General features: G+C 28.5%; 5 protein-coding genes and 1 non-coding gene across 9 annotated transcripts in view; all 6 read left to right on the forward strand.

Annotated features, from left to right (window-relative positions):
* The window catches only part of LOC113848004 (NAC domain-containing protein 71-like), a 2914-nt gene extending 1520 nt beyond the window's left edge, over positions 1–1394 (forward strand). The window contains exons 3-4 of one of the 2 annotated variants that reach the window (XR_003501797.1): positions 589–901; positions 988–1341. Coding sequence is in view for 1 of the 2 variants with exons in the window: in XM_027477351.1 (XP_027333152.1) it covers positions 589–705 (117 nt within the window). In the remaining variant the exon portion in view is untranslated. Of the gene's footprint in view, positions 1–588 lie in introns of both variants that reach the window. The other variant, XM_027477351.1, reaches the window with a different exon arrangement.
* Positions 1395–8883: 7489 nt separating this feature from the next.
* Positions 8884–8990, forward strand: LOC113848643. Its single transcript, XR_003501907.1, has one exon. It is a non-coding gene; the product is annotated as a small nucleolar RNA R71 (small nucleolar RNA).
* An 8379-nt stretch (positions 8991–17369) lies between these two features.
* Positions 17370–24643, forward strand: LOC113846605 (probable E3 ubiquitin-protein ligase RHG1A). Of its 3 annotated transcripts, none has more exons than XM_027475067.1 (6): positions 17370–17765; positions 19953–21735; positions 22180–22230; positions 23369–23467; positions 23625–23765; positions 24109–24643. In XM_027475067.1, exons 2-6 carry the CDS (start codon positions 20047–20049, stop codon positions 24238–24240), a joined length of 2112 nt encoding a protein of 703 aa, XP_027330868.1. In that variant the 5' UTR covers positions 17370–17765; positions 19953–20046; the 3' UTR covers positions 24241–24643. The 3 variants fall into 3 exon arrangements, with proteins under 3 accessions (XP_027330868.1, XP_027330870.1, XP_027330869.1); XM_027475068.1 differs by lacking the exon at positions 17370–17765 and adding an exon at positions 19060–19178 and having other exon boundaries at positions 24109–24512; XM_027475069.1 differs by lacking the exons at positions 22180–22230; positions 23369–23467; positions 23625–23765; positions 24109–24643 and adding an exon at positions 21974–22166 and having other exon boundaries at positions 17422–17765.
* Positions 24644–27565: 2922 nt separating this feature from the next.
* LOC113846606 (transcription factor SPATULA-like) lies at positions 27566–30589 on the forward strand. The gene is made up of 6 exons (XM_027475071.1): positions 27566–27836; positions 28137–28238; positions 28315–28380; positions 28526–28591; positions 29488–29766; positions 30472–30589. The coding sequence occupies exons 1-6, from the start codon at positions 27570–27572 to the stop codon at positions 30550–30552; spliced, it is 861 nt and encodes a 286-aa protein (XP_027330872.1). The 5' UTR covers positions 27566–27569; the 3' UTR covers positions 30553–30589.
* Positions 30590–33299: 2710 nt separating this feature from the next.
* LOC113847560 (probable BOI-related E3 ubiquitin-protein ligase 3) lies at positions 33300–36696 on the forward strand. The gene is made up of 4 exons (XM_027476746.1): positions 33300–33446; positions 33619–33719; positions 34021–34343; positions 35765–36696. The coding sequence occupies exons 1-4, from the start codon at positions 33373–33375 to the stop codon at positions 36290–36292; spliced, it is 1026 nt and encodes a 341-aa protein (XP_027332547.1). The 5' UTR covers positions 33300–33372; the 3' UTR covers positions 36293–36696.
* Positions 36697–57042: 20346 nt separating this feature from the next.
* Positions 57043–58224, forward strand: LOC113847999 (heat stress transcription factor B-4-like). The gene is made up of 2 exons (XM_027477344.1): positions 57043–57294; positions 57394–58224. The coding sequence occupies exons 1-2, from the start codon at positions 57043–57045 to the stop codon at positions 58222–58224; spliced, it is 1083 nt and encodes a 360-aa protein (XP_027333145.1).
* Positions 58225–72089: the final 13865 nt, after the last annotated feature.

A 72089-nucleotide genomic window follows, 5' to 3' on the forward strand; every position in this document is an offset into this window, starting at 1 on the left:
TTGTTAAATTATGTTTGGTTTTGCACGCTGTCAGCTGCAAACTCTTCAGCAATAACCTGAAAAGTTTAATCAGAATTAGGGCTATTATCAATATTGGAAGCCGGTCAATTCATGTTGAATATTTGTTGCAACCATGTTTTTTAAATTTGGAAAATCTTACAACTCATTCATGTGGTGGTCTTTCTTTGATTGCATGTGCTTCTTCAGTAATGATATCATTTTTACTATTGGATGTAACGTTTTAACATTTAAGCTTCTAATTATTCTGTCACGGTATGGCATTAAAATTTCAACACTTGGGAACTGGAAATAGGCACATATATCTTCTTTTATAAATGTTATGTGAAAATTGCGTGATCTTCTGCTCTTCTGAAGGAGGAAAACACATTTACTGGTTGGCAGAAACTCTGCATGTACCAATTGAATAGTTAACGTTGGTACTTGTTATTCCATCATTGCTTACAATATATCCTATCTATTTAGTTTAGCATATTCTTTTGTCGTTGCACCTTCATTTCATTTTATAGGGGAGAAAAGAAAGTATTGCTAAAGCATCATATTCTTTTGTTTGCTGTTGATGGTAATCAGGAAAGGCTCTGTGGACTTCCTGGTGGCAGTGCATTTTTCATTGAAGCTGTGACATCTCAACAACTACTTTCCATTCTAGAGGAGGAGGATTTCATTGAATTGAATGATATTGCATGAATTGATTTAAGAGATATATGCATTCTAATGCTGCTCTCAGGAGTATTTATCACCTGAAACAACTGTATTCAGAATGGGGTAATGCCCCCGCTACTGAGGAGAAAGATTTATGATACTGCGTAAACTTTTTCCACTCGAAGAAACATGTCAGAGGGGTTGAGGCATATGTCATGGAACAATCACTTCGCATGTTAAGGTAGTTACTATAGATCTTTGTATGTTACACTCTTGAGCCCTACTTAAGGAAATATTCAGTAGATCTTCTTTGTTTTGAGCATGCAGATTTTCTCCTGTGCCTAATGAAAGGCAATTGGCTCCAGAGGAATAGAGTTAGAGTTAGATATTGGTATTGGTATTGGTAATTGCAACATGCAATTTACTCTAGTATGCTGTGGGCAACATCATCTTACTTCACGCTGTCATTGTTCACTTGACAGTATATTTAAATTTTATTTAGCATTCCTGGGACCATCCGAATTTCCTATCTGCCCCATATTGGCAAGGCCTATTCGTTACTGTCTGTGCTACTTTCTTTTTTCTAAACTTGTTCAAGAGGCAAATCAGATGAATTCCAAACTAAGGATTTTTGTAAGTGTTATTATATAACAGTAGCTTATGAATTGCCTTAACCTTTGTATTACTTCTTTGGTTAGCTTACTAATTTTATGTTCTTCTTGGTATTAGGTATTCTATACTGTAATATGTTACTATGCCATATATGGTGGTTTTTTACATTTGGGTTTGTGTAGTTTTTGTTAAGAATAACAATGATGCTTATGCCTTTGCACGTGGCCGTGGCACAAGTTCTATCAAATTATGTGTGTATTCACATTTGGTGTAAACTGGGCGGTGGAGAGGAGGGGAGAGGACAAATTCCACTTGCTTACCCAGTAAAGTCCCATTTTAGCCCTTCAGATTGTGTTGCTCACTTTAATCTTTGACTTTACACAATCTTCACTTTAATTTCTAATTTTACAAAATATTTATTTTTGTCCTTTGTAATACAAAATGACAGTAAAAAATTTGTTGAAAAATGACTAAAATGATTTTTTTTTTTATTACAATGATCGATACTTATAATTTTAGGAACTAAAATAAGGATTTACTCTGTCCATATTTCATTTTTATGTGTGTTCTAAGTAATTGTTTTCAATTTATTGCTACATGTGTGGTATGACTATTCTGTGGAAAGCCAATTTTGTTCGCCCTCTTTTTTTTGGCTAAAATGTTGGATCTAAAATGTATCTGAATCGGTTTAAATTCCACTTGATTTTTGTGTGCTATGAAAAAGTTCTGAAAACTAGTTATCAGTACATGATGTACATCAATGATCATTTATCTTTTGGAATCTTGTTTTCTTCTGTGTCTATGAAATTATTTAATGTGAGAGCAATGCTGGGAACACGCGCATCTTGATTCACTTTTTTTAGCGGGCCTGACAGATTTTATCTGATAATAAAAAATATGTTGTGAAGAGTGTGTCGCTAGTTGATGTCTATTTGGGAGCTGTGCAGTTCACATATGTTTTGCTTTGAAATGTGCAATTAATGTACTAATATTTGAGAGTTCATATTTGTTTGGTGTTGTGTGCTATTTGCTTTAACTTCAAGTCTCATTCGAAGGTTTCAGAAAATTCATGGTTCCATGAGATCCTGTTTGTGCGTAGATGTTATTTTATTTAAACATATATCCTCTACCTTCAGTAAAGACATCAAGATTTTGGGCATACTTTGATTGTTGGATCAAAATTCTTTCTTTTACACAAAGCATGGGGGATTGCGTCGTGGGCCTGTCAAGTTTGGCACCACCTATGTAGAAATAATTTTTGTTGGGTGGCTCGATGTAATCCACAAAAGTAGTGATTGCGTGAACATATTGAAGCGCTTTATTTGTGTGAATAATGCCAATGTTGGCTTGATCCGTCAGGCCGTCCCAGTGGAACGTTTTAAGTATTTTACTTGTGTGATGCGAAGGTGAAATGGCTTATATTTTGTTCTACTTAAACACCACTCTGCTAAAGTTGTTCACGGGTCCAATTCACAGTAAGGATGGGAAGCTTTGCAGTACTCCCCGCCCTTTACCCATCATAAAAATAATTAACAAGCAAGTTGTACAAATGGACGCTATGAATGAAATTGATAGTTTCAGGAGTTTCAACTTCCAAGCTCTAGGAAAAGCTTATAGTTTATTTGACTTCTCGAGCTTAGATTCAATTCAAATGCTCTGATGCTTGAGGAGTGACTTTTGTTGAATGAAATGAATGCATCTTAAGTTCAAGTTGCGTCCTATTGTGTTTTCCAAGAAAGCCAACAAATCAGGGTAGGTGCCTCGTATTTTCAGGTACTTATACCCGGTTCTGTAATTTTAGTCAACAAAATTAGCTGGCCTCCTCTCTTTTCTCTGGGGTTGTCCTCATATCATTTAGGTGTTTTTCCTCTTCCAAATGTTGTTTAAAAAATTGTAATTTAATCTTATAGTTATAATTTAAAAAACAGTGTCAGTTTACAAATGGATCTAAAATCTAGTGTCAGGTTCAACTAAGCCCTATTACTGAATGACCGTAATTCACTTTAAAACAATCTGAATAATTTACAATATTTGAAATAAGAAAAAAAGATATTGGAGCTACCGCTAAAAATTAGGAGGAGCCAAACTTTAAATTGTCTAAAATCTCGAGTAGGAAAGTTTTTTAAAAGATGATTTTATTTTTAAAAATTCCTTATAAAGTAAAGAGTTTTTTTTTTTATTAATTTGAAAAGCAACTGTTCCAAATGGTAATACAAAACCTTAACATGATTTCCATTTTTGTTAAGATCTTTATGAGTATTTTACTTATGTAAGCACATATCTGCTCGAAAATAAAGTTACAAATTGTTAAATCAGAATCTGGGACATAGTAATCTTGACGTGTTACAATATATTTTGTTTGACGAGAGTTATAAATTTAAAAATAATTTTTTAATTAAGGTTTTTTAGCTAAAACATTATAATTTTAAATAATATATATCTAAATTGCTACGCTACACACACGAAATTTTTCACGTATCTCACCAACATCTCATTACAATTATTCACTTTTTTTTCTTTCTCTCACTTTTCTCTTCTTACATCAATTATTCACATTCCTTTTGGAGGGGTAATGAGAAAATATTTTTGTGCCAAAAACTATATCAAAACAAAGGACTCACCTGGGCATGTACACAGCCGTGTACATGATCGTGTACATCACTGCCTCAACAATATCAAAAGAAAATAAAAGTACATGGGCGTGTAACTGAGCATGTACATCTCTGCCCAACCTATGTCTAAGCAAAATAAAAGTACATGGATGTGTATTTGGCCGTGTACATCACTGCCTAACAGAAATAACATGAAATACAAATACACGTACATGGTCGTGTATATGGAGGTGTATCTTACTGCTCCCTTTTTTCTTTTTATAAATAATTGAACAGATAAATAACTAAATTAAAATAAAATAAACCTATATAACCTAAACTATTAAATGTAATTTAGCATTCAACATAGAGGGGTTTAAACTCCTCATTTGCAAAAGTTTGAAATTGACCCCTTGATACAGTTTTAGCCTATGTCCATTCAGTTTTAGCCTATGTACCATAAAAAAATACCTCATGCATAGTGAACGGTCCAAACCAATGGGATTTGAGTTTCTCTGAAAATAATTTGAGGTGAGAGTTGTACAATAGTACCAAATCACCCTTTTTGAAATAGTTTACCTCCCTTGATTTTTTTTATCATGGTAAACATTCATTCTTTCCTTGTAGATCCTGAAGTTTTCATAGGCTTCCATGTGCCATTCTTCCAATTCATTCAATTGCATCATCCGCTTGTTACCTGTATGATTAAGATCCATATTCAGAGATTTGATTGCCCAAAATGCGCTATGTTTTAATTCAACTGGGAGATGACAGGCTTTACCAAACACAAGTCTATATGGTGTAGCGTCTATGGGAGTTTTAAAAGCTATCCTAATAGCCCACAAGGTATCATCTAACTTATCAGCTCAGTTCTTCTTATTCTTCTCTACTGTTTTTTCTAACACTCTTTTCAACTCCCTATTAGCTACTTCAACTTGGTCACTTGTTTGAGGGTGATATGGGGTAAAAATTTTATGGGTGACTCCATATTTATTTAGAATTTTTTCAAGTTGTGTATTGTAAAAATGTGTACCTCCTATCACTAATTAAAGCTCTTGATGTGCCAAATCATGAAAATAGCTTTTTAAGGAACCTAGTGACTACTCTTGCATCATTAGTAGGTAAAGTTTGTGTCTCTACCCATTTGGACAGATAATCAATAGCCACTAAAATGTATTTATTCCCTTTTGAACTAGGAAAGGGTCCCATAAAATCTATCCCCTAAACATAAAAAATTTCATAAGTTAAGATATAATTATAAGACATTTCATTTTTTTGAGAGATATTACATGATTTCTGGCAATTATCACATAACTCAACATACTTGTGAACATCCTTAAAAATAGAAGGTCATTAAAATCTGGATTTTAACACCTTTTTAGCTGTCCTACTTCCAGAATGATGACCTCCAGCAGGTTTAGTGTGACAATGTCCTAAAATTTTCCATCCTTCAGAGTGTGATACATACCTTCTAATAACCTAGTTTGCACAAATTCAGAACAGATATTGGTCCTCCTAAAAGTAGTATTTCAAATCAGAAAAAAATTTCTTCTTTTGTTGATTTGAAAACTCTTGTAGTAAAACCTTAGGAACCAAATAGTTAGCAAAATCTGCAAATCATGAAAAATAAAAATCAGAATCAGTTACCACATTATACAAGTGTTCTTCTAGATATTTGTTATTAATACTCTTTTCATCTAATTCCTCCATACTGGGATTTTCCAGCCTTGATAAATGATCAGCAGCCAAATTTTCTGAACCTTTCTTATCCTTGATTTCCAAGTCGAATTCCTACAGCAACAAGACCCACCTCATTATTCTAGGCTTTGCATCAGTTTTGTTTAGCAAATAACATAATGCAGAATTATTAGTATACACTATAACTTTAGAAAGAATTAAATATTGGTGAAATTTATCAAATGCACACACCACAACCAATAATTCTTTCTCTCTTGTAGTGTAATTCTCTTGAGCACTTGTTAGGGTCTTGCTGGTATAATAAATGGGCTGAAAATGTTTGTCTTTTCTCTGGTCAAGTACAGCTCCCACAGCGTAGTCGCTTGCATCGCATATCAACTCAAATGGATAGTTCCAATTGGGACCACACAAAATAGAAGCTTGGGTTAGTTTCCCTTTGAGTAGCTCGAAAGCAATCAAACACTCCTCATTAAAAATAAAAGAATTTTTCTTTTCTAAAAGTCTGGTCAGAGGTTTGGTGATCTTGGAGAAATCCTTAATAAATCTCTTATAGAATCCTGCATGGCCTAAGAAGCTCCAAACTGCATTAACAGAAGTAGAAGGCGATAGCTTCTCAATTGTGTTAATCTTTGCCTTATCTACCTCAATTCTCCTACAGGAAATTTTATGACCAAGTACAATACCCTTTTGCACCATAAAATAACACTTCTCTCAATTAAGCACTAAATTGGTTTCTTCACATCTTCGAAGTACCCTTGACAAATTTTTTAAACAATGAGAGAATGAGTCACCAAAGACTAAGAAATCATCCATGTATACCTCTATTATGTCCTCTATCATCTCATAAAAAATAGCTATCACGCACCGCTGAAAAGTTGTCGGTGCATTGCACAACCCGAACGACATCTAGCAGTAGGCAAATATTTCATATAGGCATGTGAAGGTCGTTTTCTCTTGATCTTCCAGTGCTATTGAGATTTAGAAATATCCTAAGAGCCCATCCATGAAACAGTAAAACATATGGCCTGAAAGACACTCCAACAATTGGTCAATGAATGGGAGAGGGAAGTGGTATTTCCTTGTTGCATCATTCCATTTTTGGTAGTCAATACAAACCCTCCATCCAGTGACAGTCCTAGTAGGCACCAACTCATTTTTTTCATTGGGCACTACAGTCATTCCTCCTTTCTTTGAAACGACTTGCACCGGACTTACCTAAGGACTATTCGAGATGGGATATATCATTTCGGCATCAAGTAGCTTAATCACTTTAGCCTTCACCACTTCCTTCATATTTGAGTTTAGCCTTCTTTGTGGTTGCACTACAGCCTTAAAATTAGACTTCATCAATATCTTGTGAGTGCAGAAGGAAGGACTAATCTCTCTTATGTCAGAGATCTTCCATGCTATTGCTTTCTTGTGTTCCTAAAGTACATTCAGCAGTTGGGCTTTTTATTCTTGTGTTAAGTCTAAAGCAATAATAACCAGTAACTTGTAACCATCCTCCAAAAAAGCATACTCCAAGTATTCAGGTAAAACTTTTAATTCTATATCTGGTGGTTCATTAGTGGATGGGTTGGGTTGCTTCTCTGAATCTCACTCCAAAACTTCAAAGTCCCTCTTTCTTAATAATGACTTAGTGGTTTCTAAATGACACCACTGTTCTTGAGTTAACAAGCTCATATCATCTTTTCCTTCTTTATGAACTAAACTTCTTTCCAATGGGTTTGAAATTAAGAATTTTTGTGCACAATCAGAAACAAAATCATCAATTACATTAACAAAATAGCGAGAATCGTCTTGTTTCAAAGATTTTTTCATTACATCAGGAATTTTGAAAGTGACTTTTTCATTTCCAACTCTCAAAATTAACTTTTCATCACTCACATCAATTATAGCCTTTGCAGTAGCTAAAAATGGACGACCTAAGATCAAAAGAACTTCAGTGTCCTCGTTTATATCAAGAATCACAAAATTAACAGGAAAAATGAATTTGTTCACTTTTACAAGCACATCCTCGATGATACCCCTAGGATATTTAATTGACCTATCAGCTAGTTGAATACTCATCATAATTGGCTTAAGTTTCTCCAAACCCAATTTCTTAAAGACAGAATATGATATCAAATTAATGCTAGCACCTAAATCAGCCAAAACCCTATTAACTATCAATCTACAAATGAGACAAGAAAGAGTAAACTCCCTAGATCCTTCAATTTCTCGGGCATCTTGTTTTGTAGAATTGCTGAACATTCTTCATTCAGAGTTACCGTGACCAACTCTTCCAACTTCTTCTTGTTGGACAATAGATCTTTCAGAAATTTGGCATACTTGGGCATCTGTGCCAGAGCATTAACAAACAATAAATTGATATGAAGTTGACGAAATAAGGAAAATTTTTTTACCAAATTGTTCATCATCTTTGTCTTTCTTCAATCTTGCTGGGTAGGGAAGTTGAGGTATAAATTCCTTCACTGTAGGGGGCTTGTCCATAATCTCTTCTTGACATTTATCCTCCTCTTCAACTGTAGTTTTTTTTTGCTTCTTACTTCCCCTTCTCTTGTAATGTTTTGTTACTCCTTAATGTAACTACCTTAACCTACTCCTTAGGATTAGTCTTAGTATTGCTAGGCAAGCTTCCTTGGGGTCTTTCTGAGAGGAGTCTAGAAGTTTGACCTAGCTGATTTTCTAGATTATAGATAGAGGCTTGTTGATTTCTTAGTTCTGTCTCGGTGGATTAAAACTGAGATTTTGAAGTTTGATTGAATTTAGTCATTAACTCCTCAAAGTTTGACTTCTTTTCATCTGGGGGTGATGGTGGATGTGAAGCTTGTTAAAATCTTGAGAGTGTGTTGTTCTGCATTAGTTGTTGGTTGTTGTTCCATGGTGTGTTTGCATAATTTCTCCAGCCCGAATTATGCATGCCATTATAATTTTGGTAAGGTGGTCTATTTCTTATCATATTGGCATGCTCTTCTTGAGTAGCTTGACACTCATGATTAGGATGGCCTCCTCCACAAATATCACATCTTATCACTGGAGCAACTGTATGATTAACAGATAAACTATCAATCTTCTTTCCTAAAGCTTCAACTTGCATTGCTAAGGATGTTACTGCATCAAGACTATAAATCCCAACAAATTTTGTAGGTTTAGATCGAGTGGAGCTCCACTAGTAGTTGTCATTGCCATTTCTTCAAACAGTTCTTATGCAGCCCTTGGTGTCTTGCTATTTAAAGTTTTTCCAGTTGTACCATTTATCATTTGTCTTGTGGTTATGTTCAATCCATTGTAGAATGTTTGCACTTAAAGCCAGTCAGGAATCCCATGACGTGGGCACTTCCTTAACAATTCCTTAAACCTCTCCTACGTATCATACAAAGTCTCTGACTCTAATTGGTAAAAGGAAGAGATATTATTCCTCATCTTGGTAGTCTTTGCGGGAGGGAAATACTTTACTAAGAACTTTTCTGCCATAGCCTCCTATGAAGTGATAGATCCTCGTGGGAGAGAGTTTAACCATTATTTTGCTCTACTCTTGAGAAAAAATGGAAATAGCCTCAAGCAGATTGTATCATTAGTAGCTCCATTAATCTTGAAAGTATCACAGATCTCCAAAAAACTAACGAGCCCATCAAATTAAACAAACTGTTGAACCATCTGAATAACATTGGACTTTATTTCAAAATTTTCCTGCACATCCGGACGAACAATGCTAGATTTTGTCCTAGTTAATGATGGATGAGCATAATCGGACATGGTCCTTGTTTGATCTTCATTGTTTGTCATTCCTTCCATATGGTTTTGTGCATTTTCCCTCTGTACTAGTAGTTGTCTCTCTTTCCAAATTTTTTGCAAAGTTTTCTCTATTTCTGGGTCGAGTTCAAGTAGTGCAGCAAAACGGGTTTTGGTCATGTACCAGAAAAATTAGCTCCTAAAAAGAATGAAAGTAAATTAGAAAAGTTAATTCAAGACTAAGGAAATCAAGAAAATTATTAAAGACAAACAAGAAAATCCTAATTAACTAGTCCCCGGCAACGGCCCAAAAAACTTGATGTGTAAAATTCGATTACTAGGCAAGTGCACCTATTGTCAGAGTAATATTGCGAAAAATAGAGTACTAAGTGTCGTATCCACAAGGACTGTTACTAAGAATTGCTTACTTGATTACCCAATTGTTAATGAATATGAGCAAGATATTATGTTGATAAATTTGCTGAACTAAGAAAATAACAAATTAAAAGGAATATATTTATATGATAATAAAATCTAGAAAAGTAAGACTAAGTGTATTCAAGAGAAATAAGTAAGTATCTAGATTGTAAATTCTCCTAAATGTCTAAATAACTGAGATTCTCCTTCAACTACTTAGTTCTAGTCTCTTGTTGCTATATGAATTCCTAAAATAAAGCAATACCTTTCTCAAGGATAATGGTTCATAACCTTTAGTTGATTAATCATAATCTCTTCATGAATTAGTTCCCCTAGGTTGCATTAAGTTTATTATGAATTTCATAATTAGGGTTATTCCTAATACAAAAAACTTATGTCTTTCTATCTCTAGAAATACATTTAAGTCCTTTTAATTGAGCAATAATAATTTTATGCAGATTTTTACTCAAAATCAAACAAGAAAATAAGATAGAAAATAATTGATACTATTCAATTAAACTCAAGAGAAGAAAACATGAGAAAACATTAAGAAGAATTCCAGAAGGTTTGGTCACATAAGATTCATTACGTCTAGATACTCAAAGAAAAATTAAAACCTAAACATGTCGAAACTACAATCACAAAGGAAAGAAATTAAAGATTTTGATTGCATCCTTCCAACGTCACTAACTCTTTCTTTCCCACAAACGGCGTTCTCTCAAGTTTTTGTGCCAAGTTTTCTTTTATATGAGTGGTCCCAGGGCTCATCTTATCACAGAAGTTTAATTTTGACGTAAGTTAAAAGTACATGCCCCATGTATATGGTCATGTACTTTGACCGTGTACATATTTGGTCTCTAAAATTTGCCCTTGAAAGTTTTTCTGAAAAGTACACGCTTATATACACGATCATGTACTTTGACCGTGTACATCTTTGGTTTTGATGATGTACTTCAATTGACCTGACTAGTAAGATACATGCTCATATACATGGTGTGTACTTGCCCATGTATGTCTCTGTCTCTGATTATGTGATTGATTGATGCAACCAGTGAGATACACGCTCATGTACACAGGCATGTACCTGCCTGTGTATATTTTTGATTTTTTCTTGCTTCAATTTCTAATATTCTTTAAGCTCTCATTTCTTGATCTTTTTTCTTGAAATATGAATAAAATGTACTCAAAAATCACAATTATCATTCATAAATTACATTTTAGAATTAAGTATAGAAGGCATTTATCAAGGAGTAATGAAAAAATATTTCTGTGCCAAAAAGTTCCTATAACAAAAAGTATAACTTGTCTTTTTGTCAGTATTTGGATGTGATTAAAATTATTTTTACAGTAATAAATCAAGCTAACATTTTATTATATTCTCTTATTTTTAAAGTCTTTATTAATTACAATTCAGTACTCCAATAACATAAAAAGTTAACTTAAGCTCTAAAGTTTTGATTATTCTAATTAAAAATGACAATAAGATAGTATTTGCATACAATTCAAGAAAATTTTTTTATGTTAAAATGATATTTGTATCTATATTATATTTCTAAACTTATTTCACTAAAAATTGTCACATGGAATTTATTTTCTTATTTTTAAACTTTTGAACTCTTTCAATAAAAACACTAATTGTATTTTTTTTTACGTATTTTCCATTTTCTATTTTTTGATTTATTACTTTATTTATTTTTATAGGTTTTACATTTGTAACCTTTTATTTCTTATTAAATACTTTATGATTTTAACTTATTACATTGATATTAAGTAATTTTTATGCATGAAATAAATGATTTAATAATATCATTAATAATATAATATCTATCTATATAATAAAGACCTTTTGTTAAAAATGTCTTGTGATATTTTTTATTTTTAAATTAATAAATTTTAATATTTTTTATTAAACATATACTTAATATAAATAAAAAATAATATTATTAATACTGATATATTATAAACTCATACGGGTATATCTAAGTATTGTAATAAAGTTGGTAATATGTTATGATTTTAAAACCTATATCATACTCATTGTTAATGATATTCTATTTAAATAACATATGGTACGCATACTGTCATGAATTATATGTATTCTTCCTATGCTATTTTCCTTTTTTTTTTAAATGTTTTTAAAAATTATAAATATATGTATAATTTGAGATTTTATCCTTTTCTTTCAATATGGCTTTGATTTTTTTATAAGTGTTTTTAAATTATTGAATATAAGATATCTTTATACAAACAAAATATAATTATCATAAAAAATAATTAAAATATTTAATAATTTAATAATTTTATAAAATTAAATTGAAAAAAATAAAAAAATAAAAATTTTATAATATGAAAATATTTATAATTAATGCTTAAATAATATTTTAAAAATTATTTATAAAATTATATAAAAATTATTATAATTATTTAATAATTATCAATAACACATAAAAATTTGAATATATGTAATCTAATTTAATAATAAAATAATTATATTTTTATTAATATTCTCCAATAACAACAATTATTATAAATTTTTAATATTATATAAATTTTATTTTATTTTTATCTTTTCTTAAGCAATTTTATTAGTATAAAATTTGTAATAAAAAATTTCATTGATTGTATTCACTACATCACAACAAATCACAAACCTATCATAACCACATACCTCTGAGTCAAAGTTGCTATCGCACTTATTTTTTATTCTTGTTTTATTAAATATAAATATAAAGTAAATTATTATATTTATTTGAAAAGGTTGAAGAGCAGCAAAGTTTTCGAATAAGATTAAAATACAATTAAAATTAAAGAAACTAATATTTAAAAATAAAAAATAATATTATATTAATTTATTTTTTATCTTCTTAATTTTATTATTATTAATATTTAATTATTATATTAATATATTATGTTATAATTTTTTATTTATAATAAATAAAAATTATATTATATTCAAAACTAAAAATATTTATATACGATTACATGTGTTTAAAAAATAAATTTATTTAATCATAAATTATTATATTTATTATATTTAAACAAGTTAAAGAAGAATAAGACACGATCAAAACTAAACGAATTAAAATTTAAAAATAAAATATTAATATTTTTTATTAAATTTTTTATATTTTTAATTTTATTATTATGAATATTTAATTATTATATTAATATATTATGTTATAATTTTTTATATTTATAATAAATTAAAATTACTTAAATTTAAATTATATTTTATTTGAAAGAAAAAATTTATAAAAAATGATAAGAAAATAAAATAAAAAATTTATTATTATAATATATATATATATATATATATATATATAATCAGACTATATAGCAAATAATATAAATAATATAATTATAAATAAATTATATAATAATATATATTTTTGTAACTTCTACATGTTTTAATTAAATTATTATTAGTTAATTTATCAATTTATATGTAATATATAAGTATATATTTTAATTTATTATATCAGTAATATTTTCTATATTACATTAATATTATAATGTAGTTAATTTTATGTTTATTTGTTAATTTAAAATAACAAATTAATGAAACAAATAAAATTAAATATTTTGTAATTATTTTTTAATTTAATAGTTATTGTTATTATCATTATATATAGATTGCATTAAGTTTAAATTTATTTATTTTTTAAAACATAATAATTTTCTTTTAAGTGATTCAACAAATGTTATTTTTTTTTATCAATTTTATGCGTTTACTATAACTTTATTTGTTGAATATAAGATGTCTTTAAATAAATAAAATATATTTTTAAAATAAAATTAAAATATTTACTATTTATATAATTTTTAAAAAATAAATTAAGAAAAATATAAATATAAATTTTTTTAATATAAAATATTTATAATTAATACTTAAATAACATTTTAAAAATTATTTATAAAATTATATAAATATTATTATAATTATTTAATAATTATTAATAACATAGATAGAAATTAAAAAAAAATATAAACTAATTTGATAATAAAATATTTATATTTTTATTAATATTAATTTTTTTTTGTAACAATCTTTGTTAGCAGGCTTCAAGTTAGGCCATATTACTTAAACAGGTCAGGCCAAGCCTAAAATAAAGTCTTTAACAGGTAACAGGTTAAACTAAGACCTAATAATCATGTTACAGGTGAAGCTTGTTTAGAGTAAAGCCTAACCTGACCTGATATATTTTCATCCCTAATAGAAGGTGTAAATCTCAAAATAGAAAGAAAAAGGTTTAGACACATTGTTTAAAAATTCCTTGCATCAAGACAACTTTAGAATAATAACGAACAAAGTTTGTGGATGCATAAATGGGAGAAAAATGTTGCTGGAGGATATGATCAATAATCTGATGTTAATGTAAGTACACAAGTTGTACTAGACCTCTATAAATTATATTGATTTATATTTTTGTCACTCTTATTCTTTTCTTAAATTACATAATTTGCCGTAATATTGCAAACTAATCAATAACAATCATATCTAGAATTATAAGTGCCCAATTGATTTTTGTCAATTTATTTAAAATTTTTCACTGTTCTTATGTGTCTGTAACCTACAGGTGCCTCAAAATCTTGAATTTACCACCTAACCAGTAGTCACAAGTTTGATCATTATTTTGTTTTGTAGTGCGACTTGTAATAATTTATATGAATTAAGGTCAAACTACTCGTTGCTAGGGCGTCATGACTCATGATCCCTCTTATGCCTCCATATTTTTTGGTTTATTTTTATTTTTCAATCGAAATTCTATTTCGTTGCTGAATTTTGGTATATAGCTTTGAAATATTGTTTTGTTTTATTGTACGTCAAAGGAGACAGTAGCTTGAATTATTAGCAACAAGAATGCTTTGGGAAGTGATATTGAGTAGTGCAAGCTGTTTGATGCTATACTTTACATGTGGTTGTGGAACTTCGGGCATTTATTCTCATTTTTCAGGCACATTGGGACAAATAGGGAGGGTGACTTCAATTTTTTAGAGTTGGGCTGATTAATGATGACCATTTTCTTTCAAAGAAAAATCGTTTTTATCTTTGAAATTTGGTAGACATGAAGCAATCTTGATCTCAAATGTTATTTTATCGATTAATCCTTTTCTCATTTGTAATTATAAGCTATCCCTTTGTCTTTTTTTCTCAAATTTTGTCATTGACCCAATCTTTGTTTTTTCTTTTGCTTTCCTTTTTGTTATGAGGAGGGGAAAGAGGCCAAGTTAGGCATAAAAAGAAGAAAAGTACTAAACCTAATTTGAAAGGCATCAAATTTGAAATTTCAACGAAGTTCTGTTTTGTTAACGCTTGATGTCCCATCGTAATGGCTAATGCTTTAACCCCCTTGACTCTTTCGGTCTTTTATTTTTATTATTATAATCAAGTTATATTTTTATCAGGGAATTATCTTTTTCTCTTAGTCAACTCTTGTGTTCATAAAGTAGAATTGTAAAGTTGGAGGCAATTCAATTTGGATTGAAACATGCAATTATCTACAATGGATTAATTTCTCCTTATGCGTTGGTTTATAACTTGTTTTCTTTATATTATCATTCGGCAACATATGTCATTTTGCAACTTTTGAACTAAAAAATATATTCAATACTGTATAATTATTACTTTAATGAGTTTAATTCAAAATATTTTACTCAATTTTAACTGTTAAGTTAATTCTGCTGAAATTTACGGTAACATAATGTTTGATGTTAGTATATACAAGTATATTATATTTTACTTGTAGTTATATATTTATTTAAATTTGATAAATTAATAAATATTCTTTTAATAATAAAATCAAGACACATTGTCAGCTGTGCGGAGTATATACGGTTATTTTTTCTTCCTAAACTTTAAGGGTGTCGGTGAAATCTTGATTCTGCAATGAGTCATTATACAATTAATTTTTCATGAGAAAATATATGCAACAATAATGTAAAATCTGTACAAAATCAACATTATATAAATAATTAGAGCAAAAGCAAAAAGTCTTAGTAAAATGATATGCATATGCATAGAGATTATTATTTGTCATTTTAAGAGTAAGTTTTACATTACAATAATCTACATAAGGTTCCAGAAACGTCAGAATCATGGAAAACTTTAGATATTCGTTTATGGAGATCCATATGCTATTCAATTAATGGTTCTGTAGTTTTTCAAAGGGGCCATCACGAGTTGAGTCGTGAATCAAAGCTAACCAAATGGATAGAGAAGAGGTTGATTTAATGGGCAAAACAATATAATAAAAAAATAATAAAAACTAGCTAGTGGTAGTGGAGACAGATGGAAAGCAAAGTAACCCCGTTTAGAAGGGTTAGAGAAGAAGGCAGTGGGAGAAAGGAAGCACACAAAGATGACCCAAGTTCATAAAGAATAAAATAAAATGCCCCACGATAGGAGCAATGTCACACACCCTTTAAAGAAGATTAGAATCCGATATATAGTTGATGGAGTTGAAGTCTTTTTAGGGAAAAACAAGAAAAATAAATTCAAGAGAAGGAAAAGAGGTTATGGTGGTGGAACATGCAATTGCAAAGGTACTTGGGGGGCTTTTAGGTCCATGCCTTCACACCTCTTTAAAGCAAAGTAAAATTGATAGATAAATTGGTTGCATCCTCAAACACCCAAAAGCTACAGCTCCATCATCACAATCCACACAACCACACCACGCAGGCATACATTAACACTTTTGCTAAGTTCCACCTAAAATTGTACCGACACAAAATTTAGGGACCCTAGGATGTTTCACATTTGGTCATTTTTATTTACTATTCAACCCAAGTAATTTCTTCACCCAACCAAAACGAGGGGTATATCATTATCTTATGTGGGGAGAAAGACAAAAGACAAAAAGACCCATAAATAGCTAGTCAAAATTCATACAAGCGAGCACCAAGATTTTGGGCACAACAAATAGAGAAAGAGGAAAAAATGCAAGTCATTTGGGTGTGGACCCTAGATATTATAACTAAAGCCACGTGCACTACTATTTATTCATTTATTTTTATATACCAAACCAAGTCACAAGAGGAGGAAATAAAACAGAAGAAAAGAGGAAGGAGCATGTGAGTACAAGTGTGAACAGGATGGTTAAAAAGATTAGAGGTTGGTGCTTGGCGTGTAGAAGATGTAACCACATTAAGGGTGAAGTTGGAGAGGTTTTTGTCTGATTTGAGCGTTTTAATATTACTACTGCTACTGTTATTATTAAAAATGTAACGCATAACATGGCACAATTATAAGTTGTTGAATTAAAAAATAATATAAATAAATTAAATATAGTTGAAAAAATACTTAAAATAATACCGTGCTATTATATTTATTAAAAAAAATGGGGAAGTGGGAGGTGTGTTGGCAACCCTGGTCATTTATTAGCATTATGTTATTTCGTTGTGTTTGGGGACAGAGAACAGAGGGAGATGATGCATTTGTTAATTTCATGGAGAAAAATCAGAAGAAACAAGGACCCATGCAAACATCACCCATTTGGTAAGCTGCCAAAAAGGGGCAGCAGGCACACCCTTTCAACCTCTAGCCACATTACCAATTACTTAATAAATAATACAATCACCAATTACCATCAGTAATAATTTTTCTTAATACAAAAAATAATAAATTATTTATTAATAGTTAATATCATTCATGTCTTTGTTGGAAGGGAAGCTGCTGTCTCCACCTCCAAGGCTATGACTTTTGCTCTCTCTCTCTCTCTCTCTTCTCTATTGGGCTGTTTTTGTAAATTGAAGATTACTACCCTCTTTAATCTCTCCTCACATTTCTCATTTTTTTGATATCATTCTTCTTCAACCTCCACCAACAGCAAAACCCTCTTTTTTCTTCTCTTCTCTTCCTTTTCATTTCTCACTGTTTCTTCTTCCCCCTCTTTGTTTTTTCCCTCCCCAAGTGTGGAAAGGGGAACAATAAAAGAGAGAAGAAAAAGCACAACAAAACATGGGTTGGGGTGTTCTCTTTGTTTTCTTATTCTCTCAGCTAATAACCCTTTGATTCTTTTTTCTCATAGATCGGCCTTGTTTCATTTTCTTCCTGTAAGTTTCCTATACCCTTTTCTTCTTTCTCCTTTGGTTTGATGAGTCTATGGTTTGCTAGGATTCTGAAGCTATAAAGTTTGAATTTTTCTGGGTTTTGTTTTTGTTTTTGGGTGTTTGATTGGATTTTCAACTTTTTGGAAATTATTTTGGGCTGTGTATATTTTGCCTGATATATTGCATGTTTTTTTTCAATCCTGTCTCGAATTTTTTAATCCAAACTGGTTTTGAATAGTTTTAAACCAAATTTGGTGTTACAATAGTCTTGCTGATCTTGGCAAAAATTTCAGTTTTCCCCCTTTTCTCCCTCTGTTTTGTTCATTATGTTGTGTAAAAAGGAGTTGACTTTATTTTTATGTTTTGGCATAATGTCTCTTTCTTTGGTGGGTGCGTAATTTTCTTTGGTCTTAATTAATTGGTAATGCTGCATTATTGAGTTTTGCACTGCTTAGTTGATAAAAGACGTGTTTGAGTTGTGACGGTGGTTATGATGGTTTTGAGCTTAGGTGCTTAGTTATATATTGATATTACTGATGGCTATGACTTTCTTATGTTAAAGTATTTTTATTTTATTATTTCGTGCCATAATGTAAAACTTGTGTTGACAAAGCACGAGATTCTTGATTGTCAAGCACTGCTGTTGATATACAACAATTTTCTTAAGCAGAGGTTGCTTCGACCTTCTCATTGCTGATTGATTTTTTCAACTTTCAACAGATACTACCAAATGTGTCTTGAGATTGATTAAAATCTTGTATGTTATCACATAATTGGTCTTGACTACTTGGTGCCTTCTTATCATAGTCATTGTAATTCCTGAGACTCTCTTTCAGTGTTTGTGCAAAGAGAATCAATACAAGGCACAAGCTTTTTGTCTTAATTTCTTTAAGAATTTTCAAACTATAATAATAATAATAATAATAATAATAATAATAATTAATAAATAATGCATTATATTTACATTTAATTATTTATTTGTCCTTTCCTTTTTAGGAATTAAAGGGAAAATTCTAAAAATATTAATAACACTCCCTAAATTTAATTATTTTAAGCCTAGTTATTAATTTAGTGGTCCAAGCATAGGAAATGGGTTAGTATTCATTCATGATTTTATTTATGGTCCAACTTAAATAAATGCGTTAATTTTGGATTTTAAAATTATGAGAATAAGCAAATAAAAGTAAAATGTTGTTGCACAAATTTTAAAAACTTAGAATATGATGATTAAGAAAACTATAATGTAGTATGAGAGAGAATTTCTGGGTTGATTTTTTTTTAAAGAATAATGAAGTGTCCATTCACTCACAGCACCCATATACTCTCCTCATGGGTCATGGCCATGAAAATCACCGAAAGAGCCCAACCACCACCAACATCACCAAACAGCAACGTTGACAACACCATAAGCCCAAGGTTGAGCTCTGCTCGCATCAACCCTAGGCCCATTCTGCCTGGGTCCAGTTTTGTGCCCATTTCTCCATCTTTTATTTTATTTTACATTTGTATATCTCATCTCATTTCCCCTCCCTTTCTGATTACTAATTTGGATTAGTCTAAGCGTGTTTTGGGCCACATGCTAGTGTATTTTGCATGGTAATGGGACTGCTGTTTGATCCAAATGGTTCATTGACTAAATATAAAAAAGGGTTTAGTAGGTCCAATAAATGGGTTTACTTTATGAGATTGGGCTTTGTAGGGTTGGGCCATGCAGGTTTAAAACACAATTTTTGTATAATAAAATAAAACTAACAAATAATAAATTATTAGCATTTTCTGTATCTATTTTTGCGTATTGTAATTGTGTAGATTGTTTGATTTCATGCTTTTTGTCTTCTGGATTTTACTTGAATATGTTGCATCTAATTTAAATGTCATAATTTTTCAGTTGTTCTCTAGTCACAGTGCCTTCTAGTATGTTGTGACAACTGCTACTACAACTAAAGGTCTACCAAAGAGATGCACTTGTAACTGGTGCATTATAGATAAAATGTGAATTTTCAAAATTAGGATAATCGTTCCTTTTAAGAGTTCAAATTGGAGATTGAGTGACATAATGCAACTACAACTAATTATTACAAACTGTGTTTATACAATGATCACTATTTTATGTGACTTGCAGCATTTTATTGGTAGTAATTTTTTTTAAGGTATTTCCATTTTCAATGCCTAATGATTACTTTTGGACAGATTTGTTAAACTGGGTGCATGCCTTGCTGCTTTATTTGAAGAATTCCTTTTGTATACTTGACTGTTTCAAGTTGGAAACTTATAGATATCCTAAATGCAAGGACAGAGGGGTACAATTGGTTCCTTGCCTGAAACCTTAGAATTTGATTGTGGATCTACATCAAGTACTGCTACAGTTGATCAGCATATTTTCTGGAATAATATGCGGAATCCTGCTGAAAATCAGTATATACTTTCCCCTGGTGATATAAATCCATCTTACATGAATTCTATAAATCATGAATGGCAGAACATGAGTGGATGGAGCTTAGGTGAGCCTAGTTCCAGTAACACACAAAACAAGGTTAACAACAATGAGCTGAAAAGAGAGCTAGGATTATCATCTTCAATAAGTTCTGGTGCAATTGCTGGTCCGAGACTTGAAGAAAGGCGCTTTGAACCAAACAATACTTTTTCATTGGACAATGTTACTACAAGTCCTATGTATATGCGCAGCTCTAATTCTCATATGGTGTCGCAGAATCTCAATTTAAATGCAGGTTTAGCAGATAGTGGTAGTGATATTAACTATCATGTGGAACATCCTAACTTGCACAAGTCTAGTGGACCAGTAAATGAGCATGTACCACCTGCAGTTGGTTCCGGCACTTTTCTGCTTCCTTCTGGAAGTAAAGGCTGTTTTATTGAGGGTACTGATGGTAGGCCAGGTTGTTCTCTAGACACTCGCCGTGTATCTTGTAAAAGAAAGGCCATTGAACGAAATGTTGGACAATCTTCGGATGGTGGAAGTTCTAGCTATAGTCAGCATACAAATGGTAGTACTTGGAACACTCTTCCTACTCAGGATTATGCATGGAACAATTTTAATAGATCTGCCCCTGCAGAACAGGTTAATGCACGGCTTGGCCTGAGTATGGGGGATGGAGCCTCTAAAAGTCTTCCCGAGTCTAATGTTGCAGGAAGCTCAGAAAGCTTTCACAGAAATTTTCGTTTGAGGATAAATCCTTCAAGCCAACAAATTTCTGTTCCTCCCACTGCAATCTCAAGTGGGAGTGTGATTAGGAATTCTGATGTTTCTTCATCCTCTCCAATATTGCAACAATTTCATCCTGTTGATAATGCTCCAGACTTGAGGTCAGTACCACCAGTAGATACTATGATTCCTCAAGCCCAAGAACCCTTTGTAATTCATGTTCCTGCTTTACCAAGGAATATGCAGTCATTCAGGTGGAGTGGTGGTTCCAGCTCAACTAATAGCCATTCATCAAACCCAGTTATATGTGGTGATAGGGATAATCTACCAATTGAAGAAACAGGCTTGAGAATTATGCCTAGAAACATTTTAGAACATCCAGTGTTCGTACCTGCAACCAATTTAAGAAATGTGCCTCGAAATCCAGCAAGAGTGTCAAGTAGTGCAAATTTAAGTATTCCAGGAACTGTTGGTTCTTCATTGCGGACTGGATCAAATGCAGCAATCAATCCATCATCTGCCTCGGCAGGGGTTTCTTGGCCTAATCCTCAGCAGTATCCACGCAGGCTATCTGAATATGTTCGTCGGTCTTTGTTTGCTCCTGGTTTGGAAGCTGCTGGAAGTTCAAGTAATAATTATTCTTCCTTGCATGTTCCTTCTACCTCATCTGAATCAAGGGGACTGTCGTCTAGGGTAAACCCTGGATCATCTTCATGGTATGAGAGGCCAAGTGACAGTGAATTTGGAATTCCCTATTCATTACGATCTTTGGCTGTTGCTGGTGAAGGAAGTAGTAGACTTGTATCTGAGGTCTGTATTCAGCTCTTTCTTCTCTTCCATTTCATTATTATTGTAGTTGTAATTGCTGGAAAAAATTGTTTCTTAGATGAGGCATCTGTGATATCATCCTACTTTTTCTTTGAAATTACATATTTGATCTCAGCCTCAGGCCTTGAGAGTTCATTTAAAGAAAACACCAAGCCAAATGAGGTAGTGTTGATTATAACAATGGATAATGATTTGTAAGGTTGCTCATTCATCGCACTAGGTTTGACTGAATTGCTTGACTTGTCACTTTGCGTAAAAAATTGAAGATAATCTTACTTCTATTTTGAATGTAAGCCTGTATCCTCTCAGTACCTTCTCAAGACACTTTCCAAGCTCTTTCACTATAATAATACTTTTGTGAGCTGCTATATTTTTATTTTTTATTGTGAATAATCGTTCTCTGAGTTGACATTCTCTTTTGGGCAGCTTCGCAATATGTTGGGCCTCATGCGTAGGAGTGGGAACCTGCGATTTGAGGTTAGTTTTATTTCAAATTATTGGCATATTTGAGGCTTTAAACCGGTTCAACTCTAATGCAAAAGATATGTTTACTTGTCTTATTGTTTTATGGTTTAGCTATCAGTGCTGAATTGTTAAGTTGGCCCTAATATTTGTTTACACTTAACACTAATAGTTTTGCTACCTTAATATGGTCTAGTTTAGGTAAGCTTTATATAGGAGAAGAAAACGAACAGAAAATATAAATAGAACTTCTCTCATAAGTTAAAAGCAACCTATAGAGAAATTCTTAAAAAATATAGAAGCATAAGTTATTTTTAATTTATGGGAGGAGTTTTATTCATTTTATTACTTAATTTTTACTCCTATAAGTACTTATTGAGAAGTTTATCCAAACTTGATGTATGTCAGATAGTAATATATCCTATCTACCTAGAAGAATGAATAGATGTCTAATTGTATCTAAGAATATTGTTAAAATGCAAACAGGATGGGATTCAGGTATCAAATGCTTGAGGGGCTCAAAAAAAGAGGTTAAAGCTAACAAATTATTTATGTTCTACTTTTCATAAAAAAAAGAGCATGAATTTTCTCTAAATCAAAATTTATGCATGATGAAATGTGTTGTAATCTCAATGTTCTTATGTTAGAATGTTTCTGAATTATTTTTGGGTGCTTTGTCTGATCTTCTTGAGCCCATATCTTAAATCTCTACTGTATAGTTGTAAGTCATGGATATTGGTATTTACCCCTTTTGACCAGAAAATGCTGTTTTGCTACAAAACAAAAGGCCAATGAGCCTGGCTGAGGAGTTCTGTGTCTTGAAAGATAATAAAAGATCTATATCATTTTGTTACTTTGTCAAAGTGTTGTGGGCCTGGACATGAGCAAGAACTCTATATCGTGCTAAGTATTAGTTTGGTGGTATATATACCCACTGATCTGCAGATCCAAATAGCTCAGGGTGGACTTCAAAGTTATAAATTTTATGGATTTTGTTTTGATTTCGGAAAATTGCATTTGCAACCAACATCAAACTGGCTTGAAAGTGATATGAATTGTTTTCTGTTTATCTCATCTGGTTGTGTGAGCTATTTGAATTGATATATTTATACCAAGGTTATATTGTAAGACCCGTGCTTTGATTTTATGATAGGATGTTATGATCCTCGACCATACAGTGTTGTCTGGAATTGCTGATATTCACGACCGACACAGGGATATGCGACTTGATGTTGATAACATGTCTTATGAGGTAAACCTTGTTCTACATTTGGATGCAACCTTAGTTCTACATTTGGATGCATATATATTGATACATGTGTACTCCTTTGTATCCTTTTGTCCCTTGCTTTTTATTTTAAGTTGATGCTTCTTTTTCTTAATATGCAACACCCATGAATATATAACAGGAGCTATTGGCCCTAGAAGAACGCATTGGAAATGTGAGTACTGGATTGAGTGAAGAGACCATATTCAAACTTTTGAAACAGAAGAAGTATTCAGCTGAACCTGGTTCTCAGCTTGAGGCAGAACCTTGCTGTGTTTGTCAGGTAAACTTAATAAGAGGAATACTAGTAACACCCTCTCAAACACATACCTTCTGATAGACTCATGAGCATTGGTGGAAATTTATTGAATACTACAAAATTAACTTAGAGACTTGTTTAATAAGGAGTGAAACTTGTATATTTTTTTTTTATGATTTTTAATAAACTTTAACCAATAATAGTGTCTGAAAGAATATGTCAGCGAATGTATTGCTAACATTTCTTAATAATTTGGTGATACCTTTTCTTCTGCATGCATATGCACATTGGTCTTGTATACCTGGAGTAATGATTAATATAAATGCATTGGTACACATTTATCTTATAACTTTATCTTTATGTACAGGAGGAGTATAACGATGGAGATGATATAGGATCACTGGATTGTGGGCATGATTACCATACAAACTGTATTAAACAGTGGTTAATGCATAAGAATTTGTGTCCAATTTGTAAAACAACGGGCTTGGCAACATGAAACTTGTCTCAAAATATTCTTAGAAGATGAATTTGGAGGTCAAGAAAAGTGGCACAATTATTTGCAACTGAAGTCTCTGGTGCTTTGCTGCTTAGTAAATGGCCTACCTTAAGTCTTAGCCGAATTTCTTATTGTCATTTTTTGTTTATTTGTCAAAGCCAATGATCTCTGAGTAAGGTGACACATGAGATGATTGGTGTGGATAAAGGAACATTTCTTAACTGTAGTTGTCAAGGCTTGTTTTACATTTATGAAATATTTTTTACTCTGCTCATTTTATATTGCACTTGTTTGATTTATGATATGATTTATATATGGGTAACCCGAAGTTAAATTGTGCTAGAGAATGGTTTCAAAGCACAAGATGGAAACTGTGAGTGTGAAATATTAGTCATACATTACCTTTTTTTGTTGTGTCAAATGGCCAGGTGATCAGATCTGGATCACTGGGTGGTTTTAGCATTCTGAGTCACATAATTATTGAATCTCTTAATCCATCCAGAGACAATAAGTGAGTTGGAGTTTATTATTAAACCAATTCTTGTTTATTTCTCATTTCTCTATGTTAAGATATATCACTTGAACAAATTTTTTTTTATTCAATTACAAAATATTTAAACCATAACACGACAAGTTCATTTTATTTTTGTTTTATTCATTATTAAATATCTAAAATAATCAAAGCAAAAAACTGAAATTAAAGATTTTACTTAAAAAGATTTTCCAATTGAAAGAGTGGAAAAGTAATTATGATATTAACACGCATTTTGTATATTCAGTTTTTTTTTATAGCAGAATCTATTATATACTTGTATTTCTTCTTTTGTTAATAATCTCTTATTTTTATCCACTTCAGACTTTTTTATCATGTGTGAAAATATAAGAACTTAAAAAGATGTTAACTTCAACATTTAGAGATAAGTGTAAGTATATAAAAAATATTTTTTTTTGGTTGAAAATGATATTTATTCTCTTTTTTTTATATAAAAAATAACTAATTCCAAATAAATGAAAACAGTTAGATATTGAAGTTTATATTTTATTTAAAAAATTATCATGATATTAAATATCTGAATAGGAAACAAGTGAGTATTTTTTTATTACAAATTTTATAAAAAAAGTAAATATAAAATAAGTTTTTGCATTAATATATTTTAAAAAATTATAATTAAAATAAAAATATTAATAATTGTTTTAAAAGGAAATTAAAGACGGTATTATATAAAACACGGTACCAAAAGTAGCCTCGGGAGTTGCACATTTCGGCTCTATAATAAATTGCTCTTCTGGTCGTTTGGTTGGATAAGACGGTGACGATTACTATGACGTCTTTGACTTTTGATTTTTTCTTTTCTTTATTTTAATTATTTTCTTTTCTTAAATTCTTTTTCTTATTAACGAGTGTTTTGAAAAATATTATTTAAGAAATTAATAAATAGTTGTTATAATAAGCATATGAAAATTATAATAAATAAAAAATAATTTCAAAAAAAAATATTCATTTTTTAAATCAGTTTCATAAGATTATTATTCTCAATTCTTTTTTCAATTGTATGGGGGCGTAGCGATTATTCTTCCCTTGATTTTCTGAAAATGCCTTGCAAATTAAGATTTGTTATATTCTCCTATTTATAATTATTTTTTATAATTTTTAATAAATTTTATCTAATAATAAAAAAGGTGTCAAATAATAAATAAAATTGACCAAGAAGGAAAGAAAAAGATAATAATAAAAAGGAACTGTTTCTGACACTGCAATGAATAAATAGTTTTATCTAGAAGGAAAGAGCATAGCAGATGATCAATGACTTTTCTTTTCTTCAAAATAAATGAACATTTAAACGTAAGTGCATATTTATTTGATCACTTATTCAATCATGGAGGCCTATCTTCTTATCATGGAGTACAACTTATAAAATCACTTATTTAGACAATCTTCTATTTTGAGTAAAAATCTGTTTATCGTATACAATTTCTTTTCCAGTGAGAAATCTTATAGATTCAACTAAACACAAACGATTCATGGAATGAGTTGGTGTTCATCCACAGGTATACGAATTCTACGATTTTTCATAAGTTGCTTCGTGGAAATTTGAATTTGTATTATCGTCTTCATAATTAGAGTTGATAGAATTGTTCCTTGTATCGACCCACCCTTTACAGCCATCAACATATATGCATAAAATGACAAAACTTGGAACAATTTTTTATATTCTCTTCATAATCTTTTTTGTTCAAATATATGCCATTAAAATTTTAAAATAAGCATTTGCATGTCATTCTATTATCAAAGAAAAACTCGATGGAAATAATATATTTTGAAAAAGAATAAGAAAAATATATATAAGTATGAGATACATTAAAAATCACAAGTTAGTATTTGGCTAACTTTTTTTTTTTTTTTTACATGTAACGTTTGCCTAACTTTAATAAGGACATTGCTTAGTATTTATTTATTTTTTAACGACATATAATAATAAATAAATTATAATTTTTTTAATAAAATTATCAATATATTGAATTTAATAATATCATATATATTTTTATTAAAAAATTAGTATAAATACATTTTTATTGTGTATGCAATTAGACACATGTTACAAGAATTATTATTTTATGTTTATAATTTTTAATTATTAAATAAATAAAATAATTAAGTATTATTTATATTTTAAAAATAACAAACACATACATTTTAAATATTTATTTTATAAAATATAAGAAGAATAAATAATTCTAAATTTTACTATTTTTTATGTTTATAAATTCATTTAATTATTAAATAAAAATACTAAATAAATTTATAATTTTGAAATAATAATTTTACATACTTTATTATTTAATATATATATATATATATATATATATATATATATATATACACATTTTATAACGTAACAGAAGAATTATAGAAAATTTATAAAATATATAACAAAATTCTACAAAATATTAAAAAGATATATTAGAATATATAAAAATAATTTTCTAATATGCATAAAAAATTTGTATGTAATACTTTTTATTATTAATTATAAAAAATGCATTAACAACATGAAATATTGATAAAAGTAACTATTTTATTATATATCTGTATATGCTCGTTGAAAAGTCGTAAAAATATGATGCAGAGGAAGGTAATAAGAGGCGCGACAGTAATCAGTGTAATAACGACCTCGTACAAATACTATAAAGCCATTTTGAAACGTTAATCCCGCTTACACAGTTACACTAAAACCCCAACTCCAACCTTTTTGTTTTATTTGCTATTTCCAAGTTGTTGATCCCATACCATACACACCATCAACAACTCTCTCTCTCTCTTAAGTTCAATGGATGGTGGCATGCACCAAACACAATCATCTTCAGGGAGAGCCTTGCCCCCTGATTCAGAAGAGTTCTCTACCTTCTGCAACCAACTCCTCCATAATTCTGCACCACTTGGGATGGACCCGAATGATTCCGGGTCGGATTTCACCCCACATAACCCGGTTTCCTCTTCGAATTTCCATTTCTCTGATCCCCATCATGCTAATCCTTACATCCCTCACTCTGATGCCAACTCCTTCAAACAACACCCCATTGTTTCACCTGTTGAGGTACCACTCCTTCATATTCTTTTTGTTTCTTTACAATTATGGTATCGTATACAATTATACATACACCCTTTAAGCCCATCTTTTCAATTCAAATATCAAAATTGAAACTTTCAAAACAAATAAAATTCTTAATTGCTAATAGTTTGTGTCATATGCTTCTGGGTGCAAGCAAAGCTTAATGAAACTTTAAACATAGAGGTGGGTAGATCTTATGATACATATTTTGAAATTTCTAAAATTACATAATGGAAGCCTTTGTTTTTTAATGAGTGGATTTTGATGTTTTTCTTTTGTGGGTAGAAGAATGTGGAGGGTTCAGTGTTGCCATCAAAACCTGTCCCAGCACCACGTACTTCATCAAAGAGAAGCAGAGCTGCAGAGTTCCATAATTTGTCTGAAAAGGTTCTCTTTTATCCTTCAAATTTTTGAGAAATCTTTCTGATTTCCTAGTTTTCACTGAAATTTTGATTTTGTGCAGAGAAGGAGGAGTAGGATTAACGAGAAAATGAAAGCCTTGCAGAATTTAATTCCAAATTCTAATAAGGTATCTCTCTCTCTCTCTCTCTATATATATATATATATACACACCATCCTTTCCTCTAAATTAAGCTAATTTATCTTGCAAAGGATTTTGTTTTGTGTTTTTGTTTTGCTTATGGATGAGTCCAATTTGTGTGTGTTTTCAATAGACGGACAAAGCTTCAATGCTAGACGAGGCCATAGAATATTTAAAGCAGCTTCAGCTTCAAGTTCAGGTGAGTTTTCTTTCAGTCAGCTTGTGATATTATATAACCACTCTTTCAACATGTCTTTTGTTTTCTACGTAATTCTTATATATTTTAACTACAATCATTTGCTGTTATTTTATTTGAGTGATTGCCTGAGTAACTGTCTAAAAGCCAAAAACATACCTTAACAGGAATAATTATTTCAATTCAATTTTTTTTTTCGAGAATGCGCTTTTTGTGATCATCTAAATGATGAATTTTTCATCAAGAATTTCACATAAGATGTGAAGTTGAGAACTTCAAAAACCTGTTTTGGGTAGTGCAATCAATTTACCATACTGCTGTGTTGAGTTACAAAATTCAATAAACAGCAAACATTATGACTGTCTGTGCGCATGCTCAACCATGATTTGGCATGGAGATTTCTTCTGTTAGTCATCAAAAGATGCACTTTCCATTAGTACTATATACATAGCTGGAGAGCTTCAGTTAGCTCTTGAATATTTTTGTGCAACACATTTGCCCTTACTATGACAGGATTGTCAATCAAACAAAAGATTGCATTTTAAATTGTTACATTTTGTGAACTAACTATTCCAAAAGCTTAAATTGGTAGGTAAAGTCGCAAGAATGGTTTTAAATTGTTATATCACATCTCTAACATGCCCCTTCACACAAGAGCCCTTTGGGTTTGAAGTGTGGATAAGCTGTTAGGTGAAGATACACTAATGGTTTTTATATTACATCTTTTAACACATTTTTATGTTGTCAAGAGCATCTTGAACCTGTAAAATGAACCCAAGAGGCTAGAATTTTAATTTATTCACTTCTGCTAATTGAGAAAAACAACAAAGAAAAGGCTTGGAATTGCCGTTGCCACATTTGACTAATTGTTACTTTAGTGCTTGTGATTGATTATGCAGATGTTAATGGTGAGAAATGGTTTGAGCTGGCATCCAATGTCTTTGCCAGGTGGACTGAGACCTATGATATTGCCTCAGACTGGGTTGAACCTTGATGAGGGCAATGGATTTCAGAATTCCACCAGTGCAGTTGCCTCAACAGCAAATGATGAAAGCTTAGTGCGACATGCTTTCAGTTTCCCAAGGCAATGTAGCATCTCAAATCAGGCTATTATCATACCCTCACTGACAAATAAGGCTACTTCGGACATCTCATCTAGTTTTCAACCCACTATAAAGGTTCATGATGGATACATACTTTGACCCTTCAATATCATTTTAGGGTGGAAATGAGTTCAGCTGGTGGACTTATGGCCTAGCATACATTAGGTCAAGTTTATTTATTAAATCAATTTTTTTTAACATTTGCATGTGATAAGAAGTTATATATAATAAATTTTTATTAAAAATTATAGAATATAATGTAATTCCATGCATTAATCTATTAAATACATAATTTTCAATAATTATATACAATTTTTTTTAATCTTTTGCACAGGTTAGAATCATTATTAAATAGATCAACAAAGTTTTATTATAAATTTATTTAGTTAAAAAGTCTTTTAAGCTTAATAGATTGACCTATTTAATTAAATAATAATAATAATAATAATAATAATGTATCATTATCAATGTAATATTTTAATATTATATATTTATTTTATTTAGAGGTCAGTTTTCTTACATATTTAAAAAACTTTATTACAAAGTAGGCTTACAAGGCAGATTAGACTTCTAAATAGATGAAGCCGTATCTTAATGATTTGTGGTAGGTAAATAAATCAAACTCAAGCCTTAAATTGAGAGTCAAGTCAGGCTCAGGCTTAAATTTACAAAGCCCTGGTTAAGATTGGCTTTTTTCCACCCATCTCAAATAATTGCCATAAATAGTACTTCATTTATCAATATGTTGAGCTTAACAACTTTTCCTTGTGTGATATGAAGGATACACTCTACAGCAACATGCCACAAGCGTTTTTGGATACAACAAAGATTGGAAAAACCCCTTCTCCAGACGTGTCTTAAAGAGCATGATTTCATCAGGGATATAAAGATTTTTTATATGGCAAGTCACCTTGTAAAAGGGTTCAGCTCGTGGTGCAGTAGTAACAGTTTGACACAATCTTTGTGCCGTTGTCACTTGTATTGAAATGTACAAGTATTTTTTAACATCACTAATTGCAAAATGAAGCTAATGAACATTCTGCAACATGTCACCATTTTCTTTTGATATTTTTGGATCTGTTATATTATTGAATGATTAGATTTACAATAGACATAAATGATCTAGAATTTGCTAGAACAGAGAGAACATCGTTGTAGGTTCAAGAATGACCCTACCTTCTCTATATTCCTTTGCTTCTTAGAATCTACTGTGCAATCTTAAAAGGGGTGTGCGGATAATGATTATAAAATTAGCATGGAGGGAGAGAAGGGATGGAATTACTGCATGCTTGGAAGAGTCTTTTTCTTCTGTGGCATTGGATGCGAGGTGAAACAAAAGAAAGAAATAAGAGGATGGGAAATAAAGTGGAAATAGAGTGAGAAATATTTAATGTTTGGATAAACTGAAATAAGAAGTAAGAAAATAATAATTTTTTTTTTCATTTGTTTGAATGAGTAAAAAAGAATGTGAAAAAAAATTGTGTTTTATTAAAAATATATAAAAATAATAATTTTTTATTATAATATTTTTTAATAATTTTTTTTAAATTTTTTTTAAACCACAAGTATTTGTTAGATACTGATATTGCTATTTTTCTTATAGCATTAATAATTTATATGGCTAATTTAGTTAGAGATGTGTTAGATTAATTTCATAAATTAGTGTAATTAGTTACTTTTTTCTATTTCATGTTAACTATCATTTCAATATAATTTATAAAATCATATTAATTACAAATTTTAAAATTATAGAAAAATATTTTTTAAAATATTTAAATATATATTTAAAACATAAAAATGAAATATATTAAAATAGATTTTATATTATAAAAAAGTGTATAAAAATATATTATAATCAACTTTTACAAAGTGTAAGAATATAAGACTAGAAAAGTTAATTATAATCAATTTCTACATAGTTAAAAATAATTAAATAAAAGTCAATTTCTATTATATATAAAAACTAAAATATTTTTATAAATAAATTTTGACCGATGTATATATATAATATTTCTTATTTATTTATTTTATTTATGTTAAAAAGTCAGAGTTTCTTGAGATACTTTTTTTTTACTAAATAACATAAATTAAAATTTATTAAAATTAATTAATATATTAATTTTTTAAAAAATAATTACAATATTTTATGTTTATCCGTAGTTAAAAGCTCTATTTGATAATTAAGAATAATTTCTTTTAATTTTGGTAAAAAAAAGAATAAAGATAGTGTTAATTATTGATAAATTTAAAAAAAAATAGAAGATAAATATGTAAAAACAAACAAATACTCTTAAAATTTCGTAAAAGACCTTATTCCAAAGATCAAGAAAAATATTTTACAAAAATCAAAGAAAAAAGGTGGTGTCCTACTAAAAGCTAAATACAAAATTATAATTATAAAGTTATACAACTCTAATGAGTTGTAATATTAGGAATACTCTAAGCTTTATGAAAAAAAAATATTTTAGAAAAAAATAATTTATAATTTTATAAGCAAGAAACCTAAAAGAATTTAGAATTATTTTTATTAATTAAAATAAACATTTAGTTTTTATAATTAATATTCATTTACAAATTAATGAATAAAGTTAAAAAAATATTTTTTAATCATTATATAAATATTTTCTTATATTTTAATTTAAGTAGTTATGATAAAAGACATTAGAATATAATAAAATATTTATATAAAAACTAAAATATACAATTTTTAAATTTAAAAATTAATTTATAAATAAATATTAACTATAAAAATTAAATATATTTTTTCTGAACTGTTTAACTCCTTTGAATAGAAAAAAATAAAATAATTCATAATATTAAATTTAGTTAAAAAATATATTATAACTTAATTTTGTTTTTTCATAATACATATTAATGCTTAATTGATATTTTTTATTTTTATTTTTTCTTTTAAAAAATAAATAAAGTATCAATTAATATTTAACAATCTTAATTTATATTATTAAATTTTTAAAAATACTTTTTTTATTACATTTGTGCATGAAACACTGTAGTATTCAAAATTTTAGAAAAGCAACTGAGTAAATTTTTAAAATCTCTTAAAATAAATGAATTTCTTAAAATTTATTTAAATATTTTTTATCAACTGAATTTTTTATTTATGAAAAATATATAGATATTCTACTTTTTTTTCTAGCAGCATTAATTTTCTTTTGTTACGTGTGAATTTTTTAATATTTTATTAATTATAATTTTGTTAAATGAACTGATTTATTTACTAAATCAATAAAAAAATTATTATCTACACGTGTGACCTTAAATCATAAATAATATTTAATTTAAATATAGGTATAGTTAGTAGTTTAAAAATTCATAGTTATTTTATTACTATCTTATTTTTAATTTTTTGAAACTATGTTTATGAAAGATTTTTTACATTGTTATATTTTAGTCTTCTCCGTTATAATTTTGTTAATAAAAGAAATTAAAATGTAACAACAAAACTAAAAATATATAAATTTTTTAAATACTTAAATATTTTAAATATAAAAAATAATTCATAAATGAGTAAAATAATAATAGTATATTTTTAACCTTATTTTAATAAACGAAAAAGCAAGGAGGGGAGGGGCAAGTGTGGAAATTGAAAGAAGCTTCTGCATTGGTCACCTCGTCATTTCCATTTCATAGGTAGTCTTCTTCTGACGGTGTGGTTCATCCATGGCTTTCCCTCAGCACCACTTACAACGGCACTACCAAACCCAACAACACCAACCACAAACCAAATCCTTCAGGTAATTACCCTCTCATAATTTATTCAAATCCCCAAACAATTTCCTTTTATTTACACCTTTCATTTTAACAAACTCTTTTTCTTTTATAAATTATCTTTGCAATTTAATCTACTCATTCCCCCCCTTTCCTATATTTCTTTCTCCTTTTTAACTTTTTACTTTTTTCATTCAGAAATCTTCAAACAATGGATGGTCAAATGTCTCAGCAGGTGGCGTTTTTCAACCCCACTGATTTACAAGATCAGTCTCAGCATCCACCCTATATTCCTCCTTGTATGTAAATTCTTCATCTTAGCTTCCACTTCTTCAAATTTTCTCTCTCTCTTTTTTTTTACTTACATCTCTTTAATGCTCTCAAAAATCTGAAACCCTTCAGGAAATTACCCCACCTAGGTTTCTTGGTGGCACCCCTTTTGGTCATCTTGAATTAAAGTTGTTTCTTTTATGTTATATGATGATTCAATCACTGGAAATTTTAAATTTTTTTAAGCCAATTATGTGTTTTTCCTTAACATTTATTTGGGGTTCTGTGGGGTTGAGATTACAAGTTAAACCCTAGATTTTTTTTTCCTAGTTCATGTTGTTGGATTTGCTCCGGGTCCTGTTCCTCCTAATGATGGCAGTGATGGGGCCGTTGATTTGCAATTGCAATGGAATTATGGGTTGGAACCAGAGAGGAAGAGAGTAAAAGAACAAGATTTTTTGGAGAACAATTCTCAGATATCTTCTGTGGATTTCTTGCAACCTCGATCTGTGTCCACTGGATTGGGCCTGTCACTTGATAATACTCGCCTGACTTCCACTGGAGACTCGGCTTTATTGTCGCTCATTGGCGATGACATTGAACGTGAGTTACAGAGGCAGGATGTAGAGATGGATAGATTTCTCAAAATGCAGGTGAGCCCTGGTTTTTATGTTTGGCTTACCGTTTTATTGGTTACATGTTATGTTATGATTTTCAGTTAATTCGGATATATTATCAGACAAGATAGACACCCCCATGAATAAGAGTGTGGTCCATAAGTGGGTCTGCCGAGTCATTGCATGATCTGAGAAGATGTTACAGAAAAGTGTTAGTGGCATTTTGGTGTATACATGTTTTGTTTTACTTCTGATAGATAATGTTTTTGATATTTGATGTATTTTATTGTTAGACCACGTGTCTGAAGATAAATAAAGTGATGATTTTATATAACTTTTTTCTTCTGAGGCTGTGTTATTTTTAGTCCATTTTGCAAGGTCTCTTATGAGAGAATTATTTGCATGAATCTAGTGTACTTAAGTAGGGTGCCTTAGGCCAATCACAAAACTAATTAAGATGCTTATCATAATTAATTGATATTAACAAGCAAAGTTAATGATGTGATTGGACTAGTGCACCCAACATAGGTGCACTAGGTTTTAGAAAGTATTTCAAATCTTGCTGATATGATGGGCGCAGGTGCAATAAATTATGTAAGTATTGTTCCTCTTGCTGATGTTGTTTGAAGTATGACAGTTATCTGAATAAATGGTTTAGGGAAATAATAGCCATCAGAAGTGGCATGTGTAGATTAGATTATGTATTGGAAATGGAACCTTGACAGAATTGTCATTTGTAATTCTCATTGCATTGCACTGAATTACCATTTACCATAACTAAGCGAAGAACCTGCCTGCACATCCATTGGAGGCATTTAGACACCTTAAGTAAAATCTGTTTTGATTATTTTTGAAGAGTCATGGGTGACTGATTTGTTACCCAAGTTTCGTTCTAATATAGAGTACTTTCTGTTTTATTACTAACTTGTTGAAGTTTGCATATTTGATGTTTGGAATAACTTTCCTTGGTCAACACATGAGCCACTCCCCCCCCCCCCCTCCCCCAAAAAATAATAATAATAATAAAAAATTAATGTCAAACTTTGAAGGAGATCTTTTTGGTTCATTCCATTCCCAGTATTTATTTATTTATTTTTAAAGTGTTAGTGCTCTAAATCCTATGATGCCAATATTTAGCTTGCTTTGTGTTGTTATTGAGTATTGAAATCACTTGCTATTTTAGTTTCTTTATAACATGAGTCAAATACAAGAACTGATGGCAAAAGCTTAGTATTTTCTGATCAAGCTTCATCATCTTCTTGTTTTTCTGCATTATGGCAGCATCAATACACTACTTTTCTTTCTAGTAAAATCTTCAAAGTTCAAAGGCCTTAATGTGCAGCATTAGAACTTATATATTATATTTGTTATAGCCTTAACTGACATCTGTATAGATGGGGGCAAAAATATCTAAATTGAGGATGCAACACTAGTTAACATTCTACTTTGTAAAATAGGGTGAACGATTGCGGGAAGCCATTTTAGAGAAGGTTCAGGCAACACAGCTTCAGAGTATCTCAATCCTTGAAGACAAAGTCCTTCAAAAGCTTCGAGAGAAAGATGCCGAACTAGAAAGCATCAACAAGAGGAATATGGAACTTGAAGACCGAATGGAGCAGTTGAGTGTGGAAGCTGGTACCTGGCAACAGCGAGCCAGATACAACGAAAATATGATATCTGCTCTCAAGTTTAATATTCAGCAAGCCTATGTCCAAAGCAGAGACAGTAAAGAAGGATGTGGTGACAGTGAGGTAGATGATACCGCATCTTGCTGCAATGACCGATCCCTTGATTTCCATCTGCTTTCGAAGGAGAATACTGATATGAAAGAGATAATGACATGTAAGGCTTGCAGAGTCAATGAAGTGACCATGGTTTTGTTACCTTGTAAGCATCTTTGCCTCTGTAAAGATTGTGAAAGTAAGCTTAGTTTCTGTCCTTTATGTCAATGCTCCAAATTTATCGGCTTGGAGGTCTACATGTAACTAGAATGAGTAAACCTCTAAATTAGTCTTCAAGATTGTATGAGTTGAACATTTTAGTTCTTGAGATTTTAAATATTCACTAATTCCTGACTTTACAAAGTGTCATTCATCCTAGTGTTTTTTCACCGTTATTTTGCTCTTAAAAGGAATAAAATGATGAAATAAGGTGAATGCTGTTTTATAAAGTCAGGAATTAACGGAGAGCTTTTACAATCTTAAGAGCTTAAAATGTTATATCCATATAATCTCAGTCAAATTTGGAAGTTTCTCAATTGGAAATTATACTTGGACACGTGAAATTTTAACGTTAAAGTTGTGTCTTCTCTTGTAGCTTGTATCTTCAAGGATCATGACACCTTGTAACTAGTTTTTAAGATGCATTTGACCATAATGAATTTCACTTCACTTATTGATAAACAGTTGTAAATTTTGAAAGCATGTCTGTTAAAATGGCTCATGCACGTGGCTGGTGACATCACGTGACTACATTTAGGACAAATAAATGTTGAAATTTATTTAGACTATTTGACAATCTATTACCAAGAATGTGCTGTAGATATCTCTGGGAACTAATTTCATTGACAACGTGAGAAGTGCTTGCAATGGAGCACAAGTATTTCATTATCAAGATATTCAAATAAATTGAAACATCGAAACCATTAGCTGTCATTTCCACTATGCTGTCATTAAACTAAATTTAAAATATAATATGGTAAATTGTAAATTAAATCTGAATTGTATGTTCATTATTTTAAAATCTCTTGAGCTTAAATGAGTTGAGTTAAATTTTCTTGATATCATACTCAGTTATTGCTGCTTTAGTCGTGGATCAGTAGTTGAGTTTCCAATTTGAAACGCTACCTTCATGGGTATGAAGCCCATTTAAGGAGATAGGCTAAGGCTTCGGCACATTGCTCAATTGTAGCTCTGAAGTCCAATTTAGCCAAGTGAAAAATCCAATCCACTCTTGTACAGACTAAAAAAATAAAGACCCAATTCGGTGCAAGTGAATTGTTAACCATAATTCTTAAAGCCCCATAAATTATCAAGAAAAAAAAAAGCCTTAAGATTTACACAATATCAACTTTTCCCATATTCCCTTTGAAGTAGATCAATGGAATACCATTTTATTTGTGTATTTATTTTTATAAAATATGCCGGTTTAATATAAATTTCCAATGTATAAATAAAAAAAAGTTAGCAGATAATAAAATATGCCAAAAGATACTTTAATATTATTGGAAAATTGCCAAGTTTCATTGTTGTTGGAGAAAGGAAGGGGCAGTCTGAGTTTTTAAATTGAAAAATTATATATTTAACTTATAGTAGAAGAATCACAGAGCAAACATCCTCCCAAAAAAATCATTAGGTAAACATAAATTTCTACCAATAGATTTGACAAAATATTAATCACACTCCATCCACTTGAGTATGCACACTCAATTTTCAGTTCTACCAGTTTGTACCTGAAAAACAAGATTTTTTTCCCTTCATGCTATATATACTTATTGAGTTTTTCTCTCTTATTTCATTATGGTCTAAAGTTTAATAGGAAGAAAGCACAAGGGAAAAGAACGTTTTTCTTTGAAGGAGGAGGAAAACATGGTTGAACTTTTTTCTAATCATGCCTTAGAAAGTGATGACAAAGGAAAGTGATGTGCTTCGCCCATGATTATTATAACTACATATCTCTATCATGCAATGATAAAAATTATTATGATTATAATTATTTGCTACAACTCTTTCACTTCCACAATCTTGCACCGCAAACTCTAGTTGATCTTAGTCCTGTCATACTCATACCTCATTGCCTTTTATTTTTCCTTTTCTTTCTCTTTAGTTCTGTGCACGCTTTCTCTCTTTCTTTGCCTTTTTCTTCTTATCTCTCGTGAAAGGAAAAGAATCATTTCGTCTAGTTCCAACATATAATTCAAATCAAATATTATTTTTACACTTCTATTCTGCATTTTTGTTTTATGATTAAATGAAAAGGAAAGTTTTTACATCCTTTCCTATATATATATACTATACCATGAAGAATATGATGAATGATATATTATTATTAAAAAATAAATTAACTATAATAAAAGATAAACCAAACATCACTTAATAATGTATTTTAGCAAGATGAATAAGTTAGCTTCTAATTTTTTTACTAGTTTAAAAGCTTATTTACCTAAACTAATTTTTTAATAAAAATTTATTTATCTATCTTGAAGTGTTTTTTAAAATGCTGTTTCATGTAATGTGGAAGTTTATATAAGCCCTTAGCTTATTAATTTTTATTTTCTTAATATCTTATTAAATTTCATCTTTTATTCTTCTTATATTGAGAAATCCTTAACACACACTCTCTCACTTTCTTTTACTCTCATTAACTATAATTTATTTATAGTATAAATTTAGTAAAATTATATTATAAAATTATTCATATTATCTCATTTTATTTAATAAAATATTTAAAAATAAGAATGACATTAAAACAGTTTACTGTCCTAATTCTTAAGATCATCAATTATTTAACATTAAATAAAATATGAAAATTAGTAATTATTTGAAAATATTTATAATTACAAAATTTCAAGTTATGACTAAACAATTAAATGTATTTTTATATTATTTTATACTTATTAGTTAGTTCAACAATTAATTTTATTAAATAATTTTTTATTCAATTAGCACCTCATCACCTTTTAATTAATATTTCAATTTTCAACAAGCATTTCTACCTTCAATCAACTTATCCATTCATTTTGTCAAACATACCTTAATTTTTTCCCTAGAGAAAAAAAAACAGGATGGATAAAACATAAGGTTTGCAAAAATAATGTTTAGTTAAAACTTAAAATGAATGAGAGTGAGACTCTTTACCTGAGTTCAATCATGCAACCTCATCCTTATTCCCTATAAAGCTGTTTTTTTATACTTTCTTTTTTCTTCTTTCTCTTTGTGGGGTCTGTGGTCAGCCTTCTCTAGCTAGGCCTGCTTCCTTCCACTTTGTATCACTATATGCTTTCTTTCTTTTTTCACTCATATCATAAGCCTCTGTGAATTTATTTTGGGACTCCAATTTATATGTTCTTTTGCAGTCAAAGTTATTCCTTCTTTAAGCTGAACAATGTAGCTACTTATGCCCACAACTTCTGCTTTTGATGGATATTGCGCTCTGATGCAAAGCTTCACTTCACGTAAATGAAACATTTGTTTTTTTGCAGGATATATATATATTATTAATTTAAGTGAGTAGCTTTAAGATGTGTACAAATTAATAGTAGTTCTAGTTAGACACATTCTCCTTAAATGTGTCAAGTCCTAGCTTATTATCATTCTAGCAACACTTTTTTAGAAGTTGCACTAAAAAATACGTACTATTAAATTGTAAAGTTTATATGTAATTGAACATATTTTCTTTGATATCCACGTAGAGCTATGATAGTTTTAACTTTTTTTTTTGGAATTATGTTTAATAATTTAGTTTATTTTTATTTTAAGGCTAAAACACTGAAACCAACGTTCACCACGATTGATCTCTCTATAGCTAGCTAGCTAGCGTCCACCATCGAAAACTGCATGTTGGCTTTCTCTGATATTCTTGTACCCACTAGCGCTTTTACATATATCTGCAATGAGGAAATATTTGGTGTGTGCCTATGCTTTTTTGAGTGGGACGTGAAAACAGCCTCACTCTTGTAATCTTGTTCTGCAAGTAAAGCCAATTCCAAACAAGCCATAATTGGGTGTTGGTTCCACTTCTAGCAACAGCTGTGCGATTCTTGTTCAATTAAGAAGGCACTAAAACAGAACTACTAACCACAAATTTATCTACAATTAACTCAGAAGCCCACCTAATTGTGCGAGTTTTTCAAACCATACAAAAGAAAATTATTTACTAATGAAAGAGAAATAGTTAGACATACGTTAAGATAATAAAGTCTTACTGTGATTACTTAGCAACAAAATGAAGAGTATGTAAATAAGAAAATTATGACTTTAAATTGCTTAAATATTTTTGATAAATATATCATTCAAACTTTAAGTACAGTTGATAATTTTTAATAATACTTAAAAATATATTTTAAAAATATATTACTAATATCTCTTTATTAGATCGTAGCTACATTTTAAAATTTTAATATAATAATAAAGTTCAAGTTAAAAGAAAAATTAGACGAAACTCAAACTTCAAGTTTATTCACTTTTGTAATACTATTCCGGATACAATATTTTTTATATTATATTGCTTTAATAATATTATTTTCAGATAAAAATTATGTAATAAAGACAAATAAAAATTATTTTATTTCTACAATTTATATGATAGATCTAATTGTGTAATTTTTAAAAAAATAAATTATATTATAAATGTAGAGTTTGTTTTTAACATGTATGATTTTAATTGATTTTAATTTAATGCTTAATTTTAAAAAATTGCAGAATGATCATAATATATTCTAACGATAAATCTATAAAAAGGAAACAAAAATGTCACATTTGAAAATAATAAAAAAATTATTTAAATTAAATATGTTGTAAGTTTAGAATTGCTAAAACAAAATCCATACAAAACTTAAGCTCTGTGTTAACCATATTATTTTAAAGTTGACATAACAACTCTTAGTAGATGCAACTCATCGATAATATACTACTTTAGAGAGATGTGACGATGAAAACATTGATTATAGAATAAAAAATAAAAGTAAATAAACAAAATAATATATTTTTATATTATATTCCCTTAATAACTTTTTTAAGATAAAAATAATGATCTAATAAAGAAAATAAAAAGTTATAAAAATAAAAGTGATGTACTAGCCTCCTCGTAATGATAAATAGCTGACAGAATTTTGAACGGTGATAGCATTTGTCATTTGAGGCAAACCGTCAATTCCATTCCATGGCATAGCTTCTGCCTCGTTGATCGAATGAGACCCGTCTCAGTTGGCAAAGACAACTTTATTTCAGACATGATTGACTCAGCCAGAAGGTTATTATTATTTAGTGGAAAACTAGGTGGCATTGCCAATGATATTTTTATTATTACTTATTTATATGCAAAATGATTCCGTTTACGAAACAGTTTTTTCCTGTCTTTTTTCTTTTTCTATACTTGTTTTAGTAATGAGAGTTTTATAATAATTTTATTTATTGGAAAAACTGGATAGTTGTTATCTATCAAACAAGGTACATAAACAATTCTCCGATCACAACATACATAATTATAATAAAACTAATGCAATTAGAATTCAAATTTATATATAATTCTTTGCCGAAAATCGATGATAAGATAATGAGAGCGATCGTTGTGATAAACATACAGATGCAGTCATGCATTATTGGATGGATGGCATCAGAAAAAAAATGCCACTTTAAGCAAATGCTTTACAAAGTTATGGACATGAGAGAGGTGGGTCTTTCAACTATATTCATGAAATGATGACGAGGGACCCAAAACCTGAAGGAAGCAGCTTCATCATCTCACGGAATCCCTTGGATTGAGGAAGAGCTCTTAAGTTTAAACTTTGGAATGTATGTGGTTGTACGGGGAACGAACCATTCGCTTTTCTTCTTATTATTCCTTTTTAATTTTGTTGGTTAGTAATCAACTTTATTATGTTTTTTTCCTCCCTTTAAACATTCATCACTTACATTATAAAAAGAAGAGAAGGAGAAGAAGAAGAAAAAGATTGTATAATGCATGTGATACAACAGACTTTATGTTCCCCGTTATTACCTCCTCCCATCTCTATAGCTATTTAGCTATATGTGTATGTTTATTCTTCCCTCTTATGCTTAATTATTTTCAAGTTAAGGGAACCACTAGCCATGTCTCATTTTTTGGGAATGAGTCATGGACGTGAAAGCATATAATTCTTTGAATTTGGATATTTGAATTCGAGATTGTTAATTAAAATAAAATAAATTCTATCGAGACATTTACGTGTTCGGTGGTGGTCATTACTTATCTTTATGTATCCTTTTGGACATTCGGTGAATGATATACTTTTTGGTTAATAATGTTATGGTCAAGCAACACGTTTATGTCTTAATTGTACTAAAAACACAATTCAGGGTCCCACTATTAGACACGCGAGGTCGGCCATGCATGCTTGCATGCGAATTAATGTGCTTGATCATCCATCAAATTAAAGCACATTTGAAGTTAAATAGTTGAGTTTCTTAGGCCTAATATCAAATCAAATGGACTACCTAACACTACTCTTTGCTTTTCTTTTAATTAAATCAGGAAAAAGTTGGATAAGCGTTTGGTGTGTGATTGGTCAGATGGTATATGGAATATATGAAGATGCTACTCGATCGTTCTATTCTCATTCTTTGATATACAAGGCATAGTATCTCTCACCTTCTCACATAAATAGAAGGATCTCGATCTCTCCTTTTTCCATGTACAAGTCGTGTTGATGACTTTAAGAAAAAGAAACAGCAAATAAAAAGAAAGGAAAGAAAAAGAGAGAGAAAAGAAGAGAAAAGGGGATTAAAGATAGAAGAGGAAAGCTCTCTCTTGTTCTCTCCTTTTAATGTTAACTCTAAAGCATGTTAAAATGATCTTTTCTATAGTGATGAGATCCAATGAAAATCTAACATTTTGATGAGAGGGATATAAATACTCTTCCCGGAAGCTGCTTTTCAACGTATTTTATACTAAACAATTCAACTCCCGCATGCAAACAATTTCTCTCATGTACATAACTGTACTCTGTGGCCTTTATTATGCCACTTTCTATCTGATCAATCATGCATTAATGTTTTGAGTTTTGGATATTCTCCTCAATCACATGGGAGAAAGATGCAATTTTATAATTAATTATGATAAGCATTTATTTAATAAAAATATATTTTTGTATGTTTAAACAAACACCTTAAAGCCCTAATAATAATTTAAGGAATAATAATCGAGTAATTGGAGTCGTTTATGCTATAAAAGTAAAACATAAAGAAACCTAAATTATTAGTGAAAAACAAATTACATACACAAGTACTTCTTAATACTGGACAAATATCTTTATTATTTTACTCTTCTACTTATATAATTAGTCTGATATATACTTGTGCCTGGGCTAGACCTTATTAACGAAGCATTAACTAAATAAGGATTTAATTCTAAACATTCATTAATCCGTATAATTATGATAAAGGTTAAATTAATGATAAGTCTTTCTTGTTTAACTAAATTTTTAACTAGATTTTTATAATTTAAAATGTTTTGAAGTTTTTAAATTTTTACACCTATTAAATAAATTCCTACATTTCACTCAAATATTATCAATTACGCACTATAAAAAGATATAATTTATTAGAAAAATTATCAAAAATTAAAATAACATTTCTTAGTATATTCTTTGTTTAACAAAAAAAAACTGTTAATAAAAGTTTTGAAAGTATATATTATAGTTTGTATTTTAATAGTATATCACCACACACAAAAAATTACTAGTTAGTGGTAGTTAAATTTTACAATTAGTAACAATTTTACTTATTATTAAATTATTTTTTGACCATTAAGCTTTGTTTGAAAGTTTGGAGGAAGAGGGAAGGGAATGATTTAAAGGGAGAAGGAAGGGGGAAAGAAGTTAAGTCTCTATCTTATTTTGATGTTTAATATTGAGAGGAGAAGGTGACTTTAATTATATAAATGATATTATTATATTTTATATTTTTATTTATATAATTTTTTAACAAAAAATTAAATATTTTTCTCTAAAAATTAATATTTTTATTTTTTATAAATTTTAAAAAAATTTCACTTAAAAAATTAATATTTAAAAAAATTAAAATCCTAATCATGAAATAGTAGGAGTGAGTGAGAGAAAGAGAAAAAAATCCTTAAAAAACTCTAAATTGAATGAACTCAAAAGACTAGCATTAAAAGGACTTTAATGGGTTTAGAAAAATTTCTAAATCCTTTTCTTTTAATTAAGTAACTTCTAAATAAGGGTTAACCTTTCTTAATTCGTTTTTTTCTCTCTCCTTTTAAACACAACTTTTAAATATAGTCTTAATAAACTAACGTTAAAATTAGTGATATTAAACTAAACTCACGCTAGAATTGATTACATTAAACTAAATTGTGGGCTGTATGAGATTAAACTAAATTGGTGGCATTAACCAAATTTTTTCAAATTTTAAGAGAATGAATTTTAAAATATAACTGTTGTTAATTTATATGACATTTGTTGATCAACAAATATCAGTGTAACTTTATTTTTGAAAGAAAAGAAAGGGAGATCTTATTTTTTAATTTCATATTAAAAAAATTATATATTATTTAGAATAATAAATATATTATTAAAACATTAAATTTTTGTTATTATATTAATTTATATCTTTTATTTTTAAAAATTATTAATTTTAAATATATTTATTTAAAATATAAAAATAAGCTCTTCCCTTCCTTCCCTTTCAAAAACCCTCCCCCAAACATACTTATAAAAGAATTATTTCTCAAACAAAAATTTTCCGTGCAGCTGACTATATAAAAGAAATAAATGAGAGAAAGTTAAACTAAATGAAAAAAAAAAAAGACACCAAAGAACCTAATAATTTGGCGTCAGCTTCTAAGCCACTCCAAATGAGTTTCTTACTGTCAGTTACGGAAGTAGTCATGGATGAATTTTATTTGCAACATATGAAAATAAAATAAATAAATAAATAAATAAATCATTTTCCTAAATGGAGGAGGGAAGAAATCATAATTACTGGATGATGTATCCACGTTAAACTTTTTTTTTTTTACTGTATTTATTAAAATCGATGTCAAAATATATTTATTTACACGTGATTATATCAAACTGATTTTGTTGGCAATCATTATAATTTATGTTAATTTTTTTTATTTTTTAGCAATTGACGTTGAATTTTTAATTTTATCAGCTATAATTAAATATTAAATATTTTGTGTTAGTAATTATTGATAACCGCCCTAATAAACTTAGATGTTCCAGTTCTTGTAATATATATTAATATTTTTTTAATAAAATTATCTATTAGTACAATATATTATATTATTATTATAAACCTTAAGTATATATAAATATTTTTTATTAAAAAATATACACTAATAAAGGCTTTTTTTATATGGAAAAAATTTAAATATCATATAAAGATTATGACTTATGGAAAATTTTAAAAATTGTTAATAATGATTTTTGAGTTAACAAACTGTTATTGGTAGTTTAATTTTTTTTTTTTTAAATTTACAATTTTTTTAATTTTTTAAAATATTAAATAACAATTTTTGGTACTTTATAATGTTTAAGTAGTTTTATATCAAAATATCTGCACTAAAAATCGTGATTACATTTTTTTAATTCCATATTTCAGTATTTTTTTAAAAAATTTCATAGTTTGGTATGTATTATTTTAAAATATCATATAAGAATTAAAAAACTACTAATAAAAGATAATTTAATATTAAGTCATTAATAAATAATATTTTTTTCATATACGTTTATGTACATGCTCTAAATGTAAATAGTGGACTTTTATGAATTGCTCTATTTTTCATTCAGTAAGAGTGAAATCTTTCTAATTTAACAAATGCCCAGTTATTATTATGTCTCTTTGGGAAAAGATTTGGCGTTAATTTAGTTTATTTATTATATAAAATGTCTATTTATTCTTGTTCAGATTATTGAAATCCGCTAAATATTTCACTAACATAGTTTGGTATTATTTTACTTGGATGAATAGTATTCTTTTTTTCTAAGTGTGAAATGTTTATCACACACACATATATATATATATATATCTTACAAGTACATTTTTTTAATGTGTCACATCCTTAATTTTATAAAAACACCGTTAATTAATGCAAAATTCGAGCTGTTTTTTAACTTAACTAGGCCTCTAAAGTACACATCTATTTCAATGAATTCTATGAGGATCATTGGATGGATCAGCATTAACTTGATAATGAAGGGAACAGAAATCTATGATCCGCTTAAAAGTGTACTTTATTCGTAATAATTTAAATTAAATTTTATATTATAAACGAGAGTATTTATAGAAAATTAGTAAAATTATTTTTTTTTACAATTAGTTTTAAGATTAAAATTGATTAAGAATGAAGTATGAATTACATCTTCTTTTATCGTAACTAATTTAATTTTAAATTTGTTAATTTTATCTTATATTTTGAAGATAAATTTGTTATTTATTTTTTTATTATTTTTACAAATTTTTTGTGAATAATTATATTTATAAAAATTATTAATTACCTTATATTTTATAATTATAAAGTTAAAAAATTATTAAATAATTTTTTATTAGAAAGAATTTATTATATTACATAAATATATATACAATTATTTAAAAAATTTATAAAATATTTTTATTTAATTATTAATATATATATATATATATATATATATATATATTTAAAATAAAATACAGTGCATTTCACATACCACTAGCTAGTTTAGTAAAATGTAATACATTATAATTAGCAAAAGGTGTAATTAATAATGCTAATGGAAAGTAATAAAACTATATATCGCTAAAAAAACTCACCGTTAAAATATGAATCTCAGTTAATGAGAGTATAATTAACAAAAAAATGTGATAGAATACATGTTTGGGGTTGGGGAAGGACAATAAGAACCTAGGCTGAGGCACATGTGTGTGTATAAAAGTCGCACTAAAAGGAAAATGGTTATCTTGTCCAATATGTTATTATCAGAGTGCTATATGCTCGTGAGATTCATATTTGATAGCCCCTCGTGACCCTGCAATTAAGTAATATTGTCTGGAAACAGAACCTTTAAAGGAACTTTGAATAGAACTTGTTTGACTCAGACCCATCCAATCTCTCATCTCGTGTATGTATGTATACCCATAACCTCGCATCAACGACAAAGCTTGGCCGTGTCTTTCTCTGTCTTATACTTTATTTTTCTATTCTAAGCATGCATGTATTCTATGTAGGTTAAATTATTTTATTCATGTAAAAAGTGTATGTTTTTATAAAAAGCAAAGAAAGGCCAGTGAAACAGACAAAAAAGAGAGCGAAAAGAGATAGAAGAAAGAACCTTGCTAGCTTTGTCGTAGAACATGGATTAAAGAAAAGAAAAACAATAATATTCAAAAGTTGTGTATGTGACCGTGTTTTTTTTATAAATCTTTATATCTAGTTTTCTACCGCTTAATTTCGTTCATGAAGATTTAATGATTACATTTCTAAAGATTGAAAAAGATACTCATTTTCTGTTATCCGATGTGCAAATAAACAACTAATGTATCTATTTATATTTTATACCAATAAAGTGACGTAACATGTTTTGTGGGGTGAATTACAACAGCTAGCTGTGAATTAATTAAAACTTGGAAAAAGTGATGGATGTTATGTTATTTTTTAAGTCGTCGTTTAACAGTATACGGTCTGTGTTTTGATGTTGTCTCTCCTTGAAATTCTCAACGAGTTTTGTTCAATAATAACAAATATGATTTTATTTCAAAGGTACCGGCGGTGGTCATGTGATAGGAGGTGGGGTTAGTTTACTTTCACAGCGTTTTAGAAATTAGAATAGAATCTTCTTGGGCCTTCAACGTGTGGAGAGAGAAAGAAGAAAGAAGAGGTGTGTTTTATTTGTGGGGTAATTTTTGGGAGTGAGTAGTGAAATCTATTGTGCTGGGCTCGGTTGGATCTGACTAAGTTGCTGACAATTTGTGGGGAGAAATTCAGCCTTTGTTCTATAGATTTTCATGATGTGTGGGGTTGGGTGGTCTTTCTAACACATTTTTTCGAACAAACATGTATGTAATACATTATGAGTTTAATGTTCTTTTACTATTGATTGTAATGTGCCAAATATCAGTATTGGATATTTACAAGGGTGCTCACGGAACTAGTTGAGATAGATTTTTCCAAATTTTGTCCCGATTCACAGTCTTTAGTCTTGAATCCCTCTTCAATTTTGAAATAACCTGACAATATTCAGGTCTATGTAAGATGGGATCAATTAGATTAAAGTATACTGAGACTTTTAATAAATAATATAAAGATAAAAATCAATATATTAAACCAATTATTTAGAATGTAAGTGAATAGTTTAATTAATTCTAAAGTAAATATGACACAAATGTTAAAGTTGTCAAAATTGGCTAAGGCTAACTTTGATCCGAATATATTCATAAAAATTAAGAATAAAATTATAAAAAATTTAAATATTTTAGTCTTTAAAATTTTAAAAATATTAGGTTAATATTTAATTTTTGTCTTCATGTATTATTTTAATTCTTTGGACTATACATTGTCAACATATAATATATCTTGTGGTATATATATATATATATATATATATATATTTTGAGAATATTAAATGTTAAATATTTTAGCTTATAATTCTTAAATCTTTTCACATATCCATCTTTCATCTTCATTTTTTTTTCTTAATATTACATTTAAGCTACTATTGTTGCTTGCCATTTCCATTTGTGTTTTTTGTTGGCAATTTCAGCGTTGCTAAAATAATTTGTATTACTTCTTTTATAATAGCGCTTTCTACACCATTATTAAGTCGTTAAAGTCATAAGAACTCCTATCTTAGGTTAAATTTTTTTGACAATTCAACTTCTTCAACGAGACTTGGATATTGACTTTGTTATCCTTTCACTCACTCATTGGGTTTTACACCCACATACTTAGTATTAAGTCCAAAGTTATGAAACAAACTTTCAAGAAAAGCAACCTCAACAAATTCAAAGCAATAATCATGATTTTAAAAAAAATTATCTCCTCCTAATTTAGTTGCTCTAACACTTAAATAGACGTGATTTTATCTTTTGAAGAGCTTCAACAATGATTAAGTTCTAACTTTTGAATTTTTATTGGCAAAAGCTCAAACTTTGACAAAGCCTAATGAAAAAGATGAAAGAACATGAGTTTATTTTTAATATTTACTCATACTTTAACATAACTCTTTTTTTTTTGGTTCACTGTTTAAGTTTGAAGTCATTGACGAAGAACACAAATGATAAGAAATAGTAATTTTTTTTATAATAGTAATATTAAGTAAAAAAAAATTAGTAAATGAAACGTTTTAAAAATTACATAATAACATATTTTACAAATGACAATCTTTGATATTAAAATAAAATAAAAATACATATCACATCATATACAATATTATTTTTGTCACATAATCAATTATATGTGCCACTTAATATAACATATTAAGTGTTAACATTATTTTACAATGTATTAATACTGTGCACCTCAAAGAACCGCAAAATCATAGATAAAAACAAAAGTAAGAAAATAATCTGAACGTTTGACATTTACTCTCCTAGAGATTGAAGTAAGAATTTAGTAAGAAATTGAAGACATAATTTATTAAATTTAAAGTTTAAACAAATTTAATTTTGATTAAGCAACCCATTTTACCCTAAATCATAAGTGGGTTCAAAGTGTTAATACCTAGATGAGCTTGAGCTGTTCACAATAAAATGAAATGATATTATTTTATGTTAAGATTACAAAAAAAAACTTAACTATATAAAAAAAATCAAATAATTCATCATATAATTTTGTAGGTAATTAAAAAAGTATTTTTAAGATTAAAAATTTTATAAGTGTTAATATATATATATATATATATATATATATATTATTAATTAGAATTATGAGTGTGTGTACATATATAATTGTTAATAAATTTTAGTTAATAATAAAAGATATATTTAAAATATATATTAAAAAATTGTTTCAAACTTTTAATTTTTAAAATTTAATAGTTTATTTTATATAAAAAATTATTAACACATCAATATTTGAAAAATATTTATTATATTATTATAACTTTAATATAATGAATATATTATTTTTATGATTTTTATTTTTAAATTCGTATATTTAATCTTATAAAGTGAGATTACCAGAACATGTATAATCAAGTAACTGAAATATTTATCGAAAGTTCAATTCATCCAAACTTGATATTGGATTAGAATTTTACTGGTAAGATTTTATGTATTCTATTTTTAAAATACAAATTTGGGTTGAGTGATAAAATTAAATCATAAATATCTTTACCAGATAATATTAATTAAAGATGTTAAAAATAGAAGAAAAGAAATAACTTAAGTCAACAATAGTGATATTAAATTTATTTTCGTTATAATCAAATTTGATCGGAAGTTACAATAGAGACAATATAAAAGATATTTTCTAATAATATTTAATTTATTACAATCAAAATAATACTAATATTATCTTTACTATTGTCATTGAAACTATTGAGATGGATAACATTATAATATATTTATTCACTCTTTTTTTTTATTCAATCCGCTAATTTTACTAATATAGTTTTTCAAATGAAATAAAATCATATAATTTATTTCTTTTTATATATTGATGGTGAAACTAAGAATATTTTAATATATCTATTCACATTAATATAAAAAATATATATCTATCCACATTCAATATCTTTTCTTTTCTTTTTCCTATTTTCAAGCTTATCCTTATTTATATTTGAACAAAAATTAAAACCATTTAAACCAACTTCCTTTAATATGACATGATAAAAATAGGGAAAAAAATGAAACGAACATATACTTTTTTTTATTCAAAATACATATTATTTTTATTTAGACAAAATTAAAAGTTCCCATGATTTATAATGGTATAATTTAAATCCAAAAATTAAGAGCAAATACAGTTCGTGGACATGTTAATAAAAATATGTTTATTTATTTATTAAGTAATAAATTTAATTTTGAGAATAAAATAAAATTGTAACATATTAATATTTTGTTTGATTGAATAAATTATTTAAAACCAAAAAAAAAAAAGAAGTGTAAAGATATTTTGTTTTCTTTTTCTCCCGTTCAAAATTTGATTAATACAACTCTTACCTAGTTCTTTTTATAAAATGCCCTCAAAGATCTTCAGTGATCTTTAATATAAAACTCTTTACAAAATTTTAGAAGTATTTTATTATCTTTTCATATATTTTATCTTTACAAATTAAATAGTAATTCTTAACTTTTTAATAATTAATATGATAATATAATTTAAATAAAAATAAAAATAGATTTGAAATATTATAACTATTTATAAAAATCAATATATCAATCTTTTGAACAGTTTCTTTTAATTTATATAATTCAATTAAAAAGTCTTATAAATAAGACCATACCAACTATATATAATCTTTCGTTGGAATTACCATAATCATTATCAGAATACACAACGAACAGTTCAATAACTCTTGTGTTTGGAAGGAGGGCATGGGTAAAATTTCGCCAAAGTAAAACCTTTTTCCTCCTAAGAGCTTCGTCCTCTTTTTCTATTACCCTTAAAAAAAAGTTTATAGATGTTGTTTGGATCAATGTATACATGCAAAAAAAACATAATTATAATAAATAATAGGCTTAAACAAATTATTAGTCTTAAAAAATATGTAATTTTAATATATAAGAAGGAAATAAAATCACGTAATTTTTTAAATTTAGTGATCAGAATTAAAACAAAAAATATGATATTTTTAGAGAGTAATAATTTATTTAACCTTAAGTAATATAATATGACAAAAATAATACTAAATCCCTTTCTTGAACTTGGATATTTAACATAATAGAATGTTGTTCTTAGTTGTTTGACTCTGTTTAATATTAAAAAATAATAATACTAAATAAATATTAATAATGTGATAGTGCTTATAAATCTGAATTAAAAAAAAAGAAGAAAAGCTGTGTGTTCTGCTCGGTGCCACATAGATGGACCCACCCAATCTTAGGTTTATGTCATTCATTCACAGTAACATAATTAGGTCTAATTCTGGTCTGGTAAAGCCAATCAATCGGCCATAATTGTGTAAAAGTTGGAATGTGGATAGACATATTATTATTGACTGAGAACATGACAACGTGGAAAGGTTTTTAATTTGTTCGTGAAGTACTTCAATTTATCCACCAGGTTCCAAAGATCTGATTCATTTATCGTATAGTTAATAATTATTAATTAGTATGATAAAAATCTAGATAAAAAATCATCTTAGCATTATTTTAAACTTTTGAAAAAGTAATTTGATTCATAAATTGAAAACTTTATTTACAAAGTGAGTAAAATATTCATGTATTTATTCGTATGTCATGTAGTAGGTTAACATAATATTCAAGTGCAAAAGATTATATAAATAAAAGATATCAATCTCAATCCTAAAGATTAAGAATAAATAATTGAAATAATAAATTTATAATAAAATATTTATTTATAATCACAAACATATAAAAGTGCAATAAATATTATATTTTTAGTAAAAATATTAAAACTTAGCTTTAGAATTAAAATTACAAAACCACATAAATTAATGTGTTTTTATATACTTACGTTTTGTTTAAAATTAAGAAAAACATTGTACCCACTTATTTAAAAAAGTAAGCTGAATTAAAAATGCTTAACCTCTATAAAGAAATGAACGTGAAATAGAGCATGAGATAACAGGGTCGATGAATTTTGAAAAATGATATTGAAGAACCAGAATTACCCTAAAGATGCATGTAACTTGAACAAGCGAAGAAGGTGAGCGCAGTAATTATGCGTATACGTTCTCTCAACGGAAAAGAACAAAGTAAGAATCACGAGAGTGGCAATACTTACAGACCCATCAAAATAGAGAAAGGACTACTGTCTCCATGTCAGCCGCTGAAACGAGGCAGCATAGTACACCAAAAGCGTCAGGGTTTGTGTGAGAACTCAGAACTCAGAACTCAGAACTGGGAAGGAATTAAGAAAGACTAATGCTATTCAATCTCGCAATAAATTTTACAATATAAAAATGTTATATTAAAAATTATTTTAATTAATTGATAATGTAAATATTTTATACTAACAATGCATTAAAATTAAAGTAAAAATATATATAAAATAAGAGATAGAAAACAATATTACGAAAAAGTAATATATGAAATGAAAACAGTGTGGGGAAGCAGCTGCAAAGAGAAAGAGAAAACAAGGGCATGATTGTTTAGAACATAGGAGAAGCAGATAGTTATGACATTGGTTCCTTCCCTACTTCTCTTCTCTTTACATCTGAAACTACACTACTGCGTGGTAGACTAGGGACCCGAAGAACTAGAGTAGAAGCCACCCACATATTCTCAACTGGATATCGGGACTTGAAACTCCTCTTATCATTACTACTGCCTATTGCTGCTGCCACATTTTCATGTTATCACATTTCAAGTTCGTTTTCTTTTCATACATCTATTACAATTTACAAATTTAATTTCACTTTATTGTGTTGCAAATAGAGTACGACCAGAGCAACTTATAGCATAAATATATAAACTATACATTAATTCCTTTTACCAACTCAGTGTTATTGGTTTGTAATTTTATTTGTCTATGTTGTTTTAAAGTTTTTAAAAAATATTTATCATATTTTTAAATAAAAATAACATTTCTCTGCTAATATATAATTAGATTATTAGCTTATTTTAATTCATTTAGGAATTCAAAATTATTTTATTAGGATTAATTCTACCATTTTCTCAATTATAAGAGCACCTTAAAATTCTCAAGCTGCTAGAGTTTATGAAAAAGTTTTCTTGTTAGTTTTTACTCAAACCCCAATTGAAGATATGATAGAAATACAGAAAATTATATGTAATTATTTAATAGGAAACAATTTGTACATTAATTTAGGTGAACATTTTTAGGTACCTTTTTTATATGTGAAATATTTTTTCAAGATACACGTATATATATAAATAAAAATGTAGAAAATATAACAGCAATTATATAGTTTCATACAATGTTAATTTAATTATTTAAATGACAAAACTGTTAATTAAAATGCGATACCGTTTTTGGCAGAAAAATGGTGGTATTGTTGCTATTTAAAATCATGACTTAGTAGTCTATTGTTCTAAAGCATTTTTCAACATTTATAATTTAAGTTTCTTATAAAATATTTTGAAAATTTTATTTTATGAGCGTGGTCGTACATTACAATAGATAATAATCTCTCATAACGCATTCAAATGTAGTTGCATTAAAAATTTTACCAAAAAAAAAGTTATCGTTCATAACAATTTTATTTAATTCAACTCAGATTAATTTGATGCTTAACGAAATATGTAGGCATTTAATTCAATCCAAGTCCAACCATGTCATGTAAGTGTTATTTACCGTGTGTTATGTGAATTGCATTTGCATTGTGTAAAACAATGCAGATACTAGTGATTTAATATTAAACTTGTCAGTAGTATGTACAATAAACATATATTTTATAGATAATAGTAATTTAATACTAAATTAGTCAGTTCAGACATATTTTTAATTAATTTTAATTCTATCTGTGACCAATTATAAAAGAAAATAGATTTATTAAACACCTTACTTCTGAGATAAAATTTATTTATAATATAGAAGTTGATTAACTTATGCTAATATAAGTTTTATCATAAAAATTAAATATTAGTATATAAATTATGAGTTTATATAAACACTATCATGAATAATATTAGTAAATATTTTTTTATAAATATATCAAATAATAATATGATGCATTAAACTTTTAAAACAATGTATATTAATAGTTTAATTTCTGTCAGACAAAAATTATATTAATAAATTAAAATTATCTTAAAGACAATATTTTTTTTCAAGTATATACTAAGGATTTAAGGTCAACACATGTACTTTAATATGATAACTTATGGCATGTTACGTATCCTTAGAAGAGTATAGCGTACCATGTAATGAACTAGCCTCTGCTTAGGTTTGGCTTTACCTAGAAATTGTGATACACGAACAGCTGATGCATGCTTTGGGCTAAGGGAAAAGGGAAGAAAAGTAAAGAAAAAATATGTTATTGTGGGGGAGGCCATACACAAAGGGAGGTGGAAAAGCTGTAAAAATTTTCCCAGTTATTTATGGGAACTTTTGGGGGTCAATAATTCAATCACCTGGACACGTCAGCAAATGAATGTCTAGTTATGGAAGAGCCAAAGCTGGAATCTCAACGTAAAAGTAAGGGAAAGCAAAACAGAAGAAGCTAGAGCTAGGCATTGTAAGCTAGTGCTTACGAGTAAAAGGCACTAACAATAGAGATAAAAGGGTATACCATACGACTCTTACCACACTGCACATGATGTTGAAATTTGAATAATGTGTTAATGAGTTTATCAAGAAGAAGGGAAGAAAAGGTGGCGGGAAAGAGAGTGATGGAAAGATATAGAAGCAAATATACTATTCTATGCTACTAGAAGAAGAGAAGCCATAGAAGGTTAGACATGTCGTCACCTAACCAAAACAGTCTTTAATTCCTATCACGTAGTTCGATGTATCCTTTGCTATACTAGAGGTGCAATAGAATAATGAATAGGGATTCGAAATTAGACACTGCTTGGTTGGTGACAATAAACAACAAAAGGAAACCTACAAAACGGAAAGAGGACACTCGTTTGACGTGAAATCAAACCCACCTTCTTTTTCCCATATCCCACTTATATTCTTTCTTAAGATTCCATTAGTTTTATTGCATTAATAAAAGAAAGAAAACGTAAACTTCAGTCTTAACGTTCTAAAAACAATAAATTAACAAAAACTCCTAAATTTTTTCGTATCCATACTCAATAAACCCGACTCTTGCACTGAATTACCCCTCTTACCGAGGTATGTAGTCCACTACTTTGGAATTGGAGATAGCAATCCTTGATAACTTAATTATTTACTACCCACCTACTGGTTCTTAGCTTATTACCCAAAGATCGATAGATTGCCCTTATTGCGTCAAAATGATTATCACTGGCTTATTAATTTACCCACTTATCGCGTCAAATTATCATCACTGTTATATTTAAAAATAAACACTAACTACTGTACTCTTGAAAATATGTTAAAAATATTATGAATATACTTTTATCCTAATTTTTGTATAATATGTGGAATGATTTTTAATAACTCACGAAAAAAGGAATGATTTTAACAAAAGGTGTGTATTTATTATTTTGAAACGAAAATGCTTGGGGAAATTGATTACGGAAAAAGACAGTAGGCTAGCTAGGGCAGGAATTGTTTGACTGATTGCTTGTAATAGAATAAAAGTGAGAAAAGAAAAAGGGTTGCGTTGAGGAAGGGTGTAATTGTCAATTTGCAAAAGATGGAAACGTTTTCTTCCTCTTGTGCGCGATTTTAATTGGGTGTGCGCGGGATCAATGTCAGATATCAGAACCCTCTCTCTGAATCACAAACACAAACGCACACGTTGACACGTACACGTAGAAAGAGAGAGTCACGGGTTTATCTTGAAAGGCCCTTGTTTCACAGTCCTAGACAGACAGACACTTATTCTCTCACTACCTAATCGAGGAAGACGGTAAACAAATTCATTTCTTTTTTAATTTTATTTTTCATTATACATTCTCTTTTTTACGTAATTATATGAATTAAGTAAGGTCAAAGCAACACGGGATATGAAATTAAAGAAAGCTAAATTTTAAGAAGTATAAATATAATTTATTAGAAAATAATTATACAAATAAATAATATAATTGACAAGTAAATAAGAAAAAGAGGAACAAAAAGACAGAGGCAAACCACATTACACAGTAAGAGTAGCAGTGCTAGTCCTTCCTTTCCATTAATTTGTGTTTTTCTCGCATCCTTTATCTACCACCATCCCTATTCTCACTCACATTCTTTCCACACACACATTCACACTGTCTCTTTCTCTCTGATCTTCCTTCTGTCTCTTCTCTTCTCTTCTCTTAGCTTCCCAACAATGGCCCTTCTCCTAGACAACAACTGCGAAAGCATTTTACTCTCTTTGGACACTCACAAATCAGTTCCTGCACCCTTCCTCACCAAAACATACCAACTTGTAGACGATCCCAACACCGACCACATAGTCTCTTGGGGCCAAGACGACACCACCTTTGTCGTTTGGCGCCCCCCAGAGTTCGCCAGAGACCTTCTTCCAAACTACTTCAAACACAACAACTTTTCGAGCTTCGTTCGCCAACTCAACACTTATGTAACTACACATTCACACCCACATATACATAACCTTCAAGATGTTATCTTTTGCTTTTTCTCTAACTAACTTGCTTTTTCTTTTTGATTTTTCCGATAGGGTTTCAGAAAGATCGTGCCTGACAGGTGGGAGTTTGCGAATGAGTTCTTCAAAAAAGGAGAGAAGCACTTGCTGTGTAAGATCCACAGAAGAAAAACTCCTCAGCATCAACAAGTGCCTGCAGCCATGAATCTTCACCATCAACATCATTCTTCTCATCAATTTGGACTTAGCGTTCCTCCTACTTTCTTTCCCTTACACAACAGACTCAGCGTTTCGCCTCCCACTGACTCGGACGAGTTGGCCAATTGGTGTGACTCACCGCCACTCACTTCCCCGAGACCAAGTGGAACCGCTTCAATCAACAACAACTTCAACACTGTCACTGCTCTTTCTGAGGACAACGAAAGACTCAGGCGAAGCAACAACATGCTCATGTCAGAGCTTGCACACATGAAGAAGCTTTACAACGACATAATCTACTTCGTTCAGAACCATGTCAAACCCGTGTCTCCAAGCAACACTTTCCCTTCTTTTCTTCTCTGCAATAATAATAATAATAATAATAACACACCACAAGCACAAGCCTCTCAAATAAGTAATGTTTCAACGGTGCAAAGGCCAACGAATCAGCTTGTGGGGTGTTATTCCACTAATACAAAACAAGCTCATGCTGTGAACTCTCCCACTAACAGTTCCATAACAATTGTTGAAGAGGCTAGTAGTGAAAACTGCAGGACCAAGCTTTTTGGGGTGTCTCTTCAATCCAAGAAAAGGATGCACTCCGAGTTTGAATCTAGTAATTTCCTGAGTTCCGAAACAAACAAGGCTCGTTTGGTGTTAGAAAATTATGATTTGGGCTTGAATCTCATGCCCCCGTCTACTTGTTAGTCCTCGAAAATTTTATAATTTAGAAGCTGCTGGCTATATTTTCTTTTGGTTGCTTCATATATATAAATATTTTTAATTTTTTTCCCTTTAATTGAGGTTATGAAGAAGGCAAATTAGATTGATGGAAACTAACGTGTGTGCGTGCGGGTGTGTGACTGTTTTGTTGGTGATTCTGTGTACATATAACTTAGTGCCTATAGATTTTATGTTTTGTTCCCCACCCACCATCATCATCTATCTATACATGGATGCAGGTGGGGATGGCTGGATTAAAACATCTCAAATTAAAGCCAAGTATAAATGTTTCAACTTTCTCCATGGTAGAATTCCCTTTGTTCTCATTGGTGCAAGTGCAACATATTGCCCTTGATTTTGTGGGATAATGGGAATTTTTGTCTTTCTTCTGTTCATCTTCTCCTTTTTCTGATGTTGATCTCCGCATGCTTCATTCTCCTAAATGTGTGTTAGAGAGAGAGAAGGAAAATTAATGATAAAGGGGTTACTTACATAAATTTTAATGGAGAAAAAGCTGAGGACTGAGAATGTAACAGGCTGGCGTAAAGAAGTTTTTTCTCTAGGGCTTTCTTGATCTTGACCAAGCCCCATTAATGGCTTCCATGTACGAAGTGAGGAACACGAAATACTTTGCAGCTCGATTCAAAAACCGATGAAATGACGAGTGATATGCTACAAAGATTCATTGCTATAAAGGAGCTGACAGCAAATGACAAATGTTTTACATTCTTTCATTAAAAAATCCTATTAGCAGTATAGCATTTGTGGTTGTTATGATTATTTGTCGATAGTTGTTAATTTTGTACGTAATAGTATTAGCTAGTTAAAAATTTAATATTATTAATTTAAAATATTATTCTTAATTATTAAGATTGAATTTAAGTAAATAATAATAAATTTTTTTATTAAATATATTTATTATGTTTTTATAACATTAATACAGTAAATATAATTTTTTTATAAAAAATAGTTATATTTTATGCTTTTAAGAAAAAATCTTATTAATTTATAGTATACTTTTTGTCGAGTTATTGGGAGAAAAAATCACAATTATATCATACCGTTTCGTCCAGTGATGGCTATAATTTCTACTTCTCGTTTTTAAGAATTGGGTGTCAGTCGGACAGAAAAGGAAACTCCGGATTTACACAAAAGATCGAAAGCGTTGCCATGAAATCATTTCCCAGCACGCAGACAACGTGACTTAAAGACAAATGCTATTTTTTCATTTTTTAGGAACCGTTATTTTAGGACAAATTTTTAAGCGTAGGTTTAAGGGATTTGACTTTTTAATCTCTTCATATGAACAAAGAAATTGACAAAAGTCATTTATAAGCGTTTACCAAATAACTTAGTTGGGACTGAAAGTGAAAATGGTTTTAACACTCGAATTTGAGCTGCCTTTGATTAAAAAAAAAAAAAGAAGCTGGATGATGAAGAGTGGAGCTTGCGAAACTCTAATGGCTTTAAGCTTTTATATGATATTAATATATTCAGCTTTTCTTATTTTTAGGAGAAGTTTTTTATAAGCAAAATATATAATGAATCTATTAGTAATTTGAGTGTATGAACTACTCAAACCCACTATGAAGAGGGAAATATTATCTTGATTTAGTAATTAAAAGTATAAAAAGTTTTACTGACTAAAATTAAAGTAAAATATTATTTCTGTTATTTGAATTTCAAGTCTAGAAAGAGTCACGAACTACGGAGTAAAGCTTTCCAACATGCTTATCTCATATGAATTGTTGATTGAAAGCGAAATGTGAGGGAAACACAGTAAAAATGCTATAGAAATGTTTGTATCGAGGCTTCTTCTATAGTTGTGAAGAGCAGATTTAAACCTTCGCTTTTTCCCACATTTGGTTGTCATTTGATTAACGTTTTCAGAGCATTCTTCGGATTCCACTTATATTCTTTTCCTTTTCCCCCACCACACTCCATTCTCGGGTCCATTTTGCTGCTTCAGATTTTGATCCTTTCTAGAGAACAACACCAGAGTGAATGTTCATGAGAGTGTATTGAACAAAAGGTGCGCCTTTGCCCGCAAGTTTATGACTCCTCCTTTGTTAAGTTGAGTTGGGTTTTTATTGTCACATCGTTCAACATCCTTGTACGGGTAAAGTGTTCCATAAAGTTTGACTATGTATTTTCACAGGCCTACTCTATAGCTTTCCTGCACTTTTCTTATTTTGTCTTTTTCTTGTATATTAATTAAGTATATACGCCATTATTTATCATTCACTTTTTCATACCTCCATGCTGTCCTGTCCCGTATACACAAAATAAGGAAAGTACTTTGTACATATTGTAATTAATTCAGTTAATTTTAATTTTGTAAAAACTATAAAAATGACTTTTGATTAAAATGCCTGATAGGCATCCTGATTAAGAAAGCGAGTTTAGAAAGATCTATTTTTGAGTCTCTAGAGAAATAAAACAATGGAAAGATGGGATATCGATCTTTGTCGTGTATAAATAAAAATGTGTCATAAGATTCAAAATATTAAAATATTGATATGTTTTTTTTTAATTGTGCTATAGGATAGAAAATGAATCATATGCCTAGTGCAAGTTTAATTGGTAAGGGAGCGAAAAAATGGTAGCTGAGATATACTTGGCCCATGGACTAAATCATACTATTTACTTGGTCCAAGCACAATAATTGATAATCTAGCCCACTCTCATTGTGATAAATTATGGCACTATTTCACTGTCATATTGCGTCTCCTTGACAAAATAAAAAACAAAAAACAAAAAGAGTAGATCAACAGTATGTCTCAAAATTCAGGAATAAGTTTTGATTAGCTACTGACCTACTATTTCTTTTTGATAAAAAACTAAAACCCGAACCTTAACGTGAAAGTTAAAGATGGTTTAAAAAAATTGGATTAGTAAATTATTTTCTAACTTTCAATTTTGTTTTAGTTTTACTTTTTAATTTATAAAATTAAAAAAATATTTTAAATAAGTTATTTTTCATAAAAAAGTTAATTTATTAAAAAAATTATTTTTCAACTTTTACAAACTCGGGTGAAAAACATAATAATTTTGATTAATTTTTTGTCTATTTTTTTTCTTCTTCCTCCTTTTTTTTTTATCTTTTTTCTTTTGTTGTTGAAAAAAATTTTAACGTTGGAAAGAGAGAAAAAAAAGTCCCAAAAGATTGAATATCTAAGTATCCTGTGGATGGTTGCATTCTATGGACTATCATTTTCACTTTGAGTAATTTTTATCCAGTTTTTATATATAAAAAAATATAGTTCTTTGGAATAAAGATGATATCTTTCATAAAAAAAATTTAATATCTTTTTGGTAAATTTCACTCTTTAATTCTTTTTTGTTCAATCTTTTTCAAATTAGAATTTTAATTTTTCTAGCTAAACTAGTTGCTATTATCTTCTTCTGATCCTTATTACTATAAAATTAATAGTTGAAGCAACAATATGGAAAAGAAGTGTTGGTGACAATATTAAAACACCTTTGTACCTAATAAAATATGTGTTATTTTCAAAGTTTATAGTGAAAAAAATCAGGCTGAGAAAGTGTGGATGGTGGTAAGAGAAAGAAAAAGATGAAAGAGAAAATAAGGAGAAAAGTTTTGAGGTAGAGAAAAAAAAAATGGTAAAAAGCTTTCTCTTCGTTAAAATAATTATTAGTATCTTATTTGATATTAACATTGTTATGTTATTCTTCATCTTTTACGATCATCAAACTCAATAGAAAAATTCATTGAAATATAATACATTTTTGTCAAAGTTCGGGAAAGAGAAAAATAAAATAGGTTGTGAAAATGTGTATAAAAAATAAGAGGAAGAATAATGATAAATAATTTTTTTTAAAAATTATAAATTAAAGAACTAAATTGAAACAAAATTAAGAGTCAAAGAATTTATTTATTAATTAAATAAAAAATCTTATAAAAATTTATTACTAGATAAGCTTGAATTTTATTACTTACAATATACTCATGTTTCCATTTCACACATTTCATTTTTGTTAGTTGAAAAAGTAGTAAATTATTTTTTAACTCAATCTACAATAACTTTTCAATTATGATAATATTAAAAGAAAGTGCATTAAAAGAAAAATATATTACTTCAAATTCTATTTATAAGAAATAACTATCAATACTTTTTTAGTCTAAAATATAAGAAATATAAATATATTTTTAATGCATTAATTACTATGTTTTTTATAAACTTATTTGATGTAAATTTTGTGTTAATAAAATACTTATCCTTTATCTATATAAATAGACATATTAATTATTTAATATATAGATCATCAACTAATGCTACAAATATTTTTGACATATAATATAAATTTATAATATATAATTACTTTTTATTGATCTTGATGAGTTAATTATTTATTTTTTACAAATAAGATCAAAGATAGAATTTTATTTAAGAGCTTGTTTAGTTTGAGATTTTGCTTGTCCAAAATCAATTTTTGATTTTAAATAAATATTCAAAATTTTCTAAACAAAAATTTTAACTGAAATTAGACAACAATAAATTTTCTATTCCACTAAAATTGATTTAAGCAGTCTTTCAATCATCCTTTAACTTGAATTTGGATAATAATTGAAGCTACTTGTATTTAGATAGTTTTTGTCATTAATATTATTCTCTTTAATTCTTTTTATAAATTACAAATAACTAATTCATCATTGTCAATAAAAAGTAGTTATTAAATTAGTAATTAATACATTAAATGAATAAATTTGCCTACATATATAGATAATAGGTATGTATTATGTTAATTCAAAAATCACAATAAATAAAAGCATGAAAGAATTTAGTAATTAATGTATCTTAACATAAATTTTTACTTCTTAAATTTTTTTAAAACTATAAGTATACTTAAATTTGAAATTACATGTTATGCTTAAACAACTCCTCTTAATTTATTCATATGCTCAATAGTTTGTTTCTTATATTTTGGATAAATAATAATAATAATATTTATTTATTTATTTTACAAATAACATCATAAAAATATAACTTTACTGTTGAATGATTAGAAGAGAATATGTGTTGCAAAATATTCCCTTATCTCCTCCTACAAGACTTACTATATAAGTTTTTCCTTAACGAAATGAAAATAAGTTTAGATTAAACTATAGTTTTTATTTTTTTAAATCATACTTTAGAAAATTGCTCTCTCTCTCAACTTTTATTTTTATAAAGTATTATTTAGAAGAGTTTGGTGACCATTATTATAAAATATTTTATAACTTTTATAAATTATTTTTTTTCTAATTGTTTTTTAAAAAAAATGCATTTGGTCAAATAAGGAATGGACATTAAAATATTGCATGATAAAATTAAGTTCTATGACATTGAATGAGGATAAAAAATGTTATAAGATTTTTAAAAATTAATTAATTTTAACTAATTTAATTAGTTTGTGTAATTTAATTAAATATGTTTATAAAAAATAAAAAATTATATTAAGTAAGACTCAAATTTTAAAATTTAATACATAAATAATAAAAATATAAGATTAATTATACTTTTAGTCCACAATTTTAGTTTGTGTAATTATTTTACCATCTAATTTTAATTATATACATTTTACTCTTCATAATTTTATTATTTATTCAAATAAAACTTCTACCTGAATTTTAATCCCATAATTAAACGAAATACAACAAAAATATGATATATTATTGATTTTATTGATTCACAAATAAAAACATATATATAATTATTTAATAATAATAAAATGGTTTTTATCATATTTAAATAATTTATTTATTTTTACTAATTTATACAATTCAGTAACGCACATCCCTTTTTCTAAATTTTTTGTTAATTATAGAACAAGATTTTAACTTCAGAAAATTAATTAAGTGGCTAATTTTTTTTAAAAAACTAAATATGAATAATTAAAAATAAAATATAAGTTAAAATTAGTTTAAAATATATAAAAATTTAGCTAAAATTTATCTATTAATTATGTAGTTAGGTTGTGATATATAGTTAATTTAAGTAAATTAGTGGAAGATCATGTGTTCTTAAGAGTTTCACCCATCACTATAATCAGTAGGGCATTGAAATCCTGAAAACTATCCTTAAAATTTATTGGACCATTCAAAATTTTGAGTAGAATTGGTTCTGTAACATATCAAATTGCATTGCCTCTAAATCAATCAAATATGTATCCTTATTTCATATATCTCAACTCAGAAAATACATTCCAGATCCATCTTATGTGATCGAAATTGACCCTATCCAAGTTTGGGAAAATCTTTCATATGATGTATTACCTGTGAGGATTGCTGATCGTTGGATCAAGCAATTGAGGGACAAAGATATATCTTTAGTGAAAGTAATATGGAACGTGAGCGATGAAGGTGATGCCACTTGGGAATTTGAGAACAAAATAAAGGAAGTTTACTCTTATCTCTTTCTGAATCAATGAATTTCGAGGGAGAAATTCCTAAAAATGTGAGAAAATTGTAACACTTTCTTTTTCATTATTTAGAAAATGATGTTTTATTTGATGTTAAATAGGATTAGGATGTGTTTAGGAGTGACTTATGAAGAGTTTTTAGAAGAAGTTGCTGCATGGGATCTCGCTTAAGCATGATGTTTAATTTGATGTTAAATAATATTAGGATGTGTTTAGGAGTGACTTATGAAGAGTTTTTAGAAGAAGTTGTTGTAGGGGTCTCGCCCAAGAGAGAGAAACCTCGCTCAAGCGAGACTGAGCGTCCAGAAACACCTTATTTCAGGGTAATCTCGCTTAGGCGAGATAAATCTTGCTCAAGCGAGATAGGATAAATTCAGCTCAACTGTTACCTCGTCTAGGCGAGAGTGATCTCGCTCAAGCAAGCATATCAGAAAATAATTGAGAAAATCACTGTCTGCATATCTCGCTCAGACAAGATGGATTTCGCCTAGGCGAGCAATGCGTCGCTCAATCGAGATGTTCCTTACTCAAGCAAGAGCGTGCGGGGCTGAGTGGTATTTAAGAGATTTCCAGCATAAAAATTTCATTTCCTTTCAAAACTCATGTTCCTCTATCATTTTCTCTGTACTCTGTCTTCCCTATTACAGAGAAAAGCTTTGAAACCTCCGAAACTGCACCGAATTTGAGCTCAAACTTCGACTCCACATAATCATCGGTGAGTATCTGATGTAACATATTTTATGTTTACATTTAATATTTTATTTTGATTAATAAACACTTTTTATATGCTTTATTTTTATAGTTTTTACCATTTTCTACTTATTTGAATAAATTAGGCCTATTACAAATAAATGTTTTAATTTCATATTTTCGGTTATTCTGAACTTTGACTACTCTTTTACCAATAACTTTTTCTATAGATATCATTTTTGACTGATTCTAGTTGCATTGGATTCTACTCATCTAGGGCTTCAAAATGCATATATGGATCGTTAGATTTGGAGTTGTTTTCAATTTTTTATAATTTTTTTAAAATTGAGACAGATTTGCTAAATATTGTTGCAGGATTGCATTTGGACCCTTGTTATTTAATAATTGTATTTGGACTTTTAGATATTATTGAGGGCCACTTAATTTACCCTAATCAAAACCTATAAATAGACTAATAAGGTTCTGAATTAGGGAAGGTGATTAGACACTTTGATCTTTTGAGACTTGGCCGAAATAAGAATTCTTGTTTTTACTTTCTCTCAAACTCTCTCATTCTTGCGTGGGTTAAGCATTTCGATGTAAGGCTAAACCCCTCGTTTAATCTGCGGAATCCAAATGGTATAATTCTGACTTGAGTTATGTGCTAATTACTCTGAGTTTGTTCTCTTTTTCTCTGTAATATCAAAATTGTTTATTGCAATCGTGATTGACTTTTCTGTTGTTAGATTTCAAATTAGGACTCAATTGATTCTCTAATTTAATAATTAATGTGAATTAGGTTAAATGATTATTTGATTTAATTCGTAACTCTATTCAATTAGGTTGTTCGATTGAATTAATAATTGAATTGAGTGACTGTTCAAACGTGAATTTAAAACTTTAGATACTGTGATAGTCAGAGTTACACGCAATTGGTATTATGTAGATTGATGTTTCTTAATTTATTTATTTTACCCACTTTAATTCTATTTGTAATTTAATTTGATTAATTGCAATTTTCAAAACCCTAAAAACCTTGTTTGCATTTTTTTAAAAGAAAACCTAAAATTAAATTTGACTGAAAATGTGTCTCCATGAATCAACTTAGGTTTGACTCTATACTACAAAATCTTTAGAAAACTTATTTATTTTGATAGCGACTCAGCAATCGTCTATCAATATCTCAGAGCCCAAACTCCTTGTTCTTACTTCTATCTTCTCTGTTTTCTCTTTACTCAAATAATACTCTTTTCTGTAAGGTGTAGAACTACCTTGGTCTATGAATCATTCTTTTCTCATTTTTTCTTCACCAAACTTGTCTTTTAAGGTAAAGAGAGCTCTATCTTGTTACTATACAAGTGGTGTGTTTGTGTTCATGAAAATGTTGTGATGAAATGTTTGATTTTGATTATATGATGGATGAGAATATGTTTTTGTTATTCTTGAAGCATGTGTGTAGTGTTTAATGATGTGTGGCACGTATGTTATGGACTGAGTCTGAGAGTGACCTACTCTCGGCAATGATGGATTGATGTATGATGTACTAATGAACTAAAGTAAAATAGAGAGATGAGATAGGAAATATGGAAAGACAAATGAAATGAGAAAGGAATACGGCAAGAATGAGTATAGATAGTTCAGAGGTACACTGGAAGTGTGGAAGATGGAGACGACTAAAAAGTCTTAGAAAAATGAGGGTGGTGGATATTCCTGTTGAATTGCGCAAAACAAATGAGAGTAAAAACACCACATGTCTCACACTCATTTCCTTACTGATACTCCTGACCATGCTTTTGCTAAAAGAGGTCGGGTTGGCACATGTTGTATCTGTGTAGCTGCGATTATCCACCAACTATCTATGCTAAGGACTACCTCGAGGGATCTCAGGAGCAGTGAAAGTGTGAGATGAAAGTTTTAAGTATTAATAGACATAAAATAAAATAATTTAAATAATTTATAATCTTGTTATATGATGATTTGTAGTATTTTCTTATTTGTATCGTTGATTTAATTGTATATGCATGCTTGGTAATAAAAATAGAGACTCATCCTTACATAAATATTTCAAGGAATCAAGATGACAACACCCAAAGAGAGCATTAGGCTCATAGATAGTTTTTTACAATGTAGGTTGAACTATGTATTTAATGAATACCATAGGTTTTGTTATTTTAAGTTAGCCTTACATTTCGATGATATACCCCGTAACATTATTATGTTAGATATGGAACTATCCTATAGTGTTCCTTGCAATTTCCCTATGAACAATAGAATCCACCATACCTTGTATATATACCTTTATCATGGTATAGTTAGAATCCCAGCAGCTGTAACCTATCTATTTACATATCATGACCACGATCACCTTGAAAGGCTGTCTCAATGGACTTTTGAATGAATTATTGGTACACAAGTTACTGCAGATTCAGGCGATCTATATCTAGGATCGAATGATGATCTCGATTCTGACGATATCGCGATAATAGAGGGATAATATGGAGATGACTAGTATTTTCTTTCAGTCTTTTTTGTGGATAGACTGCTCACTAAGACTTGTTGTATTTTTTTTATATTTTGTATATATTGTAAATGAGTCTTAATATTTTTTTAATATAAATTTTGCTAATGTTAAACCTTGTAAATTCGCTAGAATAATGTATGTATATATTGATGCTCTGTCAATGCTTTTTCTTAAATTTGTTTAATTTTTATTACTTTGTATTTAAGTTTTTATAAATTTAAGTAAAATAAGTAAAATGCTTTATAATTCTACGTATTATTTTGATTGTTAAATAAATTTAATTTATTTTTTTCTTTTTAATTACAAAATTATTTCTTTATTATCTTCAAAAAATAAGGATGTTACAAGATGTGACTTTAATAACCCACATAATAATGGATAATATTAAAAATCGACGTACTTAATGAAACCATACGAAAAATATTTATCATACTGTATGTATCTAAGCTTTATACTTTTACAAAGTTGAGAATCACTTTTTAATTTTTTAGATTATTGGGTTAAGATTGTATACTTTTTTTTTTAATTTCTTTAGAGAAATTATTTTGAATAACTTAAAAAATATAACTACTTATTGAAATAAAAAATATTTTTATTATTATAAAAAATAACCTTTTTATAAAATATTTAAAAATAAATTAATTTTTATATATTTTAAAAACCACTTTCTTATTTACTAAAATTAAAAGTAATACAATGTTAAGTTATAATAAATTTAACTTTGTTAAATATTTTAAAAAAAATTATCGTTCACAATAATCTTCCTCAGCTCAAATATAATTGTCTCTGACCAAAAAAAAATTATAATCTAAAAAATAATAAAACTTTAATTTTAATTAAAGAATAATTGTAGTTACACTTACAGTTTTATCCTTAACTTTTGTGACGTTTTTGGTTGAAGTTGGTGCCCATAAAGGATAATGGCATAGCTTCAGCTTCTTCCACTGGATAGAAGCGAGGTGTTGAAATCAGGTGCAGCAGATCCCACCGTCAACGGCGGAATTTAGCCATTTAAAGTTAAAGGTAAGATTTCTGGCACTTGGCATGTGAGTGGGCCTTCGACCTTTTCTAGGCTAAAAGATTAAAATAATATTTTTTAAAAATTAATTATCAAAATAAATTAAAACTCACTATTTTTTTGTCAGATAAATTTTTGCCAACTCAGTACTAGTTTCATATAAAAATTAGACAAAATTAATTTTTATTTTTTTATTTAACTATTTCATCTAAAAGTAAGACAAAACACTCAATTAAACATGTGTTAATTTCGTATGAAACTAGAACAAAATTTTAGGATATCGTCACATGTCCATATCTCGTTAAATTTATCTTAATTTTGGATGAAACCACAGGATATTGACACATGAAACAATCTTGTTAATTTCGTCTTGATATTGAATGAAATCACATGTAAATTAATTTCAGTTTTAGATGAAACAACCGGATTATGAAACGTGACACAATCTTGTTAATTTTGTCTTCATATTAAACGAAATCATATCTAAATTCGTCTACATCCAAGACGAAATTCATTTGGATCCACGCTCACTTACATGCTCTGCCCCCGATCAATTTTAGTAAATTTTGGATATTTTATGATTTTTTTATTATTAATTAATTATTAAAATTATAATTTTTTAATTACTAAAATAAATAAAGATAGTTAAAATTTATGAACATTTAATAAAAATTTTAATTCACTAATTGAAATTGTTATTTCATCATAAATACATATAAATATTTAGTATCAATCTAAAAATTTTAATTCACTAACTAAAATTGTTATTTCATCATAAATTAAATTATATATTTAAATTTATTTTTTCTAAACATTTTATTTACATAAGTAAATTTTTAATTTCATCATAATTAATTAATTGTCATTATATTATTTATTTTTATATTATTTATAATCTTAAATATTTACTAGTATAATTTGAATATAAATTAATATATAGTCAATTATAATACATTTAATTTTTTACTTTTATAATTTTTTTGTAATTATCTATTAATATTTTTTAATCATAAATTGAGTTATCATTTTACATTTTTTAATGTTATTTAATATTAAAAAACGAAAATTTCATTTTCAAATTTATATGTATTCTAAATATCATTTATTATATTATTAATCAACCAATCTTATACAACTATTTTTATTTTTCTATTCTAAATATTATTTAATAATTTAATATAATGTATTTAATTTATTTTTATTTTTTTTAATTTACACCTCAAATTACTATGATAATTTTACATGTAAAATTTTATTTTTTTTACAAATTAAGATTAGTTTTATATTTCTAAAAAATTACTAAATTAAATTAAAATCAATTTTTAATCTAAACTACTCTATCAATATTTTTCTAATCAATAAAATTTGAATTATAAAAAATTTAAATTACATAAAATAAAAGTAACCTAGTGTAGATTTTTCCGGTCAAGCACAGTTTTTCTGGCGACGGACGACTTTGGTGGCGATGGCAGTTTGTGCAATGTGTGGCGTATCTCCACTACCTCGTACCTTTCTTCTCCCTTGTCACCGACGGCAAAGGTTGGAAGTTTTTCCAACTTTCTCAGACTTTTAGTCCAAGAACAGTGACAACCGGTGACAATGGAAATGGACGAAATCACGGATCTGTAATGGATTAAGAACAAAACCACTTACTCACTCAAAAATCGCTCAAACAAACAACAAAAAATCCTACTGTGTGACAGAGCAAAAATGGTTATGGCTTTTAGATTCGAACCAGAGGCGGTGGGGAGAAGGAGAAGAGGATTCTCGGTGTCCGTTCACTTTGCCGACACATGGACCAATGAGTGACTTTCGTCTTTGATTTAGATGAAATAGTGATTTCATCTAAATCAGAGATGAAATTCTCCCATTGGTCCACCTGTCTGCGAGGCAGCAAACTAAATTTCAAATCTTTTTGGAGTTTTTATTTTTTTTATTTAATATGGGACATATGTCATTATTTCAGTAATTTCGTCCCACTCTTAGACGAAATAGTTAAATAAAAAATAAAAATTAATTTCATCTGATTTTTATACAAAATTAGTGCTGGGTTGGCAAAAATTTATCCCAGATAAAAAAATAGTTTGAGTTTTAATTTATTTTGGTAATTAGTTTTAAAAAAATATTATTTTAATCTTTTAGCCCATTTTCTAAACAATCGAAATATATTATTTGTTTTGTTATTCCCACTTTTATAATAATCAAATTATTTTATTTGAATAACTTTCTATGTGTTTCTGCGCGTGCTCACATACAATAATAGATTGCATTATTCAACGATTTCTTATCAATAAATATTAAATTATAGTAGAAAATTTTATTTACAAATTCATCTTTTAAGTTTGAATTTGCTGCACAAGAGATTGTGAATAAATAGTTGTTACTCTTAAAATTTTGTAGTATAAATTGTACTAACTCAAGAAAACTCGCTGAATATGTTAATTTACTCCACTCCCTCACAATCTCTTTTATTTCTCTCTATCTTATTAATGTCTTTTTTAACACTTTTTTTAAGTTTTCACTTTCAGAACCTTGTATAATATTCTTATCTTATTTCATTTTTTTAATGAATATTTTATGGTATAATACCCAAAATGAATTATGAAAAGAATAATTATGTTTTTTTATTGATCACATTTTCCCTTTGTTTGACCAAAAAAAAGAGGATGGTGCGGTGTTCTTTTAAATTCAAAAGGAGATGCTTTCCTAAATTGGAAATATAAATACGAATGCTTTAACAACTTCGTGATGATAAGAACAAGGAAAGCTCATCCACGGTTTATAATATTATAGTGCCGATAGGCCCACCTCTCATTTACATATGATCGAAGAATTGATTTTATTATGTAATATTTATATATAATTTTTTTAATAGTTAAAAGTAAGTGTTTATTGAGTATGTAAGTGAAATGAAAGAGACTGTAATCTTATTTTGATAAACACTTCTTTATTTTAAAAAGTATTTTTTTTATAGTTATATTTACAATTATATTTTACTAACTTTATATTTTATATTTAACAATTATCACATTAAATATTTAATCAAAATTATGATATAAATTACATATACTACATTATTAAAATAATTCAACAATAGTAATATACGCACTCCAAGTCCTTCTAAAGAGAGTGACTTCCAAATATATATATATATATATATATATATATATATATATATATATATATATATATATATAT

Source organism: Abrus precatorius, unplaced genomic scaffold (assembly GCF_003935025.1).
Source record: "Abrus precatorius isolate BTA unplaced genomic scaffold, Abrus_2018 Scaffold8, whole genome shotgun sequence".
Lineage (NCBI taxonomy): Eukaryota > Viridiplantae > Streptophyta > Magnoliopsida > Fabales > Fabaceae > Abrus > Abrus precatorius.

Excerpts from the sequence above, each read along its gene's own strand:
- LOC113847999 (XM_027477344.1), top strand. The coding sequence starts at position 57,043 with ATGGCCCTTCTCCTAGACAACAACTGCGAAAGCATTTTACTCTCTTTG. Across the intron at positions 57,295-57,393 it reads TTCGCCAACTCAACACTTAT|GGTTTCAGAAAGATCGTGCC; the intron begins GTAACTACACAT and ends TTTTTCCGATAG.
- LOC113847560 (XM_027476746.1), top strand. The coding sequence starts at position 33,373 with ATGGCTTTCCCTCAGCACCACTTACAACGGCACTACCAAACCCAACAA. Across the intron at positions 33,447-33,618 it reads CCACAAACCAAATCCTTCAG|AAATCTTCAAACAATGGATG; the intron begins GTAATTACCCTC and ends TTTTTCATTCAG. Across the intron at positions 34,344-35,764 it reads ATAGATTTCTCAAAATGCAG|GGTGAACGATTGCGGGAAGC; the intron begins GTGAGCCCTGGT and ends TTTGTAAAATAG.
- LOC113846606 (XM_027475071.1), top strand. The coding sequence starts at position 27,570 with ATGGATGGTGGCATGCACCAAACACAATCATCTTCAGGGAGAGCCTTG. Across the intron at positions 28,239-28,314 it reads TCCATAATTTGTCTGAAAAG|AGAAGGAGGAGTAGGATTAA; the intron begins GTTCTCTTTTAT and ends GATTTTGTGCAG. Across the intron at positions 28,592-29,487 it reads AGCTTCAGCTTCAAGTTCAG|ATGTTAATGGTGAGAAATGG; the intron begins GTGAGTTTTCTT and ends TTGATTATGCAG.
- LOC113846605 (XM_027475067.1), top strand. The coding sequence starts at position 20,047 with ATGCAAGGACAGAGGGGTACAATTGGTTCCTTGCCTGAAACCTTAGAA. Across the intron at positions 21,736-22,179 it reads GTAGTAGACTTGTATCTGAG|CTTCGCAATATGTTGGGCCT; the intron begins GTCTGTATTCAG and ends TCTTTTGGGCAG. Across the intron at positions 23,766-24,108 it reads AACCTTGCTGTGTTTGTCAG|GAGGAGTATAACGATGGAGA; the intron begins GTAAACTTAATA and ends CTTTATGTACAG.